At 32.6% G+C, this 72,089-nt stretch overlaps 1 protein-coding gene and 1 long non-coding RNA gene across 4 annotated transcripts; both read right to left on the reverse strand.

Moving 5' to 3' along the window:
* Positions 1 to 7,473: 7,473 nt before the first annotated feature.
* SLC35B3 (solute carrier family 35 member B3) lies at positions 7,474 to 52,286 on the reverse strand. Of its 3 annotated transcripts, none has more exons than XM_074271271.1 (10): positions 52,092 to 52,286; positions 40,176 to 40,457; positions 36,242 to 36,363; positions 33,170 to 33,324; positions 30,412 to 30,519; positions 27,850 to 27,947; positions 20,911 to 21,003; positions 20,370 to 20,481; positions 9,764 to 9,833; positions 7,474 to 8,496 (listed from the first exon to the last, which is right to left on the reverse strand). In XM_074271271.1, the coding sequence occupies exons 1-10, from the start codon at positions 52,254 to 52,256 to the stop codon at positions 8,346 to 8,348; spliced, it is 1,356 nt and encodes a 451-aa protein (XP_074127372.1). In that variant the 5' UTR covers positions 52,257 to 52,286; the 3' UTR covers positions 7,474 to 8,345. The 3 variants fall into 3 exon arrangements, with proteins under 3 accessions (XP_074127372.1, XP_074127385.1, XP_074127376.1); XM_074271284.1 differs by lacking the exon at positions 52,092 to 52,286 and adding an exon at positions 51,754 to 51,978; XM_074271275.1 differs by lacking the exon at positions 52,092 to 52,286 and adding an exon at positions 51,773 to 51,915.
* Positions 37,425 to 40,169, reverse strand: LOC141544768 (uncharacterized). The gene is made up of 2 exons (XR_012482796.1): positions 39,239 to 40,169; positions 37,425 to 39,180 (listed from the first exon to the last, which is right to left on the reverse strand). It is a non-coding gene; the product is annotated as an uncharacterized LOC141544768 (long non-coding RNA).
* Positions 52,287 to 72,089: the final 19,803 nt, after the last annotated feature.

A 72,089-nucleotide genomic window follows, 5' to 3' on the forward strand; every position in this document is an offset into this window, starting at 1 on the left:
GATAATCAAAAGTCTTTATTCTTGGTCTTTTGCAGTCTCCGTCAGGGCCTTAGATCTAGCAATCTCCACACCTCCTTCTTCTCTCTCCACTGCCAGGAGAATGCCTCAATTTCCTCCTCCTACTCCACCCACTCATGTCACTTCCCCTCCTTTGTCCACACCCACCAACCCAGCCAGCACAGAATAGTTGGGGAGGGTCATCCTTCAAACATGTTAATAGAGAATTGTCCAATTGGCAATTAGTCTCACGTGCTCCATTATCCAAGTGCATTTGCTCAGTTCTATCCCTTTATAGTTGATGTGGAACTGGAATTCAATAGAGATTAATCCTGGACTCCTAGTACTTAGTAGGTATTCAGTAAATATTTGTTGATTTCTTGACAGATTTTTCAATTCATTTAAATTGTTTTTAACAAAACAATTTAGAATCTTGAGAGCTAGAAGACAATTTAATTATTCTTCTTCAGTATGCAGATGAGGAAATCAAAAGTGAGAGGTTAAATGATTAGCCTGAAATAATTCAAGAGTTAGTTACCCAGCTATGATTTTTCTGATATCCAGCTTAGGGCTCTTTCCATGACACCATGCTAATGCTCATAATGGCTTGGTTTTGCAACAGAGAAAGTGCTAGAACTAAGAGGGACTGAAAAATGCTTCTTGAATTAGGCTGAATTTTAGTTCTAACAAGAAGAAAGCCAAGGAATCTGGAAAGCAGTGATAAAGGAGAGCATCCTGGGCCTGGAGGACAGCCAGAGAAAATGCCCAGAGCCAACAGAGTTTTATATTCACTGAGCTGTGGATTCCACTGTCACTGGATCAGTATGTGTAGCGGAATGCCATATGATCCTGCAGATGATAAAGAGTCACTGGAGTTTATTGAGTAGGGGGGTCTCTTGCTTGAGGAAAAATCACTTTGGCAGCTGAAACGAGACATTTGCAGCAGGCAGATGAGAAAGCTACTACAATAGTCCAAGTAAGAGGAGATGAAGACCAGTTTAGATTTGTGGCAGTATCAGAGAGAAGGGACAAAGACATGCAAAAGTGAAATAAATGAGTCTTGACAACAGAATGGATAAGGGACAAAGGAGGTGTGACAGATAGTAAAGATTCAAGGACTGAATATTGTGAACCTGGGGAAATGGTGGTATGCTTAAAAGTATTAGGTAAGTTTGTAAAGGTGCAGGAATGGAGATAATGGGTTCAGTTTGGGACATATTAAGTTTAAAATGTCTATTAGATATCAAATTCAAGATATCTGAAAAGCAATTAGCAATGTAATCCTGGAGGTCATCAGAAAGATTAGAATGGTTAAGTATATTTGAAAATAATCCAGAGAGAGATTATAATTAAATCCATGCGATCTGATGAGATCACCAAGTGTAGTACACAGGGAGAAGAGATGTCCCAAGATTGAGTCCTTTGGGATCCCTCCCCATAGGTAGACATGATCCAGGAGAAAATTCAATGGATACTAAGTGGCCAAATAAATAAGAGAACCAGTAGAAAATTGCTAAGGGCCACTGAAACAAGGATTTTTACAAGGTGTTAAGTCAGTGGAATTAATAAAGACAATGGTTATCTAGTTTAGCATGGTTCTTAATAGTTCTCTAGTTCAGTACATGTACTTAGTATTTAATATAGTTCCACAAGATTCACACCTATGATAATGGAGTATATAATAGCCAGCAAGGACTGGACATTCCTTTCCATGTTCAGTCAGGCTCCTGGTGGCTCTACTGGGGGACTGAGAGACATTCATTCACTTCATCTCACACCACCATGGCTGGTCTGTCCTTCATTTTCTCCACTGAAACCAAGCCCCCTTGGAAGGCCAAAAGAAAGCTATCTGAGCCTCAGGCGAAGGAGACAATAAGGACTTTTGGACTTTAACATCTGGCTGTTCTTGTGGTGATTACTCTGCTGAAAAGAAGGTTGCTCCAGAGACCTCCAGGAAGACCTAACAAAGAACACTACAGAAAATGGTGACCTGAAAACCTCGAGAAGACAGTAAAAAAGACAAAAGGATAACGATTTAATGTCACAGGATACAAAGAAGTCAAGAAGAATGAGGACTGGGAAGAAGTCATTAGAATTGGAGATTATTGGTAATTTTGGAGAAAAAAGTTTCCGTTGATTGAGGATGGAATCAAAAGACAAATCATAGAAAGGTAATTAGAAAATTAGAGGAGAGGGACTAGAGGACCTACTATAAATATTCTTGAGCCACTAATCAAAATGGGAAAAAAAAAAGATTTAGTACAATAGTTAACAGGGACTAGTAGATTAAATGAGGGTTTTTCAAGAATGGGAGAGACATGGGCATGTTTGCAGGTAGTAATAAGACAGATGGTAGTCATGGAGATAGAAGATAAATGATAAGAGTGAGGATGATAAAAGGTGCAATCTGCTGGAAGAAATGTAATAGAGCGGGATCATTTGTACAGGGCAGAGGACTGGCGTGTTATGGAATATTTACTATATTTATTCAATGCAAATAGATTAGGATATAAACAATGATATATGGTAATGTAATTTTATTTGGACATAATAATAGCTTAGTTTCATATATCTTTGTAACATTCTGTGAGCACCTAGTTGGATAGAGCATTGGACATAAAATCAAGACCACCTCAATTCAATAATTGTTTCACATGTATACTACTTTTGTGACTCTGAGTAATTCATAACCTCTGGTTGCCTCAGTGTCCTCATCTATATAAAATAGGAATAATAGCATCTCTCTCCCAGTTACTGTGAAGATAAAATAGGATATTTGTAAAGTACATTACAAATCTTAAAGCACTATATAAATGTTATTAATTATTATTAGGTGGATGATATTATTTATTAATGTCATTTGTATATGAGAAAACTAATCTCAAAGTGGTTAGATAACAGGGTCATAGAGTTAACAAATATGGGCAGGATACGAAACTATTCTTCCAGATACTAAGTCCGTCACAGTCCATTATCTTGTGTTCCAAAAAAAATTCCCCAGAATATTGTGTGTTAAGGTCTTATGTTAAGATGAAATCATCTATTCATCCCTCACATTGTGGTTGCCCTTGGGATAAAAAAGTAGGAGACCAAAGCTAAGAAAGATGCTCTTTAGATGATCATGAGTCTGTCGTTACTTAGCTTCAAATTGCTGAATTAATGGAAATAAACAATTCATAGAGTAAGGAATAATTTATGTTTTTGAGATTTGGTGATTGGTTATATAATTAACTATTAAATGTTACGCATTTTAGGCATAAACTCTTGGAAAACCCCTTACGTGTTAAGTTATACATTGCTCTGAAGTTTTCTAACCCCTTGTAATACAGAGCTCACTCCGAAGCAACAGGAGTTCACTGAAGTGAATATTTTTTCATAATGTCACTGCACCATAGCATAAAAAGTATTCTAACTACATGCCATGAAATTAAAACAACAGACCATGACTCACAGTGAATTATGGCTTTATCTTATATTTAAAAAGATTTTTTATAAGTAGCAGACATTTATAAAGAAAGTAATGAATACAAAATCTTTCAAATACTTATGATGATTAAAAAAAGTCTTTTTATTTATACCAACAGTATGTTGGGCACTAACAAATAAAAATAAAATATAGAGATTGGGAAATGTAGAATTCAGGTTTAAATGGATGATGGTCAGATGACAGACAAAATCATACAGATCAACTTAATTTTGGAAATCCTAATTGTCTATATTGTAGAGTTCCAAAGATATCATAGTGGCATTAGATTTGTGGAGAAAAATCTATCAGTTTTGAGTATTAAAAGGATTAGAGAATTTTTTGAAGATTTTTAAAAGAGTCCACATTATAATATTAAAGGGAGAGAAAAACAAACTTGATAATTTAAGATTTGTAAATTTAAATCCTAATCCAGCTGGGGACAATTTAAAGTGGGAGGTACCAAATACCAAAAAATTATCTGTTCAATCTTTGAAGAGAACATGGTACTGGTTACTAACCAGAATGGCTTCATAAAGATCAGAATCTATTATGCTAATCTGATTTGATTTGAAGTAAAAATGACAGACCTATTGAAGAGTATAGACAACATATAATCTATATTGAATCTGGGCAAATTTCATTAAGGATTAATATATATTTTAAATTAAATCATTTAGCATCAAAAATTTAGAACTAGATGGGATCTGAGGAGCAGGGTCCTCATTTTATAAATAAGGAAAATGTCCAGAAATTAAGTTCAAAATAAATTTGAGCTGTCTTCTAATTCTAAATTCAGTGTACTTGACACTAATCACAGTCAGGAAATATGTAAGAAAATAAAAGAGTGTTTTTGGTGGCTCTACATTAAAGTGCAGAGGCTAGATAGAAGGGATATTGGAGGTATTTTGGGAAGGGTAATCTCTGGCTGAATATCACTGACATTTTCATCATGCTCTGGATCACTGGAAAGGATGCCTATTTAAGCCATTCTAAGGGTACTAGCTTCCAAGGAAGAGGTAGGAAACATGGGAGATTGAGTCAAATTTTAAGTAATCTTGATAAATAGTATAATCTAATAAAAACAATTAGTTACTAAGTCCATGCAACATGTAAGGTACAACACTAGGTTCTGGATTTTAAAAACAATTGTTCCTTTCCCAAAGAGTTCATTCTCACATATAAATAAACAATGCAAAGTAATTCAAGGAAGGAGAAAGCATTAACAGATGAAGAGACTGAGGTAAGGCTTATGGAATTGAATTTTGAAAGGAGAGAAGGATTCTGAGCAAGAAAAGCTGAGTAGTGAATTGAGGGATCAATATAACGGCTGAAGAAGAAGCAGAGCAAAAATCTAATATAAGTAATGATACAACTCTATTTCTTTAAAAATATTCCATATTTTAAATTTTAACAATATTATAAGTTTGATTTCATAAGCTCTTTCTACATATGAAAACAAAAGGCAGAAAAATTTAACTTAGCAATTAGGCTTGGTTTTAAAAAAAATAATATTTTGACATAAGCAATTGAAATTTGACAACAGGTTATTGAAGATTTTGTGTGAACAACTTTTTTATTAGGTGCTTCCTTTCAGTTTTATTTATCTATCTTCTAAGGCAAGAAGGGTAGAATACATGATTTTTCAAGATTCATTTACAAAACAATATGAAAAATTTACAAATACATGTTAAAAGTCATCATGCTTCTTAATCTTAGATCAGTTTTGAAAGATTAGAATTGAACTTTTCAAACAAGTGACTAAGAAAAGGTAAAAATTTTCAAATACTAATGATCAGTTCTTCATTCATTAAGCTGCCATCACTAGAAATTTAATGACAACCATTGTAAAAACTGACAAGGTTAATAATCATATTTAATCTGCTGCTAAGGCCTGCTGATTTCACCTTTGTATGTCCCTCAAATATATCCCCTTTCCTCCTCCTGCCATCATATTGATGGAAGTCCTTATCACCTCAGGTTTAGATTACTGCAATAGCTTGCTGGTGGGTGGGTTTGTCTACCGTAAGTCTCTCTTGATCTATCCTCCATTCAGTTAACCAAAGTGACTTTCCAAAATCACAGATCCAACCAGGTCAATACTCCAGCTCTACATTAATAAACTATAATGGCTCTGCTACTTACAGGATCAAATACAGAATCCTCTGACATTCAAAGGTCTTCATGACTTTTATACCTTTCTAGTATATTTCTACCTTATAATATCTACATATTGTGATACTGGCTTGACTGTTCTCTGAACATGACATACCATCATGGCTCAAGGCAATTTCTCTGATTTCTCTCATGCCTAGAATGCTCTTCCCTTCTGATATCTATTTCCTGGTTTTCTCCAAGCCTCAAAACAACTCCTACCTTCCACAGAAAACCTTTTTTAATCCTTCTTAATTCTAGTGCTTTCCCTCTCAATTACTCCTTTATCCTGTATATAGTTTGTTTGCCACATATCTGTTTGCCTGTTGTCTCCTCCATGAGATTGTGAGCCCCTTTAGGGAAGGCCTGTCCTTTGTTCTTTTTTGTATCCCCACTGCTTGGCAGAGAACTTGGCACATGGAGAGCTATAACGTTCTGTTGTCTCCAGAAACTGCTGATCGCTCTCTGGGAGGAGATCTGCTGTGTCAACTCAAATCTCTTGGGCAGATTCTTCTTCCTGTAGAGAACCGTTGTCTCCAGACAGTTGCCATTAACTGTTATCCAGAGAAGTGACTTCCTGCAGAGAGCTGCATCAAGCCTGGTCTAAAGCAGAGACTCTCTATCTCTGGAGTGCTGCCCTCTTTATCCTCCCAGAGAATGGGCATGGGATAATGCAAGGGTTTCTGGGAAGAACCACTTCAACCAATGAACTTGCTCTTCCTAAGCACGCAAGCTCTTCCCCAGGAATTCACAAGTCAAACTCCCAGTAAAGGCCAGAACTAGAAAATTGTCAAGTACCGACTTAGCACTTAGTAAAAACCCAATATCTCATTATGTTATTAGCACTTAGTAAGAACCTAACAGAGAACAATCAATAAATTGATTATTGACTGACATCCATCCAAGAAGCGTGTGTGAAATTATCTGGTGGAACAGATACTGATTTGATTTGACCAATATTATTTGTATTGGGAAGTCAAATCTATATCGTTTCAAATAGGCTTTGCCATATATTAGACATTTGAAAAGCTGTTAATATAATTAAACGTAAATGACTAAAAAAAAAGTTGGATTATGTTGAATATAAGCAAATTGTAAGTGCTATATTTTTGGACTTATGTTTTAATGGATGAAGTCTTGGGCTTGGGGTTACGAACATTTTCTTGGGTTTCATTCTTGCCTATTCTGCTGAATCAGACAATTCCTTTATCTGCAATGTGTTTTAATTATCTCACTACAGTACTGTACTGTACTGAGGGAACCTGAGTTCACATCCCAAAATATCCTTGTATGTCCTTGAGCAATACACTAATTCCTGCTTATCCTTAATTCATTATCTGAAAAAGGAGGGAGTTAGACTAGATGATATTCCAGTTGTGGCTCTATGGTACTATGACCTTATCTACTAAGAAAGACTGATCTATTGGTGTAGACAGTTCCCTATGTCTTTTTGTAGATACTTTAATATTATAAAATATCAATGATTCCATCTACACATAATAATTCTTTATGATTTGGGGTGGCAAAACGTAAACTCTCCTTTTCCTTCAAGTCAATATTATCTGTTGGCCATCTTTCAGGGGATGAGACAATTCAAACATAGTGAGGGCTGGCACCAGACCCATAGCCTTAGCCCTTCCCCTTTGTGAGAATCTGATTGAGTTTGTACTACCCCCCTGGCATTACCTTCAAAAACTCAGTCATTCAAATGCTGTATTCCTATTTTAATGACATTTTAAAAATAACATTTTAGTGGCAGTTATTGGACCTAAAATAGCCTATAAATAGCCTATTTTTTTTCCTGCTATTTAAGAGCCTGTATACTATTTTTTGTACACATGAAAAACCAAACTTTCAACTACAACTGCACCATATCTTTTATTGTTTCAAAGCTGACTCATATTTTGTAAGAAAAATAAACTATCATTTTAAGACAAACTTTTTCTACCTTAGTTAAGTGAATAAGCCCTTCTGGGATAAATGAATTTTTCAGAATCATCCTAATGAGCAGAAACAATTCCTTTTATTGATATTCATTTAACTTTTGCATAAAGGTGACTCCTATAGATATCCCAGGAACATTTTAGAGTAATTAAAAGGCATGCTATCATTAGAAAATAGATTTTTAAATTGCAAATGAGAGAAAAATCCACCAATTTTTTGTTTCATTAAAAACAATCTAATTTTCATTTTCAACTTTAATACATAATTATATTAAGACATTACAAATTATTAAATATGTTTTTATTTAAAATAATCATTCTCCTAAGACTTTAAAGTACAAATTTGGTCATCAGTATCATAATAATAGAAAAAAATCAATTTTAATAATTCTAATCAAAAACCAAAACAATAAAGCAAGAAAATCTACAAATTCCATATTAATGACATTTTAGATATGACACAAATATGGCATCCAAATTGGTCTTGGTCTTGTAATGTCTCATTTCCAGTAGAAATTATCCAAAAGCTGCCAAGTACTTCGGTCCTTCATCTTGATATTTTATTTTTATAATGTGCTACACATTGGCTTTGTTGAATGTTTCAAAAGTAATACGAATTCAAGTGTTCTGAAAAGAAGGTTGATTTCATTTTTTTAAAAAGTTCATATTTATGCCACAATGCACAGCTTACCTCCTCTTCCTTTGGTTTTTATAAAGATCCCTTTGGAAAGTGAATTGATAATTGTTCACTCAAAAATAGTTCTATTTGAGACAGTATAAATTACTGCCTATACTGTTTGTGCCAACGTCCTTGTCTTTCTGTCTTCATTTTTTTTATTTAACAGACTATATAGTGATGGGAGCTTGATTTTGTCCATATTTTTGCTGTAAACATTTAGAAATATGCCAAGCACAACTAATAAACCAGACCAGACATATCTAAGAGGAAAAAAAAAAAAAGAGCAAGAATATCAATGTCACAATTCATGGCAAATGAAATTTGGCTATGCATATGTAATAACATTCAAAGATAGAAGTTTTCTATTATTATATTATTACACATTTATTATTATTATTATTAAACAATATTTACAGGGGAATGGAAAAAGTCCTGGATTCTAAGCTTATCAACTTTAGAAGCTTTGTGACTTTAGTTTCTTTTTATGTAAATTGAGAGATTGAGCTTGCACCAAAAGCACTGGAATTTACAAATACCACAAAGTTAAAGTGCTGTCAACTCAAGAAGTCCATTTTTTTTTTTTTATTTATAAAGCAAAGACAACAGAGATAGTGGATGAAAATTTGTATTTCAAAGTAAAATTGTAACTTTTTAATGTCTGGATTCATGTGCCTGGTTTGTCTAGCGCTTTAACTTCTTCTAGTATTCTAGTTCCTCTAGCTTTAGTTCTAAAACTTCATGATTAACCTGTTTGCCTTTTCATTGTAAAATGGTTCTAAGAAACCCAAAAAATTCATTTTAAGGCAATTGAAACATTTAAAATTCAGGTAAGTCTGATGTCTAGGAGTAGCAGATCTATGAGCATATTTGAGACAATGCTGATTACCAGTGGGCTCAAGTATCTCATTGATATATGTGTTTTCTACCACTGACCCAAGTTGCAGTGTTTGTACAAGACACACCCTGAGGCCAGCCTGGGATGAAATTATCTTCACTAGGTCTCAGACAACAGATTAAGAAAGATCAAAGCTGGTACTCTGCTGGGTTAGCCTCATAAAAATTCGGGATTGCTATCACACCATGATGAAAGATTAAAGAATATGATTAATGAAGGATGAGCATGTATTATATTATGACAGAAAACTAATACCAAATCAATATATTAGGCATATCTACATGATTTTCCTGTATTGGGAAGAAAAATTCTGAATTCTTGAGTTAAAAAAACAATCACTTATTACCAGAAATACACAGCATACAATACTAACATTCAGGATTCCAAGTTATGCTCACCACTTTCAAAATATTTTATTCATAGAAAAAAAGAGTATGATACAGAATATCTATAAATAAGAGGTTCAAGGAAAAGGCTTCATTATAAAATATTTTCTAAAATCATAAAATATTATTAAAATTAAGGCATATATAAAAGAAATAGAAAGTCAAAAGCTACAGTTAATGTTATTTAGGGGAAAATAAACATTATATTACATAGAAGCCAAGAAAACTAGAAGACAAAGTACTTACTGAAATGTGAATGGCTTAGCAAAGAATATAAAGGAAAGCACAATGGTCATTGCTTTTCTTCCAGTTGTTACTAGAGGAAAAAGAAAAGATCAGTTTAATATGCACTACTTTCTTGCTAATGACTCATAAGATTTTTACTTAAACTATTATACAAAAGAGAAAATATAATGAGGAATCTTATCAAGATATCAATTGAATGATAAAATAATATATCTTCTGTATTACCTATGAATTTTAGTGATTAAAATTAAGTGATTAAAAACATTTGAAAATATAATCTATTTAATTATACATATTATATTTGAATTATAATAAATGGATTATATTTGAATAGGCAGAAAAGAAATTATTATTGATGTGGGAGTTACCTCTGAGTCAGCAAACAATCGGAACAGGGATTCAGAACATAAGTATTAGTTAAAAAAAAAAAAAGAAAGAAAAATAGGGGAAAAATGTGATGTTAACACTGAAATAACTTAAATGACATCATAATTTCTTCCAGAACTTTAAATAATTAGTTGCAACAACAAATTTATTGTGGCAACAAAAGAAATGTGACAATAAAAAAAAAACAAAGGAAAAAAAAACATTGATGAGTTGAATATATTGTGGTCCATGATTATAATGAAATAAGAAAAATCCATTATGAAGAATTCAGAGAAACTTAGGAACCCTTTCATGCATGAACTGACATAGAAAGAGGTAGGCAAAACCAAGAAAACAATTTATGACTATAATAATGTAAAGGAAAACAATGAGAGATTTCCTCCTCCCAATATCTAGGTCAGTACACAAAGACAAATCTTGTCTCTGGTCTTCTTCCTCTTAGCAGATGTGAGGTGGTGAGGTCTACTTTGTAATGAAATTTATACAATCAGACATGGATAATGTGTTTGTTTTGCTTAACTTTACTTCTTTCTTAGAGTTGCATAACCAAAAAGGTAGAAGAAAGATTGGGAAATGACACTAAAAAAAATCAATAAAATAAAAAAAAAAAATTCTGCCTGTGAACATCTCTCTCTCACAGTTTAAATTGTCTTACTTATTGTTGAAGCAGCCAAGTTTCTGTGTGATCCTGACTTTTGGCTATATCATTTCTGAGATTTTTTTCCTTTTGGGGTTCCTTTCAAGAGGTGATCTGGATATTCCTTCTATTTTTATTTGCATGCCTGCCATATCCATTGAACATGGATTTTTTAATTCATGATTTATTGAAATACAGAGTTTGGGTTATTTAAAAAGTATGTTTTTCAGTGAGTTTAATGACTTTTCAATGAATTTTCTCTCTGAGCTGTCACTTGCTTTTGATATCACATAATTTACATCTTTAAAACTTTTTGACTTTGTTATATTACTGTTGTCACATGGAATTATTGATTGTTCTTTGTTCTATTATAATTTTCAGTTATTCCATTTCTGGGGTATAGTTTACCACTTTTTTTTTTAAACATCCTCCCTTTTTTAATTCTTTCCTCCAAAGATTTAAAGATTTTATTTCATTTTTAAAATTTTATATCTGTTCCCCCCTCCCCATTACTCATATAACTATTGTGGAAAAAATCCCTTTCTTTTAAACCTTTGAATTTGTAGTTGTTATGAAGTTACTAGTTCCTTTTTGGGGAACTAAAATTTTGAAAAACTATACATATATCACATATAAGCATATATCTCTAGCTCTATATCTATTTATCTAAATATGTTTTAATTTTGGTTGCACTTACCTTTACTTACTCATTTTTTCTTTCCTATTTTTGGGACTGAGCATTGTACTCTCCCCACCTTTGTCTCTCACTGTCCTTTTCAGAGGGCTATTATGCTTTAATTATTCTCACTCTGGGTTTTTGCCTTAACATGACCTTCTGCATCACACTCCACCAACTTGATGTTTGAAGTTTAAAGCATTGGGGGCAGCTAGGTGGCGCAGTGGATAGAGCACCAGCCTTGAATTCAGGAGGACTTGAGTTCAAATCTGGTCTCAGACACTTAACATTTCCTAGCTGTGTGATCCTGGGCAAGTCACTTAACCCCAGCCTCAGGGGGAAAATATATATATATATATATATATATATATATATATATATATATATATATATATATATATATATGTGTGTGTGTGTGTGTGTGTGTCTGTGTGTATGTATGTATATATATATATATGTATATATGTATGTGTGTGTATATATATATATATATATATATATATATATATATCATTAACTTCACAAGAACCTCTTTACAGAACTTTGAGGTTGGGAGCCTGGGGATCCCAGTTTGAGCACACTGTTAGTCTCAGCCTGCTGCTCTTTCTTGGGGTTTTCTGACTAGCCTGGTGGTTAGTTCCCAGAGGAGCCCACAACTCTTGTTGCCTCTGAACACAGAACTTTGCAGAATATATGTGTTTCATCCCTACTCATGTTCAAGCTGGTTTTACTGGAGAGACTGTTTTTCTTACTGCAGTGGGCTTCTGGCTGATTTTTTGTGTAGTTCTAAGATTAGAGAAGTCACTGTAGTTTCTCATTGGATTTTTTGATCATTACTTGGTGTATGATGAATCTGGAATTTAGCTGTAGTAGGTATGTGGGGATTGGGCAGTTTACCTCCTATTCAGATAGACATTTTATCAGGAAATCTAGAAATCAAATTTGGAAGTAAGAAGGAAAGGACTCACATATACAAAAAATACCTATAGCAGTTCTTTTCATAGAGCAAATTATTGAAACATGAGGTAGTATCCATCATTTTAGGAATGGCTGAACAAGTAGACTAATTAATGAAATACTATTGTAGTATGAGAGATAATGAAGGGCATGGATTCAGAAAAACCTGGAAAGAACTCTATGAACTAAAGATGATTTTAATTATATTAATTACATCGAATGTCCATTGATAGGTTGAACATATTGTAACCCATGAATGTAATAAGAAACACGCAAAGTAAAATGAGCAGAACCAGGAAAACAATTTATATAATAATTAAAATATTATAAAAACAAATTATTTTTTACTTGGGAACTCTGAGGACTCATACTATCTACTTTCATGATAGTCTTGAGTACAGAATAAAGCATTTTTTGGGAGGAGGGTGACTGATGTGGAAATTTGTTTCAGATATACATATGAGGTTTTGTCCTTGAGTCTCTTCTTTCTTCACTCAACACTCTCTCCCTTGGTAATTTCATTCCTAAGAACATAGATTTAGAAGTGGCCGATAGAAAGATCCTCAGCCAATCCACTTCCCACCCAATCCCAGGAAACTGAGGTCCCAAGATATTTGAATTCTGCAAGGTCACATAGGGAGTAAATAGCAGAGCAGAAATTTCAACCCAGGATCCTGGACTTCAAATCCAGTGTTCTTTTCATTGAACCACAATACTTCACTAAGCTTTAATTAATAATACCTTTATGCCAATAACCTAAAAAATCCAAGGTTAGCTTTGATTTTTCTTCCCAATAGCCAAATCCATACTGACATTTCTAAATGCCTATTCTCCAGCATTTATGGAGAACGTTTAGATGTTTTCTGTGTGTTTTTGTTCATGTTGAGTTTGTCTATTTGTCAAAAATGTCACACTTTTTTTCTAAAATTTCCAAAGTAGGTAATGATATTTTCTACTTTGCCCACATAGTACTTGCTTGAACTTTTAAAATATATTTATAATCAATTACTAGCCATTAAGTTCACCTGGCATATGCAACAGAGATTTGGTTTGATTGTTAGTCTTTAGGCATCATGAAGTCAGAGATTCCGTGATTTCTAAACTTTGTTATTTTTTAAAAGTTTGCTGAATAAAATGACAAGTCAGTCATTTCCCTATATTTAATAATATAGGCAAATACATGCTCAATAGTTTTAAAAGCAAATAAAACATTTTCTATGAATTTTAAATAAAGTGACAAACTATTTAACTATAGACATTTCTCAGCAACATTTTCTATCTTAAAATTTTCATGATGATAATTCCATATAAAAATTTCTAATTGCAGAACATTCCTTGCTTATTCATGGTATGCACTAAATAATTACTTATTTTAAGGTTAAGTAATGTTTTGCAACATTGTCTGACTTTATGTATATTAGAAAAAAGATTTTTTCCATTATATGGAAAAAGGAAAATAAAAAAAGCAGTTTTAATTAGAAAATTGAGTTTACAGATGAATAATTTAAAAACACTTAAATTACTTCAGTTTTTAATTAGTATTATTTCTATTTCATGAAATCAGTTATTAATTAAAATATTTATAACTATTTCCTAAGTTAAATGCCTTTTGTTCTGTTTTCCAATTAAGTTTGATAAGTTCTCATTTTCCTAATAGAAATACAATTTCCATTAAATATTTTCACCAGTCCCCACAGTTAATAGGAGAATAAAAGAAAATGCAAGAAACAAGGGAATATTGTTTCAGAGCACAGTAAATAAACATCTTTTAATTTCTGTATTTTTAAAGGATTGATTTAAAATTCAAGCTCAGGGAGAGGAAAATCTAGGGAAAGTTTCATACAAAAGCAAACCTTAAAATTTTCACACATGAAATATGTTATATTTTTAAGCTTGATTAAATATTACTTATTGAACTGAAATGAAATTATACAAATAAATAAAGACTTTTTTCTTTTTATTATTGTAGTTTTTTGTTGAGTTTGAATGTATATGCATATATATGTAGAAATAGATATTTTTCAAATACACATATTTACTTTATTTTCTATATTTCTCCTGTGTATATATACACAGAAACAACTACACACACACACACACACACACACACACACACACACACACACACACCCCAAATATATATATATATATATATACATATATATATATATATATATGTATATATATATATAGTATATATGGCACATATGCACACATATGAATCTTTCATTGCTGCTGCAAATGTGAATATGGATAAGGAAAGTATATTAGTAGTTTCATAAAAATTCAGATTCACAATTGCTAAGCTTATTAGAAAGAAAGAAATAATAAAATATTCAGAGGTCTATGATCTCATCTAAGTGGATGTTTCTTTTAGACATATATGTTGCAATTCATCCATGCCTGCCCAGCCTGTACAACTCTTAACCATATCATTCCTCAAATTTTTTGCTGAAGGTCCATCCAACATGCTAGCTATGGCCTTTGGATTTTCTTGACATTATGAAGAGCAAGGGAGCTATAGAATATACCCTGTTCAGCTAATTTTTTATTTAATGACATCCTTTATTCTAGTTCTCCATAATTCCTTGTTTATAGTGACTCTTTTCATGTACATAATTGCATTTTTCTATTGCATTTTGCATAAGCCTTAATTTGAATTCATCAGTGACTATAGAGATTACACTGAATTCAATGAAGTACAGTCATATATTATTAGAAGAATGCTGATATTTAAAAAAGGGAACTTTTATTCAGAATAAAATTTTTAATCTCCCAAAGGAAATCCAGCTTACACCTCCTTATATTTAATGCAGAGTCAGATTTATAAAATATATCATACACTAAATACGCACATATGTATATAATACTGGAGGACTGTATTTTTCCATTTCACTGAATATCAGAAAAAAGAACAGGCATTTTTAAACTACTATTTGGTTCTTCTGATGCAGATAGATATCACTGAGAAAGCTTTTCAATGTTCTAGGCTTTGATGCAATCTTCATATTATCATCAATAAACTGGAAGATCTGGAAGACATTACTATGTGTAGGAATCCTTTTCAATTTGGACTTTGCATTGTACCTTCCTCAAGAAAGTGCCTAATAGCTTTGGCAAGCATAGATTTCCCTGTTTTATATCATTCTTGATATTAATGATCACAAAATCTATGAACAAGATTTGCATTTTTTAGGAAATCTTATATGATTTTGACATATGCGTATGACCTTGTAGAAGGAAAGCCTTTAAGGTGACTATTTGTTCTACTCAATTACACACTCCTTGCAATCCACACTTTTTTGTAGTCAACAAATAACAGATCTTTTATTCTATTCTTTTTTCAGTCAACTTTGCCATGAAAAAGAATGGTTTATGGAACATCATTCAAGAAAGTTTGTTTCTATTTATCTCATTAAATATATATGTAGAGATTTTATATTTATCCTTTTTATCAACTTCATATATAAACAAGATGATGAATATGGCTCAGTAGTTACTGATGTTTTCTTTGTTGGAAAGGTGGTATCCATGGTTTGTACGTTTTTTATTTGATCAAGTCAAGGCATTTACAATCACTTACCAAATAAATAATATGTGCTAGACATTGTACTTAGGGCTGGTACCTTACTCTCTTTTAGATACTTTGATAATTAATTCCTTAAAACTCTCAAAAATGTTTCAACCACAGGTAGACCTCTTTTCATATTGAATTAATTCTAGCAGTTCTTCCCACTTATGTTTTTTCCCCCGTGTGATGTGGTATAGTTGAAAAAATGCTAATCTGGAATTAGAAAGCCTGCATTCCAAACCTACTTACTAATTAGTGACATCTAGTATTTATTGATACCTGATATTTACTATCTGTGTGATCTTAGATAATAAGTAATTTTACCTTTCTGGTCCTCAATTTCCCCATCAATAAAATTGAAGACCTCTAGCATCCCTGCTAGCTCAGAGCTAGGATGCTATTATTTACATTTTCTCTAAATGCATATCACTGATTAACTGATGTGAGACTATGATGTCAATAGTACAAATAAGGTACATTGCTCTTGATGGGGAAAATATTTTATTTGCAGATCTTTTCCATCTTTTGTTTGTTATCTTCCTTCCACTTTCATTCTTAAATATGCTCAGAATGATTTTGTTTAGTTGGGTCTCTAACCCAGGCTTTCTTTAAAATCCTTTTTTCCCTCTTCATTGTTTCTTGCCATTCTATAAGATGATGCAACCCATAACCTTTAACCAGACTCTCTATGATTTTGTAAATGGGTATATATTTTATACCAGTGTTGTATTCAGGTGTCATAGTCAAGATTGATTATTGATTATAATTATTGATATACTGATTATATGATTATTGATTAAACAAATCTTTAGGTTATTTTGGTCTTATTGTTATGGCAATTGTTATATGCTAAACTTCGCAAAGGCATTATTATATCTTTTCCGCCATCCATTTTCCAGTTTTTCACATCAGGAATTTGTTTCAATAGGTCAAGCTGAAATTGTTTTACTCTCAGGTTGAATTCTAAGATAAGCTAAGAATTCTTAGACATGGTGATGAGAAGGCAGCATATTCCCAGGCATAAGTGAATCAGCACACAGGCATCTAAAAAAGGGATGGAGTGTCACAGGTAAAATAGTTTCGCTGGGCCTAAGAGTTTATCAAAGGGCAAAATACATAAGAAGGTGGGTAAAGCACAGCCAGACTGTGAAGAACTTTAAATGACAAAGAAAACAATTATATAACAATTGCCATAACAAGAAACCATTGGAATATATTTTTCAATGTAAGAACTCTATCATTCAGGCTCAATCATATGATTTTCTCTGAGTGATCTTTGTATCTTGTACTTTTAGAAGGAGGGAATCTATGAAGCATTTGCTGAAGCATCAGGGGTAGCTGTTAATCTCTCACATAGAAATGTCAACTTTTTTATGTTTGCCATGTGTTCTATTTATTTCTGTATTAGTAAATATAACCAGTGCAGTGAGTTCATTTAGAGTCAATTAGTTCTAGCCTCTCACATTCCCTCAGATATTTACTAGCTGTAAAAGCAAAGGCTTTTCAAGCCTTCCAAATCTTTTGTAAAATAAAGCAGTGAACTTCATGATCTTGAATATCCCCTCCATCTCTAACAATGATCCTATCAAGAAGTGGAATTGGTTTTAGGAAGAAGGGCCATCTCTTCTTCAGATATAGAAGGAGGAATGGGAGATGAACTCAAGGGGCTATGAAATGAAAAAAAAAAAGAAAGGGCAGTTTCATAGAGAATACCTTTTCTCAGCAAAGTATGAGTTAAAGTCCTCAATAGAGAGGGTTGGGGATGAGGTAGGGTGGAAGGCTTGATGAGAGAACAGATTTGGAACAACCATTCTAGGAAACAGGATAGAGAAATCAGTTTGGAAGGTAAAAAGTCTGACCTTGTTGTCATAATGAGGTATCAAACTCAGGTCAGAAAACATGTATTAAGTCAAGAGGACTCAATCAAGACAGCTGAATAACTTTCTCCAGTACAGCAGGATGTGAGAAGGAGTAGAGGAAGCAGAGAGAAGGAGTGATATAGGGACAGAATAGTACAAAGCGATAAATACATTTTATTTTTTTTTTTTACTTCAAGGAACTTAAATCTAATGTGTTTAGTGGGAGTGAAACACTTAGCAGAGTGTCTGGCATATAGCAGGCAATTAATGAATATTTATTTATTGATTACAGGGACAACAGTTAGTGACTAAATACTAAAGAATGTAAAATAGGATAATTCATAAATTTTGCAATAGCTATATTTTTAAGGGTGATGAGACAGTCCTTTCTATGGGAGTTACACAAATAAGAGTTTTCAATTTTTATCTATTTTTCAAATAATTGATAAAGTTTGTTATAAAGGTAGGATATCAGGAATTGCTTGGTGGAAGGAAAAAAGACTGTACAAAATTTAAGGAGAGATTATGCAATTCCCATGAACTCAATTATCATTAGCGAGGAGATGATTCTCAGATTGATTTTTGTACCCTTAACCTCTCTTCTGACCTTTGGTTTTGCCATTTTCAACTACCTATTGAACATCAATCAACCAACCAACCAATAAATATTTATTAAGTTCCTAGTATGTGGCAAGCACTATGCTAAATTCTGGGGATATGACATAGTCCCTGCCTTCAAAGAGGATATAATCTAATAACAAATATATACAAAGCTATACACAAGGTAAATGGGACATAATTAAGGAAGGCACAAAAATTAAGATGGGTTGGGAGAGTTTTCCTATAGAATATAGGATTTTATTTGGGGACTTAAAGGAGCCAGGACATCTCAAATATCTCACCCTCTACCAAACTTATTTATTATTGTTGAAGGCACCTCTTCCTTCTAGTTACACAGACCTGAAACCTTTATGTTCTTGATTTCTCATTCTCACTCCCCACATCCAATTTGTTGCCAAATCCTGCCATTTCTATTTTGATAATATCTCTTGTATAAAACTTTTTCTTTCCTCTGACACTGTGACCACTCTGGTATATTGCAATTGCTTGCTGATTGGTTTCCCTTGTCTAAAGTTTCTTTCCTTTCCAGTCTTTTATCCATGTAGCTTCTAAACAATCTTCTTAAAGTACAAGTCTGATTATATCATCCTTCAAAATGATATAGTTGAGTGCCTCCCTATTACCTTTAGGATCAAATACACAATCTTCTGCTTGATTTCTAAAGATGTTTACAACTTGGTTTCTTCTGATCTTTCTAATCATCTTATCCTTATTCTTCTACCCATAATCTATGATCTAGTGACAATGGCCTGCTTGTTCCTTGCACCTAGACATTCCATCTTCTGACTCTATACATTTTTACTGATTATTCCCTTCTCCCCATGTCTAGAATATTATCCCTTTTCTTACTTTCCTCTTGAGTTTTCTGGCTTTCTTAATGTCTCAGCTTCTGGAAGAAGCCTTTCCTTGTTCTCTTCAATGTAAGTGCTTTCTTCCTGAGATTTTCTCCAATTTGCATATATTTCACACATACTTGCTATATATATGTTCTTTGCATGTTGTCTCCCCCATTAGAATGGTAATATCCTTGAGATCAAAAAAATTTCCCCCTTTATTTGTATCTCTAAGGCTTAGCACAGTAGTATAAAGTAAGTGCTACATAAGTGACAATTTGGCTGAGTGAATGTGCTATTGCACAGTAAATGCTTGTTGATTTGATCTGCCTTTACTTGATTTTTGAAGGTAAAAGTATGACAATATGAGAGAGAAGAAAATTTTTACTGGCTTGCAAAAATTCAATGATTCTGAATTAATTTGATGCTAGAAAAGAGATTGATTGGTTTGAAAATATTATCTGGTTATCTTTAAATCCTAAAATGTTAAAATATGTAAATGAAAATAACTGAGCATATTCACATGAAAGACATAAACAAACACATACATATACACATATGTACACACATCCATATATGGAGGTAGGGATTAGTATAATCTCTGTCTGGTGATACAGATGAACAATATTCTACAGATTACAGTTATAGGGAATTATCTATGGTACTAAGAGGTTAAATATCATGTCTAGGTTCATAAAGCTAATATGCGTGAGACAGACAAATTGAATTCAAATTTTCTAGACTCAATAGTTGGTCCTTTCTCCATTATGCTATATTACCTCTCATTGTCCATGTAAGATGACATTTTTGTATTACCATTTTGCTTTATTTTTTTATGATAAAATTTTAGAAATATAGGAATTATGTAAAAAGCAAACAATTTCTTTTAGAAAGCTGAATCAATAACATATACTAATCATTCAAGAAAAAAAGGCTAATGGAATTAGTTATTTCTATTTGCTACTAAAAAGTGGATATTCCTGCTTTTAAAAAATAACATTTAGAAAAGTATTAAGATGCTTATATTAAAAAAAAGACAACACCAAGAATATAAGTTACTCATACCTGTTACAGCAAGAAGAGCACCGAAAATTTTAATCAAAGCCAGAACAAAGGAGATTCCAAAATACCCAGTAAGGGAGAAAAGGAATGCATAACCATACGTCTGTATTGGATGCTGCAACAACAAAAAACCTGTTAGGAAAATGCAAAACAAACCCTGAGGTATTACAAGATGAAATAAAATACAGATTTTAATCAACTGCTGGAGCAATAATAAGCTGTTCAACAATGCATTCAAGCAAAGATCCTTATTTAATTTTGATTAAAGAATGGAAAATTATAATGAAATTAAAAATCTACAACTTTGGCATAGTAATTTAAAAAAAAATTAATTTGCTAGGTTGTAGCAAGAACAAAACACATTAAAATATAAATCACACAGTCTAAATTTCTAATGTCCTAACACAGGTCATAATAAGGTTAAATTAAAGAAATTTCCAAATTACATTAGTAACTGTCTCTTCCAATAAGGGGAGCTTTAAAAGTACATAGAAAACTATTTAGTGGCAGATGTTTGTTTAAAAAGTGATTAACTGACATTTACCTTTGAACAAAATGCTACTGCAGGGCTTAATCCAGTAGTGCATGTCAGTCCCAATAAAATGTACACAAAACCTATTGAATAGGAATACAAAACCTGGAATGGATGAAATAAAGTGGTTAAAAAAAAAAAAAAAGATTATCTAGTTCTAAGAACAATCAAACCAAAGATAGGAAATTAAGGCCTCTCAATATGTAGCTCGATTAATTTATTCAATTAAGTCTACAGCACAAAACATTTTGAAGCAAACATCAATGTAACTGTGTAAACTAACATACTAAAAATGATGGTTGACAGTAACTATTAAAACCTTACAGACTAAATTAAAATAAACAAAACCCTGCAGTACATATTAACTTATATGCATTTATTACTAATATCTATTGGTAGTTGTTGCATTAGAAGATGACATTTTGGAACAGGACACCAAGACTGAAAGGAAAAAATACATAGATCTTTCTAAAACTACTTTAAACTGACATACACTTATAATAAAAACAAAATAGCAAAGCACTGCATGGAAGACTTAATATTAAATTTAATCTATCCCTCAACCAACCTATGGAACGCAAGGTTTACCTGCCTAACAATCTCAGTTCTTAGGGTATTGAGTTGCTACTTAGCCACGTCCTCTTAGCCAAGAATACCTTATTTGAAGTGAGGATGGTGATCTAGAATTTATTCTGACTACACTTTTAAAAAGGAATCTCTTGATTGGCCTAGCAGTGGTATATAATTATACCACAAACACCAATAAAGCACATATATATCATTTAGAAGCATTTTTTCTCAATTCCAAAATAATATTTATTGGCACCAGTTCTCCTATGTTTTTGTTTCTACTTTTCTTTGTACTGCCCTGTATATCCTCACAACAAAGTCACAAACACACAAAAATTTAGACATAGAAAGGAACCTGGGGTTAGAGTAGTGCAAATCCCATATCACAGATGATGAGGCACAAGTTAAGAGAAGCTAAGCAGTTTACAAGGCCACAACCTAATTATTAAGATCTCCCTACTCCCAGCTACATGTTACTTTCATTCTGTCATATTGTTTGGAATCACTATTTTGCCACAGGATAATTTTAAGTCATATGTAGTCAAGATTTGGTAACATAAGCAGCATAGATTAGAATGGTTCAGTATTCATAGTTCTCAGTGATTCAGTAGGCTCCTACTGTACACAAAGTGTTATGCTAGCCATCTACCAAAATATTGGTCTTGTCCAACAAAATGCTTACTGACTGCTTTTTCTGTCTCCCTTGCTGGATCATTACCCATGCTAAATCCATTAAAAGTCGGGGTTTCCCAAGGCTCTTTCCTGGGCCTTCTTCTCTTGCTTCTGTATACTGTTCTCATGGCCATCTTATTAGTTCCCATTGCTTCAATTATCATTTCTACCAAGATGACTCTCAGATTTATTTGTCTAGTCCTAACTTTTTCGCCAACTTCTAGTGTTACATCTTGGATCTGGATAACTATCTAGGTCTGGAGTCAGGAAGGCAAATTCAAATCTGGCATTAGATACTCATTAACTATGTGACCTTAAGCATATCAGTTAATTTCTGTTTGCTTCAGTTTTCTCACCTAGAAAATGGGAATAACAGTACCTCTTAAAGTTGTTTTAAAAGTCAAGTGAGATAATGATTATAAAGTGCTTAGCACAAAGCAACTACTATGTATTAGCTATTATTAGAATTATTATCTCCCAGTCACCCAAGCTTACAATAATTAGATCTTCAATTTGTTATTCTTTCATCATTTTCTGTCCACCCCCAATGTGCAATTAGTGGGTTTTTTTTTTTTTGTTTGTTTGTTTTTTGTTTTTTGCTTTTGCCTTTTTTTATCCCTAGTGCTAAGAACAATGCCTGACACATGGTAGATACTTAGTTGACTGATTGACTTATCATTTTTATGTTAATTCTCAAAATGAATCAACACATTATATGAGCTGGTTAAAAAGTTGTAATTGTCACTTCCAAATAAATTTATTTCCATTCTGTAAACACTTTGGAGGTTACTAGGGGCTGCTCCATATTGTATTTAACTAATTTATAATGACTTCAAAACTACCCAAAGAATTCCAATTAGTACTGGGAGCTGCTCCATATTGTACTTAACTAATTTATGATGCCTTCAAAATTTACCCAAAAATCTCATTTAGTGTATTTATTCTCTGACTTACATTAATGAATTTAGTCATTATTTTGCTTTCTGACCAATATAAATTAAAGCTCCTGCTGAACTCAACATTTACTTAAAATCATTTCATTTTCTATTCTTGGGCTTCTGAAAGTTTTCTTAATTATATTTTTTCTCAATTATTAGTTGCATGCTCAATTCTGTGGCAATTTGTACTTTATTCTCTTTTTGGTTCTGGAATATGTTAAGAAGATAGCAAATCCTTTTTTTCTTGGTATTTCTCTACAGGTACTTAGAGAATATGGAGATTTTAAAAGCTGGTGACTGTTCACTAGAAAACTATGGAGAGCTTCTGGGCTTTGTTCAGCTTCTGAAATCCCATATTGCTCATTATGATTAAGCACTTAATTTTACAAGCTCTGATTATTTTCTAAAGTAATTTCTAATGAGGTTAATCACCCATTTCAGTTCAGTAGTAAGAAAAAGCTACTAACTCTGATTAGGTAAAGTTTTAATGACCAAGTATCTGTTGCCATTTGTATACAATTTTTTATTAAAATAAGAATCCATTATGATTTTCTATTTTGCATAGAAATAGGCCAATGCTATGGCTAGTGCCTTGAGACAATACTTATCGTAATAACTTTTATTTTTGCATTCAGTGACTTTCTGCTACTATTCTTTGGAACACTGCTCTGAAAAAAAAATCTTTTCTACTACGTGTTTTTGGCCTTGTTCACATTGATAAAGGTTATTTGAATTTTTTCTTTTCATTATTATTTTGATCTTTTGTATATAAAATAAGGATCATAACATTTAAAGAATCTGAATACCTTCAAATGAAAGTCATAAATCAGTTTTTAACAGAATTTAATATAGTTTTAAGTAAAAACAGAGGACTTTTCAAGAAAAAGAATGTTTGCAAGTAAAATTCCCAAAATTAGACTTATGAATGCTTTGAGTTTCATGTTGAAGTTCGAGACAAAATATGCTCTTTAGAAGCACTCATGTGAAGCCCAGTTTGCCTCTTACACTCCAAGTCACATGCTACCAAATAGTGCCAGAGGAAGTCACAACTGAATCAAATGAATCCACTAACTATATATGAAAGCCCTCAACAGGGCTCTCACTGCTGCAGAGAAATCTTTTGCTTTGACCCTGATTTCCTCTTTCTATTCTGCTGCTTTCCAAATCTTTTCTTCTATCCTCTTGACATTTCCCACATTACATTTCTCTCCCACCCTCTCAACTGAAGACATCTTCTTCACATTTTACTGCAAAAACAGAGGCCATTCTCTATGTGAGCTTATTCTTTGTTTCACCAGCTCTTGATATCATCCCTCATTCTTTCATCTTTTAGTATCGGTCAAAGAGATGGTCTTTCTTCTCTCCAAACCTAATTTCTCCTTGATCTTGTCCCATGCTATTTCTTTTGGTAGACTACCCTTCAATTATCTTCCCTTTCTCTCTAATCTTTAATCACTAATCAATAGATTAGTTCATTTCTTACTATTTACAAAAACATCCAGGTCTCCCTGTCCTTAACAAAACCATCTTTTAACCACACTCTCCTCAAATTATTATCCTCTATCTCTCTCCCTTTCTTAACTAGGTAGCCACAAAACAAAACAAAACAAAACAAAAAAAAAAAAACTTGTTTCTACTTCTTTCATTCCTCACTTCTCAAGTCCTTGGGATTTGGCTTCAGACTTCCTCACTCAACTGAAACTCATCTTTCCTATGTTACCAAAGATCTTAGTTGACAAATCCAATAAAATTTTTTCAATCCCCAGTATCTGATAAAATTGAACATACTCTCACATGAGAGATTATCTCCTCTTTGGTTTTTCATGACAATGTTTTTCCTGGTTCTCTTACCTGTCTCAGTCTCTTTTGCAGTACCATCATTTATGTCACACTGAATTGTGGGTATGGCTCTCAGGTTCTGTTCTGGGTCTTCTTCTTGGTCTTCTAACTTTCCTCTTGTGGTGTCCTCATTTTGTCCAATAGGTTCAGACCTATGTATCACACCCCAGTCCCACACTGCCAACTGCCAATTACCTATTGAGTATGGATATCCTACAGGTATTTTAAACTATGTCCAAAAGGGAATTCCTTATTTTTGTCGACCTTTCCAATTTCCAATACATATACACCCATGACTATTGAGTCATTCTTCACTCCTCATTCTTCTTCTCCTCCAAACAATAAGGTAGCTGCCAAATCTTTTTAACATATCTTGAATTTGCCCAACTTTTTTTTTTTTTTCTTATATAGCCACTTGCCTACAGTGTCTGGCCAGAGTAGTTATTATTTTAATACCAGTTATCAGTATTATCATCAACATGATGACTACTACCACTACCACCACCACCTTCTTCTTGCCTGGACTATTGCAATAGCCTTCTAATTAGTCTCTCTGTCTCACTTCTTCCCTTTCTAATCCATCTTTCACACAGCTATAAAAGTGATATTCCAAGGTACATACTTGATCTGTGTTCAATAAGCTCCAGTAGTAACTTATTGCTTTTAGCACCAAATATAAACCCTTTGGCATCTAAAACCCTTTATAACTTCATTTGAAACTACTTTTCTAGTCATTTTATAAATCCCCCTCTTTCACGTACTTTTGGGCACAGAAAGTCTTGGCCTTTTTACCGTTCTTCAGATATGACTTCCCATCTTTTTTATCTTCATACTTTGGCAAAGGCCAGAATGCTCCACAACTGGAATGCATTCACTCTTCACCTCTGTCTTTTAAAAAACTCTAATTTGCTTGAAAGTACAGTTCCACTGTCACATCCTAATCCTAGAAGTTATTGCTTTTTTTCAGAAATTTCTCTTGGTTGAGTTAGTAACTGTTCATTTTTTGTTTTTGTGTCTTGTACAGCACCTAGCTCATTATATATACTTGATAAACTGATTATTCATTCCACTTTCATAATTGTGAAAAATTATCACATAATATCATATAATTGTGTGTCCCCCCCACCCCAATTTATATTTTGGCTAACTGTTTGCAGTAGTAAATTGGTGTCATTGTCATTGAAATTTTCAGTTATTCATTAATTTTGATACAGATTTAATTTGGAGAAATAAAAGAATATTATTTCTCTTTGAGCCACTTCATAAGAATAATGGGTATGCATACATACATATAAATGATTATATGCTTCAAGATCTTTAAAAATCCTATCTAAATATAGAATCCTTTCAGATAAAACTTGCATTTCTAGATACTGCTAGAGCTATTAATGTTAATAATGTAGAATTTTCTAGTCATGACTAATTCCTATAAATTTTTAATTTCTAAAATTTCTTTGGGAGATCATAGATTATAGAACTAGAAGAAACCTTAGACTTTCCATAAATAAGATTTGAACATAAGTACTCTGATTCCAATACCACCCCCTCACCCTCACCTCGCAGTAAAATCAAATTGCTTCTTAGACTAATTATAGCGAAATACTTGAGCAAAATACAATCACATATTACCAACAATATCATTATACTTATTGATTCATATTTGCATGATACCATACAGATAAGATTCAGTTCTTAGATGAGATTTCATCCAATTGCCTAGTTTCTGAGCCTAAATATGTTTACAATGGAAAGATCTGGATCACTTAAATTGGGCACAACTTCTAACTATATGTTCATAATGACTCACTTATACTAGACTTAATATTTAAACATGTGTGTGTTTATATATATAATTACAAACATTTGCTTCTTCCTACCCTTCCTACACTCCCAAATGTGTATTCTTCTTTAATCACTTTCCAATTTAAAATGGTCAAGTGGTAGTTTAGGGGTAAATTTATGTTCAAGGGTAAAAAGTTACACATTATATACATTAAAATTTTCCCCTTCCATATATAAATATTTAAAATTTCTAAATGTAGCAGCTTTATAAGACAGATGTTAGTAAGGTCTCCTCCAAGATTTTTAAAGAGAGTAAAGATGAGTGAGATTCTCTACAACTTTATAAATTGGAATCCTAATACTGTAAGAGGTGACCATGTGTAATTCAAGGAATGGATGGGATCTCTTCCTATTGGTAAATGCCTCAGACCCTGATCCTTGGATTTCTACTAAATACTAGGGAATAACTGCAATATTACTGTGTAATCTTAAAAGCCAAAGCATTCCTCCAAAATGTTTTTACTTTAGGGACAGTATACATAACTCATAACTATTTTGTGAGCTTGTGAGACTACAAAATTATCTTCTAAAATTTCCAACAATGAAAGAAAAATGATAAGAGTTCAAAGTCATATGCAAATATATATACAGCATCTTAATGGTGGAGCCACAAAATAGAACTCAAGTGTCTGGAGATCTAGTCTAGTGATCTATTCACAAAAAATACTGCCTTTGACTTACATGATGATGTAAGCACATATATCAAGTTTCTTTTTCAAGCTATAAAAAAAAATGAAAAAAAAATGCTATGTTTTAGAAGAAAAATTGTAATTATAAATCCAAACATTATTTCAAAGAGAAACATCTAACTATTTTAAGAGTTTATCTTACTTTAAGACAATGTAATAAGTCCACTTCCAATAAAACATATTAGGCAGGGATAGAATATTTACACTGCATTTTTTTTCCTTCATAAAAGTACTTAGAAGTTCCTTTAAAATGGCTAGTTTCCTAATGGATATAAAATGAGCTGATCTACCAAAAACAAAATTCACCAACAACTTTTCATAAAACTACATAAAACAAGATACATTTATATTTGAATTTTTAAATTTGAAAATAAAACAAGTGTGCTTGAGTTCATATTTACCATTTCTGAATTGGAAGCATTATGCATCTTCATAGCTTTTTCCTGTACATTTCCTATAACAGCATCTGCACAGAGGGCTAGGGAGATAAGGACCACACCTTCCAGAAAGTAAAAGATAAACAAACAAAAACAAACAAACAAACAAAAAAGTATCTTTATTTAAACATAGGAAACACAATAAAGTATTCAGGTTTTAAAACTTGTCTTTAAACTTGAATTCTCATATAAAGAAAATACAGTCTTGCCATGTCATGTCCATTTACGTTTCATATCAAATTTCCTTTAAATCTAGTTTAAGAGACACACACAAAAAAAGACTGATCTCTTTATTAAAAAACATATCTTGTATTAGATCTAAAATCGTATCTTTTGGCTTCAATAATGATGACATTCCATAGTATTTATAACAAAAAATATTCAAGCAATAAAATTTTTCTTATCTGTCTGGCTTCCTAAAGTGACAACATTCATTTAGAAGCTTTACATTTTCCTATCAAAAAAATAAGCAGTGAAACATAGTGGATAGGTGCACTGTCCTTGAACCAGCAAGATAGTAAGGAGTCTAACCTGCGAGTCATACGTGGCTAGGTGATCCTCATCACTAAACTTCTCAGTGCAGTCCAGGAAAATATCTAAAACTTCCTAACTTGGGGTCTGTGAATAACACATATATAAGTGATTACAATAGAAAAGGATATATTGCACCATGGATTAAGAGAGTGATTTAAGGGAAAAAAAGAATTGAGATTCAAGGGCAAAATAATCATTACTAACTAGGAGATAGGGTAAGGCTTCATACAGAGTATGGCAAAACGATGTATAGTATTTCAATGGGGAAAGAAAGAGGTTTATTTTATATATAAGATACAACAGTAGCAAAGGTATAAGAGCAGTTAATAAGCCAGGTAGAAGTAGAGGGGAAACCATATTATAGGGATTTGAATACAAGGCTAAGGAATTTCAACTTTATTCAGTAGGTAACAGAAACTATCTAGATTTTTTGAAAGAAATGACCAGAAATCTTATTGCTGTAAGAGTTAATTCCACTTCTAAGCACAGTAATGTAAAGCATACATGTGCATGGGGCTCTTGGTATTATACATCATTGGCTGTTCAGTGTCTACACAGTATGATTCTAAATGGACAATATATTCATTCATGTAATCCATTTTTATTGCCAAGGCAAGTAAGCAATCTAGTAAACAGTCAGCCAAGAGCTTTTTTGAATCTTGATTAAAAAAAGATAATGAAATTGGTTGAAATAATTAGCAGTAATCTAAACAGCATTTTTTTTATTGGTTATCTCATTAAAGTTTATGCCTATATATTGTTATTCCTTTGAAGTTCAATTTTACTTATTTTAAGATTGTGGATCATGATATTTAAATGTGACTGGACTATTATTTCTTTTCCTCTTAGGATTCCATGGGCAAACTTGTCTGGGAACTCCTATTTCTGCTAGGTGTATCTTTTTTGAGCCAATGTGGGGGTACTTAAAGAAAAAAATATTTCCTACATTCTTATCAGTAAAGGTGTAACATTCAATACTTTAAAGGTAACAAAATATAATAAATGTACAAATTAATCCAAAGTAACATTTTAATTCTTTTATAACATTCTTAAACTGTGAATGAGATTTTGGATGTTACCACATTTTAGAATATCTATTTCCAAATATATAACAGTATTTATCCTAGTTACTTTTAAGAAATTATAAACATAATTTACAGAATTCTACATAAAATGATAAGAGAAAAATTGTTCATTAATAATAATTCTAAATATATTTGAGTCTTGTCATCATTGTGAGACAGCCAAGATTTTTCATTCTATTTAATTTTATAGCACATATCCATCTTAAGAGAATCAGTAAAACAGAGTCGTTCTTGACAATGTGAATATTAAAATTTTTTTTTTATTAAATCAAGATAGTTCAAAGGTGTTTTTGTTGCCAATTACCCATATATATGTGTGTGTGTGTGTATATATGCGCATATGTATATGTGTGTGTAAACATATATATATGTATGCATGCACATATGTATATATACACAAGCATACAATTTAAAAATAATTGATTATGTAAACAATTATGAGATTATCATCAAAAATTAGAAAAGCATCATGTTGTAGTGCATTTTTTGTTGGAAGAGGCTTCAGGATGACCTGTTTGAATCTTAGTAGCTGAGTGAGCATGATTAAGTCACTTAATTTCCCTGAAATTCAGCTTTCTCTTCCTTACAATGGAGAGGTTAATGTATACCCTTAGTACATATCTTGTAGATTTCTTTTTTCAGATTAAATGAGATAATGTACATAACAGAAATTGCAAATTTTAGAGATCTATAAGAATGTCAATTACTATGACTATGGAGCAAAACTATGGTTCACATGATAACCTTATTTCTTATGACCTTAATTCTTCAATAGAGCATATGACAAGTTATAGCAGAATCACTTTAATTATTACTTTGGATTTATACCAGATCATCATCCATATTTCTTACAAGTTTTAAGCAAACATGAAAATGATTACAAAATCCAAGAGAACAAAGAGTTTACCTGTCAAGTTGAAATTTGGTGCAACTGTGCTGTCAGCTAGAGTAAACCATATCAGCCCAAGACTCATACACACTGCAGCAGACACATCTGCAATATTATAACGCTTTCCTATATAAAACAATTCATAAATATCAGATATTCCCATTTTATACATATATATTTAATATAGTTTTATGCTTTAAATTTAATAAGGTCTTCTCCATAAATCCTTACATATATTATCATGGCTCTTCAAGGCTATGTCCATGGAATATGAGATCTGCCAGGCCTTTACCAAGCAGGCCAAGCAATGGTAGCCATGTCTCCCCATCAAGTGCCAACCTAAGTCATAGATATTTATCAACTGAGGATTAGCTACTATTTGATGAATTGCACTGGATATAACAACTTAGAAATTTGTTTATGAGGACTTTGAGAAGTTGGAATGGAATAACAAGTCCATGAAGTATTGCACTGAATAAAGTAGAGCAGCTAACCATTTTTTCAAACATATAATCAGAAAGTTAGACTTGTAGTTTGAATTCAGCCACAAGGTGTGTGATCTTGGGAGGCCATAACTTTTCCATTAAGAGGGAGTTTAACACAACTTTAAGCATTTAATAAATGCGATAGATAAATTGATGTGAGGTTTCAACTCTATCATTCACATACACATTAACACATAAGGGACTCTGGAAACTGAGGTATAAATATATCTTCAAATATTTTCCAGTAGGTTAACACTAAAAATAAAGCTCTAAATAGCATAGGATGGATTTCCCTGTTTATTACTATACTTAAAGCAATGAACTCATTCAAAGGTTTAATGGTTTTGGCTTGTAACTACTAGATGACCATTGAAGTTCTCTTCTAGCTTTGAATTTCTGTGATTCTGTGTTGAGAATAAGTAAAACAAAGTTATTTTTCTCAAATTTGCAATCTAGCTGCTGGAAGAAGAGAATTTCCAATGAACTTAATTGGGAGAGAGAGGGGCACTTAACTAGCAAGGGCACTGATTTTTGAACTCAGAAGAAAACTTCACAAACATATGTATGTTTATATGGTTCTTCCAGCTAATCAGTTGTAGAGATTAGTGGAGTGATGATTCAGGCAGTGTGGCTAATAAAATATTCAAGTCCCATAAAGTCACTAAACTTCCAGTTATATGATGTATTTTAATAACATATTTTTAAAAATATTACTCAAAGATCACTGTTTTAATATTTACATGCTAACACTGAAGTTTAGGGAAAATAAATTTATGAGTTTGTTCACTGACAAAACATCAAGTATTAGTGATTTTATCTCATTTAATCAACCAACAAACATTGATTAACCATAACTTGCTTATAAAAGCACTGTGGTAGATACTAGGAAGGTAGAAAATTTAGGTTAAATTTAATTCCTAAATTCAAGAAGGTAACTCTCTAACGAGGGTTAAGACACGGTGGATAACTATTATATTCAGCATTTTAAGAAAAGTTCATTAGAGAGCTGCAAAGCAAACACACACACACACACACACACACACACACACACACACACACACATATATATATGGTCAGAAGATCATTACCACTTAGAAGGATGAGAAAAGGCTGTTTTATCATGACCATAGTGTCAAATTCTTTATTATTTATGTCTCAGCATTTGGGGGTAAGTCACAAGGAAATGTGGGCATTATCTACATTTTCACTCATAAAAATTATTTTTCCAGAAGTGAAAGTTATTTGTAAAAAGGAAACCTTTATAAAAATCTTACTTAATATGTAATTATGTTAAGATAGATTATTCTTAGGATTTTTATCTGAAACAAAGAGTGCCTTAAATTTCTTTTTGCTAGTATTTTCTTTTAAAACTCTTATTTCCATGTACAGTTCTATAGAGACCAGAATGAGTCAGAAAATAAGCTTAAGGAAAAAAACAGCTGTGTTTGAGTTAATTCTTTACTTAAGTGTGCAACTTGTCTCTTTCCAGCATTTAGAAAGAGGCACCAATGAGAGTGGATTGGTGGGGAGCATCAGACAAATAAGGTTTTATATAGTCACTTCATTGTTTTGCTTGTAGTGTGGTGAATTCCAAAAGGAAACAGAAATATATTTTGTACTTTCATATACTTCTCCACTTGATTAGGACAGATAAAACGCTTTTGGTTACATCTATTTTCCTTTAACTGAAAGAGTAGAGGGCTCTCCTAGTGTCTCTTCTATTTAATATAAATTTTAAACAATATAAGTAAATATAATATTGTATTTATATAAATTATACACAATGTAGGAATAAAAGTGAATAATTGAAGAAAATGAAAGGAATTCTAAATTTCAATTCTGAACTATTCTCATTTGTTTGGTGATTGGCTTTCCTCATCAAAGCCTGTTTTATACATAATCAAGAAAAAACTAAAATCTGGGGATTAAAGATGAATACAAATTATCTCAAGTAATTTAATAAAAAACACAACACTTAAGAGAGTTTTATAAATTTAGGGAAAATGGAAAAAATACTGATACTGAACTGCATGTATCCAGGTTAAATACTTCAAAAGACATGTCAAACACTTCAGGAATAAAATACATAATTGTATTTTGTTTTGAAAATTATGCTTTTTTTGTAATATACCACTCATACTTTAAAAATTAGAAATGAACATTTTCCACTTTTTAATGGAAACTAAATGTTTTTTTTTTTTTTTCTAATGTCAGATGCTATTAAAAAAAAAAAAAAACTTTAATGGGCAATCTTTAATTAGCGCTAAGGAATATTAAAAATCAATCATTACCTTGAATAAAAACTCCTCCTAGCATAACTGGAATCAATTTGCAGCACTTGAAGATGACTTGGGTGGGGTAATTCAGGTAGCCTAGGGAAGTGTTTGACAAACCCATAGTACCCACGGTTAGAAAAGCTATTATCATATAGGTTTTTCCTGGTATCCTGTGAAATACAATTAATATTAAAATGAAGATTGGGGACCAAATTAATAATGAGAAAACTCAAGATGTGTTCACAAAAGGGAAATCATTTAGTAAATAATTTTTGAATTTTTGCTTAGCAATGCTAAAAAAAAAAATCTTTTTTTTAAAGTTTAAAATTGTGACCCTAATATCTTTGAATCATTTTATGGAAGTATGTTGGAAAAATAATAATTCTGACTTTTAAAATGATGAAACATTTGTGAAAAATTTACATTTTCACCAATATACTTAAAATTTTATTTACTATTTTTTCAGATACATAAATCATAGAAGAAGACACAGAAAAAAAATTACCTTACTAAAGTCACTAAAATTTATTTTGCTGTGGAGTGGTTTATTAACTACTTTAATATTTTACTTTTAAATTTCAATTAAGATTATTGTAGATATAATCTATATATATCTACTTAAGTGTGCAACTTGTCTCTTTAATTAATAAATGTAGAATTAGAACATCTTTGATTTACACATTTTTAATTTGCTTTATCTTTGGCAAACAACCCCTAGAAAACAAAAGTATTTTCCAATCAAAATTATTTATTGACTTAATTTACTTTCATAAATTCCTAATTCTTGGGAAGATAATGTTTTATTGAAACTTTTAAAATGTCTATATTGATTTTTAAAATGTTCTTTATTAAAGAATACATGATCTTATGTTGTATAATAATTACAGGCTGAAAATATAAAATACAAACTGCTCTCAATTATACAGGTCAAAACAAGCTTAGCTAGGAGAATGAATAAATTAAATACTTAGTTATCAAATCTATTTTACAATTTCTTAAACTTCTTCTTCATTAAATATTAAACTATTAAAAAAAAATAGAGTGCTCTGATTTCCTCTCTTCCTTGCTTCTAATTTCAGCCTTTGGTCGAAATGCTGAAAAATAAAATAGTTCAAAAAGGGGATAAAAAGAAAGTTAAAAGAAAGCAAAAGGATGTAACATTCATAAGTAACACAGAATAGCATCAGATTTAATAAAAAATGAAGAAATAAATAACTAAAATTGTACACATTTTTAGTTTAAAAATACCCAAAGAGATGTTATAATTTAGGAGCTATCTGTGTTTTAATCATAAGTCCACTTTTAAAGGATTTTATATTTTAGTCATAAACTATACCTTGAATAGATATTTAATGAAAATTTTTAGTTCAGTATTACATTTATCTACTTTATAAATTAGTTTATTTAGTTTACAAATTCTTCTCTTTAACAAAGTACCATATTTACTTGTACTTGAATTATGAAACCAAATACTCTTATTTTAAAATATTAAAAATATGTAATAAACAATATTAAATACTTAATACATAATTGTATAATGTATAATTTTAATATAACATATTTAAAATATGTAATCTGTGGGTAATGTATTTACTTAAAGTTTATGGAAGTTAAGTCTTGAAGTTCTTTAAATGCCATTTATAAGGCTAAAATTATTTACAGTAGTTCTTTTGGCAACTTGTGTTAAAATTTGAGTTAATACAACTTTCATCTTCTACATAGCATGTTTCACTTAATGAAATTGTATCAGCTACCTTCTCATGAGAAACCAGGAAGCCAGTGTTTTGTAAATATCTTCAAAATATTTCTAATAGCATCTCTATTTAATTCTCTGTGAGAATTTTGTCTTATCCTTTAGCAACAAAATAAATAAAGTAACACCTTGGGGTTCTAAAAAATCGGCAATAGAATTCAAAAGAGATGAAATTTTTGCAACTATCATAGCAATGCATCTGTAAGATGTTTCTACTTTACCAACTTCCAATCAAACCAAACAATATATTAGAACTTGAGAATTTTAGATATGGAACCAACAATAGACACTAGTAGCCTGAAGAATTTTGATAATCATTGCTATAATTCATCTCCTACCTTGATAATTAAACAAAGCAGAATATTGGAAGAAAAAAAATTAATGAAAAAAGCTACTCTCCTAGATAATAAGTACTGTGATGCTGGCAGTTATATTAGCAACAAAGTTCTGTTTTTATTTTAAAATTAGACATTTTTATCAATTTAGTAGCCAGAATTTATGTATTATCATCAAATAACAATAATGATTTTTATATAGATGAATTATAGCCTTTTCAATCTACAAATATGCACAAGATATATGAAAATATATAAAGATATATGACAGAAAACATGTATTTCCAAAATTTCACAAACTTGAGACTCCTAGAAATCATATATCTTATGAACTATTTACAAATATTACTTAACAGAATTTTATGAATTTTTTTTTCAATCCAGATGCCTTTGTTAAAAACAAGATGCAGAAAAAAATAATCTTACTAAAGTCACTAAAATTTCTTTCGTTGTGGGGTGTGAATATGAAAAAAGTTGAGTCAAATACATTTTAATTAACACTGTGAAAAGTTAGGGTGATATTCCATGTCATCATTTTATTATTATACTATACACTTCAGTCTGTGACTCAGCACTTTACTGAAACTTTTATTCACAAATAAAATTTCATTTAAATAGATAATGTCTATTTAAGATAAAAACCTTTCTTTGTTATTTTGTTTTAAGAAAGCAAGACAATCAGGAGTACAATCTGTATTTTTATATTCATTATAAGTATGCAACTACAAAAATTTTTCCCAGATAATTTCTGTGAACATTACTTGAAGAATAAATATTTTTAGAAGTAAGATGATAGAACTGAAACGGAGTGTAATGAGTGATGAAAAGTAGGGAGTTAAAAGTCCAACTATTAGAATTTAGGAAGCTGATAATTGTTTTGAAAATTCTGTCTTATGTTCTTGGTATCAAATATAATCTTTATGTGTAAAATGTTTAGAAGACTAATTGAACCAAATTCAAATCTTATCCATAATTGAATTATGAAAAAAGAAATCATACCTTCTTCTTTTGTCCTGAATAAGTTGAAGTTCTATTAGTCCAAATATGGAATAAAACCCAAATTGAACTAAAGTAAGGTACCAGCCAAAGGGCTTAAAACCTTCCACTGAGAATATCAATTCCTGTCAAAAAATTTATGAAATTATTTAAGATAAAATATTATTACTTACAAATAATTAAACACTATCAACTCAAGACACAACATTTAAAAGGCATAGTCAAAGAAAGTGAATAACAACATCAAATAAATGAGAATATAATCAGATACAGGTAAGTTAGAATGAGCCTAATTAAACACAAAACCTGAAAGCTATTCTACAGAAGACAGCAGTAATATTGTAAGAAGCTACTCTCCATAAAACCGATATTAAATGATATATAGGTAAATCCTCAGTAAAACAGAAGAATGGGGTTTGTAAAGAAAAACTATCAGGTGTTTCATTTTTCCCTCTAAAATTTAATATTATATAATTATTGCAATTGAAAGAATTGCCAAAATGACAATCAAAGGCTAGTTTATTCCAACATTCCCAAGACACTGACTGAATAGGTAGCATGGTTTATTAGAATGTAAGTGTGAGCTCAAAGTTATGTATATATTATGCTTCTCTATAAAAGCACTCGGTTGAATTAAATGATTGTTAAGATGTATCTTAATGATCATGAATTCTATAAAATCTAATTGATCTGAATCCCAATAACTTAGAACTGGAATATTTTAGATATGGAACAAGATTTAGTTGGCATTTACAAATATTAGCATACTAATCAACTTAACAGCATAAATAATTCCCTTTGGAATGGGAATGCTTAACCAGCCTAAGGAAGCTATTTTAAAGCACTTTTGAAGCACATAATATATACACAATAAATTTACTGATTAGTCATGTCTCCTCGTCATCTAGACAGTTACCATAACAAAATTAAAAAGAATTTTCTTCAAAACAATCCTATAATTCAAATGTCTTAAATCAGACTGACCTTATCATAATTTGTCTGAATTGAGAGATCTGTATGCTCATGACTCACTCTATAAGAATGGGATTTTGTAGTTGAAAATAAGCTTAGCAAATGTGAATCTTCATAGTTATAAATGTACTTAACAAATAAATAACTATGCTTGAAATAGAAAAACAAATCAAATAAAGGTACTGAGAATTTTTTTGCTTAAAAATAAAAAATAAAGCAACAATATATTGAATTAGACATTCACTGATTATCATGAAAAAGATTTCAAAGTGTCTTTTGGCATTATATCAAAAAGGAACTATTAATTCCTTTGTATACATCAATCTGTAAACTGCCTTACTTTCTTTTAGATAAAAGAAAATAAAATGAAATCACAGGTTTCAAAAGTATGGTTTGGCATTTAACATAAAATATGACTAGTATGATGTGTAACTAATCTATCTGATTTTTCATTGCCAGAGGTCTAGACTTTTACTTTAAATGAAGTCTAATACCATATTTTTATGTTCAACTATTTTCATAGGAATATGGATTTTAAAAATAAATATGGCAAAAATGGGTCAAATTATGATAATGACCTTTTGAAATAACTTTTGTTGTTTTCTGTACATGATACTTTAAAGGAATAAAAGGAAGATAACTACTTTTTATTTCTATTTGTTACTTAAACAAATGTTTCCTCAAGAAAATTATTCAAATCACCAATTCCTGTTCTTCTGAAATAATGATGGCACAACTCATTATGTAAAAATATTGCAGATGAATTTAACAAGCATCCACAAAAAACAAGCTATTCATATAACTTTTCACATATATAAATATATATATGATTATAGCAGTCTTTTACATTTCAATTTTAATCAAAACCATAATTGATAAATTTCCCATATTGGCAAATTTTAATAATTACACGTAAGAAATGCTTTAAAAACAGATTCTGAAGCACGTAAATGAACTTTTCAAAGAGGATTATTTTAATTATATTCATTATGCTTCTTTAGACATTTCAATATGGTAAAATTACTATATGTAAATATTAAAAATTTTAAGGATTTGATAAACTTTTGTGACTGACATGACACTCACCCTGTCTTTGTGCCACTTCATGGACTTGTTGGCCAATTTCCTTTGGCTATCACCTATGAATCATCTTTTGTGTTTCAAAACTATTCAATGTTCTACAAGAATCCTTTCCTGACCACTCCCACTTACCCCATCTGTTAATATCTCCTCTCATTTATTTTGTATTTATTTTGGATATGCTTATTTGTAAACAGGTTGTCTTCCCTAATAGGGTAGAGACCATTTTTCTGTTGTTTGTGTATCTCCAATGATGAGCACAGTGATTGTAAAAGCTGGCCCTTTTGCTTAGGACTCTCCTCTGCTGGATAAATATGCAGGTCATAACTTACTACACTGTCCTGAGCCCTCTTCCCTTCTCCTGCTATAAGATTTCACTTGGTGATCTCATCACTTCCTATGGAATTATCATTATTCTGCTAATGATTCTCAAATGCATTTATCCAGCCCCTAACCTCGCCTGATCTTTACTCTTCCATCTCCAACTATTAGACATCTTAACTGGATATCCTATAGACATCTTAAACTGAAAATGTCAAAAGCTGAACTCATTATCATTCCCCTCAAACCCTCTTCATTTCACTTTCCAAACTTCTCTAGTATTACGTATACAAGGTTCACAAAACTAGGTGTCATTTTTTTTTATTCTGTCATATCTCCAGATATATGTTGCCAAGACCTATTGATTTTAAAGATTTCTCAAATATTCATTCCTCTGTCTTTCCTCTGACACTGTCACCATCATCATCTCACACCTGGATCATTTTATAGTCTGGTTGACTGATAAGTTTGTCACAGTCCATCCTCCACTTAGCTGCCAAAGTGATATTCCAAAAGTGCAGGCCCTATCATGTCATTCTACTCAATAAACTTCAATGGCTCCCTATCACCTCTAGAATCAAATGAACATGTCATTCTACTCAATAAACTTCAATGGCTCCCTATCACCTCTAGAATCAAATAAAAAAGTCTGTTTGGTTTTCAAGATTTATAAGAACTAGTAGCCACCCTCTCCATTCCCCATCTTTCCATTCTTCTTATACCTAACACCCCCAGTATTCTTCAACACAAAGACATTGACATCCTTCTTGTTCCTTTAAAAGATTAGTCTTTTGGAACCAGACATTTTCAATGGCTGTCTGTCATGCCTGAAATATTCTCCTTCTTCATCTGCCGTCTGGTTTCCCTTGTTTCAGCTAAAATCCCCCTTATACAGGTAGTTTTTCAAAATCCTCTTAATTCCAGTGTCTTCCTTCTGTTGATTTATTTCATATTAATTCTGTATATACTTTGTTTGAATGTGCTTTCCCATTAGATCATGAGCTCTTTGTAGGATAGAGTCTGTCTTTTGCCTTTCCTTTTATCCCTCTGGTTTAGCACAGCATAGTGCCAGGCATTATTAAGTAGGCTCTTAATAAATATTTATTCATTGAATGGCTTGTTAGTTGATAATATTAATCTTGAGATTATTCAGGGCACAAATAATGATCTCCTTAGTTACATTTACTTTAAACTTTTTTCCACACCTCCAAAGAACATTTTAAATTTGTAATTCAAATAATTTATTAGAATCTAATTTTATAACTTTTTCTATCACTAATAAGAATATTTAAATTACTGCCCAGATTTTTGTGAATATCATAATGTTCCTTTACTTGAGTTGCAGAATTAACTTTATCTTTGTAGAGATAGCAGGAAAATTGATGTAAAAAGTGAATTTTATAAAACTTTTACCTACTTAAAATTTAGGATTTACTAAGTCAGCCAAATAGTGTATACACACATAAACATGCATGTATACATGTATATGTAAGTACTATTGCATAAGAACAAATAGCATTAATAAAAAAGGAAATAAATGAAAATGGGATTATTTTTTCTTTACCTGCAAATATCCATAGATAAGGTAAAATACAAATACTCCTGTAACACATATGAAAAACTGAGTGGGTTTGTTAAATTTGCTGAGATTTATGCCAAGTACTACAATATCATCTATTGACTTGATGTGGGGTGACATAGTTTGGGGTTTGGAAGAGACACTGATGGAAATATATTTCCTGGAGTTGTTGAATTTCAGATCCATTGTTCTTAGTTCGATGCATTCAGTGCTTATGAAGCTACCTTCCTTATTTTTGATCTCTTTCTTAGAATGCTGACCAAAGTCCTAGAGAAAGAGACAAAAAAAAGAAGTGTGAAATTCAAATTTATTTTATCTTACATTAAACACTGCATTTTTAAATTATACAAACTGGTCTCACTTATTCTCAATATAAAAGTATTTATTTACCTTATATAACCATCAAAATATGTGTGCCTCCGATCATAATTCATCTTCTCCTATTTAAGATGATGGTAAAGTCACAATATAAACAGCCTGTTTCATACTCATTTTCACAGCGACAAACTAATAATTAATACTAAATTACTATCTTAATTCTAGGATTATACATTTTAGAGAGTTTATAATATACATAAGTATAAAACTCATATTTTCAGCATTATGTCAAAATAGTATTCATGTTATAAACTACATTGTTTCCTATGTTAGTTTATTTCAAAATAATGGATTAAAATCATATTTTCATTTTGAGGCAACCCTTTTAAAAAAAAGTAAAAAAAATAAAAATAGTCTTTACATGTAAAGTTTCAAAGACTGTACAAAGAATATGGAATATAACTTCTGCAGTTATATATTCATATAATTATTTCTAAACAAACATTTTTTAAAATGGCACAATAATCCAACTCATTAACTATTTCCATGAACGATTCTTTGTCAGCACCCTCAATAATTAGCACCAGAGAGAATCCTAGAAAACCTACTTTTGATAACTATTACCTGTGTGACGCTGGACAAGTCACTTACTCTCAAAGATCCTCAGTTTCCTTACTTGTAAAATGGGGATAATAATGCCTATAGTACTATCTCATAGGGCTGTTGTGAGGTTCAAATCAGACAAGGTATTTAAATGTCAGAAGTTATTATTTTTATTACTGATTTTTTTAATTGCTTAAAAAGACCATTGGATTGTGGTACTGTGTTCAGCAAATTATTATTTGATAATAATAATTACATTAAAATTTAAGGGAAATGGAAAAAATGCACATGCTGATTAAAATTTTTAGTCATGTCTATCAATGGAACTGACAAAAAAGCCAACCCATCCCCAATTGTTCTTACTTTCGTAAGAGTATTAGAGGACTAGCTGAGCAGGACAGAATCTGTTTACAGTCAAATACTTTTTTAAAAGAATCTTTTCATGAATTAATTTAACCTGATATGCTAAGAGTGCTTTCTTTATTTAATGTTCAACAAGCAGCTATGCCTCTGGAGAAACTTTCATTCATACTAAGACAGAAATCTTAAGACAGAAGAAGGTAAATATAGCTAAATGGAAGAATGGCTTATAAGTTGGTCTCTGAAAGTAATTGGCAAAGAAGGCAATAAGAAACATTATTTAATAGTCTATTTTGTTACCTAGGCTTGAGGGACTCATGGTGAATGTATATAAAAGGTTGCTGAAGTTTATGTAGCAAATTGTATTGTACTGAATAACTTAGGTAAAACTTTATTTAAAATATGTGGAAAATTCTCTTAAAAATCAATCTATAAGCAATAATTAGTAACATTATATAAAAGCAGATGAAAATAAGTATGATTAAAAATTAAAGAAGCATCATGCCCGTATATTAAAACATTATCATTATTAGTTTTACCAAGGAAAGCTGAAAGGCTTAAGACATAGCAATTACCAAATACTAACATTAAAAAAAAATGAATCTGACTTTATTTTAAATGGGACATGTCTGGTTACCAATATGGTAGTAATTTTGGAATTATCTTTGCATAGTTAAATCATCAGCTAATTAGGGCAAATATCAAAATTAAGAACACATTAAAAGAACAATAAAGATGAAAAGGCAGTGTTAAAGTGAAATAGCTTCCAGTCAATCTCAAATGAGGCATTAACTTTGAAAAATGGAAAAAATATAAAAATAATGATAATAACTGTGGTTATAAACTATTTCACAGAGATTTTTAATAAACATAAAAGAATCATAATGTGAAGGTCAAAAGAGCTCTAAGAGTTAAAAAGTGCTAAAATGACAAGTGCTAAAATAATATCATAAAACATGACATGATTATTTTTTTAGGTAGGAAATGAGTAGTTACTGATGTAAGAATCATTTCCAAATCAGATGTCTATGAACAGACCCTAAATATTTTAATCATTTAACCTATTCTGATTTCATTTTATATACAATAATAATGAAATGTTTTCGACTGGTCAATCCATAAACATGAATAAAGTGACTATTATGTGCAAAAGCACTTTGCTCAGTCCTAGGTATATGAACCAAAGATAGTTCCTACTCTTAAGACATTCCTAGTTTAGTAGGGAAGACAATATTCAAACAACTATGTGCAAATAAGCAAAAAAAAAACAAAAACAAAAAAAACAAAACCTAAACCCCATGGTTAACTTTGAGACAATAGAGAGAAGATACTAGAATTAAGAGGGATTGGCAAAGACTTGCTGTGGAGGTATTATTTTATCTGGGATTTAAATGAAGCCTGGATGCAGAGATGAAGACAGCCAGTGAAGATGCCTGGAGTCAGGAGAATAGTATAAGAAACTAGAAGGGGAAGAGTGTCATTGTATCAAATATTAAATGAGGATAAAAAGGATTAAGGTATAAAAAGATAGACAAGGTAAGGAGGGTGGGAAGCAGATTATGAAGGGCTTTGAATTCTACACAGAGGATTATATTTGATTCTGGAGGCAACAGGGAGACATGGAGTTTTTACTGAATAGAGTGATGACATGGTCAGCCCTTAGCCTTAAGAAGATAACTGTGGAAGCTAAGTGAAGGGAGAACTTCAATGAGAAGAGGCTTATAGTAGGAAAACCAGAAGTCTATTGAAATAGGTGTAAAGTAATAAGGGCCTGAGCCAGAGTGTAGCAGTGCCAGAAAAGAGAAGGAATATATGAGAGATGTCACAAAGATAAAATCAAAAGTTAACTGACACTGATTGAAAATTGTGGAGGCAGAGGGGAAAAGACTAAGACAACACTTATTTTGTAAACCTGGGTGATTTGGAGTACAGTGGTACTAGTAATAGAGAAGTTTGGAAGATGCTAAGGTTTGGATTGGTGATGGGGAGGTAACAAGTTCAGTTTTGAACATGTTGAGTTGAAGATACCCACGGTCCAAGCCAGTTCAATATTTTCAATAGCAGTTAAAGATAATTAAACTGGTAGTCAGCAGAGAGGTTAGGGATGGCTAAATGGATGAAAGAATCAATACTGAGAAAAATGAAACCATAGGAGTTGATGACATTACCAACTAAAATAATATACAGGGAAAGAGAAAAGGACCTAGACACAGCCCTATGCATCAACCCAGAGTAAACAGATATGTCTTGGAAAAAGATCCAGCAAGGAAAGAGAGAAACAGACAGAAGTTGTGGGTTGTAATTGACAGGAGGGTATAACTGATAACAATGATAAAGAAGTTTGAGTGAGGGTCTTTTTAAGGAACAAAATTATTTTTTGAACATGCTGAGTATGAGATGCCTATGAGACATCCAGTATTATAAATCTGAGATAATACATAAATATATAGAATGGACTGCCATACTAGGAGCCACAAAAAAAGGCAAAGAACCCAAAGAAGGCTTCCAAGACTTTAAAGAGAGACCACACAGAATGAGGAAGAAAGACATGAACAGATTATAATCTCTGTTGATAGAAGTAACATATCCATGAAATTATTGATTCACCTAAGTTTTAATAAAGGACTTAAAGTTATACAATACAGGAGAATTTAAACAATATAAAAATAAAAGATCACTTATATTTATTTTAAAAATATAAAAAGCTGTATTCAGTAGGGACTTCCAAATAATATTAACAGCAATAGCTTCTACAGATATAAAAATAATTTTGTTCTTTTTGTATAAATTCATTTTATATTGAGAATTCACTTATGAATTGAAAATACAGGAAATCTCATTTTTTTTTTAGCTTGTAAATAAGAATGAAGTCAAAGTCAGTTATTTTACTCAGTTTTTTAATGTTCAGCATGTTGACTTGGTTAAAATTAAATCACAGAACCTCCTTTAAATTATCCTCAGAGATGATCTTATATGACCTGTCACCAGATATTAAGTAAGATAAAAAATATAAAGATATAAAATAAAATTTTAGCAATGAAGAGAAGACATATTAGACAACAGTTAACAGGGATGAAAGAATCAAGTGAAGAATCACTGAAACTGCTTTCTCCAAAGTTTGTAATGTCCTTTTATTTGCCATTTCACTTATGACCTCATCAGTTCCCCATGAGATCAATTACCAAATGTCATCTGCATTTTTATGCACTTAACAACTAGGTAAGTGTAAGCTCTGTGAGGACAGAGATTGATTTTTAAAAACTTTTCTGTGTATTCCCAATGGGTGGTGTCTGGTGGCACCTGGCAAGCACTTAAAAAATGCTTGCTCAATGATGAAATATCACTGGCCAACCCTGTCTACTTTCAATCCAAGATACATAATTCTGTCATATTAATTTTCTAAAAGGTAATATGTATCATGTCATTATCTATGAAATGACAGTGATTTTACTGTTTACTGTCTCTATTTATCCATGCTTATCTGTTTACTGCTATTTATCCATGCTGAGGTTAACAGCAGATATGACTTTCAAATACAAGACCCAAGAGAAACATCAAAGGTAAGTAGGAAAGAGCAAAAGTTATACAATGAGTTTAAATTAGTTACATCCCTACATGGGAAAATGATACTTGTAACTCCTAATAATTTTCTCAACTTCTAGGGTTTTCAGAAGTCAAAGTTATCAGTATTCATATGAAAAAATGCTCTAAATCTCTACTGACTAAAACAACTTTGAAGTACCAATAGGGGTGACCCTATCAGCTTGACTAATATAACAGAAAAGGAAAATGACAAATGTTAGCGGGGACAGGAAAATTGAGACATTAATGTACTTTTGGTGAAGTGGGTGAACTGTATTCAACCATTGTGGAGAGCAATTTGGATCTATGTCTACAAGGTTATAAAATGACATATACTCTTTGATCCTGCAATACCACTTATCCCCAAAGGTCTGTATTCCCAAAAAAGTAAAAAAAGAAAAAAGAAAAAGGACCAATATATTAAAAAAATATATTTATAGAAGCTTTTTGTGTGGTGGCATAGAACTGGAAATTGAGGGGATGCTTATCAATTGGGAAATGGCTGAACAAGTGGAGGTATGTGATTATGATGGAATACTATTGTATTATTATATAAGAATACTATATAATAAATGAAATGGATGCGCTCAGAGAAAATCTACAGACACATGAATAGATGCAAAATGATATGAGCAGAACCAGGAAAATATTAAACATAGTAATAGCAATATATCATGATGAACAACTATGAATGACTTAGCTATTCTCAGAAATCTAATGAACCAAGACAATTCTGAGAATTTGTGATGAAATGTTACCCATTTCCAGAGAAATGATGAAAACTGAATGCAGATCAAATCGTTTCTTTATTTTTTCTTGTCCTCCCTCCAAAGTGTCTGTTTTCTTAATTTTTTTGCATGATTATATAAGTATAATCTATATCAAATGGGTTGCCCTTCTTAATAAAACATTGGGGGAGGAAGGAAGAGAGCAAATTTAGAACTCAAAATTTTAAAGCACTACTTATAGTAGGGAAAAAATAAAACATTAAGGTGGGGGGGAGAAATACCCAAGAAAAATGTTAATATACGCCAGAATCTTGAATGTATGTATGATGTGTGTGTGTGTGTGTGTGTGTGTGTGTGTGTATAAAACTACATCTATTTCTATATATCTCTATATTAGATATATATATATATATATATATATATATATAGATATAGATATAGATATATAGATATAGATATCTTCAGTTTCCTCATCTGTAAACTGGAAAAATATCTTTAATATTTACAAGATTGCTGTGAGAATTAAAGATGTATAAAGCATTTTGCAAACTATAAAGAACTATATAAAAAGTCAATTATTTTATTTTTATTCTCCTGGAATAATCTTGAGTATTCAGTAGGATTGTTGATAAACTATATTTTTAGTTGTGTAGAAGGAAACTTAACTAGTTGAAGGCAAAAGAAAGTCCAAAAGAAATGGAAAATCAACCAAATGACTGGAAAAATGAAGGTGAATTAAAAAAATAAAAAATAAGAATAAAGAGTATTTGGCCAGAAGAGAAAAACAAAAGTTGCTTTAATTAATGTTTTTAAATACCATGTCAGAGACTAAGAAAATGAAAAATAACTGGCTGCTATGTTTCCAATTAAGATTTGCTGAAAGATGAGGTTAAATTAGGTAACTCAATTCTTCAAATTTAACACTGGGATGGCTTTCTGAAGGCTACACATTAGAATCTTTTTTTTTTTTCCCCTAGAGGGGTTTAAAATAGAAATAGTTATCTCTTTATATAAAAATGGGGAAGATCCTTCAGCCAGCTATTAACTTTTAAACTTATTAAATTTCATGTTTTATTCTCCTCTTGGCATTTAAAAAGTTATTTCCTACTCTGTTTAGTCTCTTATCTGAATAAACTTTTGAAAAGCATGTCAATTTTAATAGCTTTGTAATTATTGTGCTTACAACAAAATTTTTTAACTGTTATTTACTTTTGAAATGTCTAAAATAAAATCTGATTGGATTCTGGAAAGGAAGTAGTCTTGATGATACTTATTTTCAAATAATATATTATAAAGTATAAGTATGCTATCTAAAGTTCTAAACTTTAATTTTTTTTTTTACAATTTAACATTAAGCATATAAGAAGTAATAATAAAATGTCCAACATAATCAACATTGATTAGTGTTATTTTTCAAATGGCCTAATGGGCTTTAGACTAGTTTTCTTGATTCAGTGACTAGAAAAAAGTTTCCAGGCGGTCAAAATAAACAAAAACCATTGAAAAAAAAAAAAAAAAAAAGTGTTACCTTACAGATTCAACTAATGTATAAGGAATCTATCAAGCTTAAAAGTGTATTGTTCTTTGTATCTTTCAGTAGTATGTTTTTCCCCTCACAAAAGTCATTACTTTCTCTCCCTTTTAACTTTCTCTTAACATTCAATTAAATTAACAATGTCAAATGTAAATCTACTAATATAGATAATATAGTAAAAACAAAAAAGAATTGTCATAGGCCTCTTATAGCATGATTATTTGCATTTGAGAGGCAGAATATCTAGTTAGGGGAATGAGTGGGATCTTTGAGACAACATCCCTCTTATAGGCACAGGGTAAGGACATATAAACTAGAACTCAGTCTCTTTACTATATGAGCATATGCAACAAATATTTATTAGATACCAAGGCATTGTTAATTTTATGTCTTTAGTCGGCGTTATTTGACCGATTTGTGGATTTCTCTCCACATCCTCATCTATTCCCTCTCTCCACATTTATTGCCAAGTGTTCCAATCCCATATACCTATGTTGCACACATGAAGCTATGTCCCTCTGGAAATTGATGAAAACTCTGTGCCCAAAACTAAGCACTCCGATAGATTAGGCTAAGAAAGAATGTAATGGATATGAAACGGAAAAATTCATGTATTTACCTTGGGCAACAGCTTCATTAATTTCTAGGCAATACTTTGAAATCTACCATTTAAAAGCCACAATAACTTGTTTCTACTTAAAAGTGTAATCAGAGCTATTTTTTCCATTCTCAGATACCTGAGGTCCACCATAATCTGATGCCTAAAAAATGCTTGTCTTTCTTACCCCATCCAATACTAATTTGCATTAGATACTACTAGTCCTGCTATAATTCAAGAAGTCCCTCTCTATCCCATCTCATCTCCCCCTTTCTCAAGCAAACTGGAAAAATTCTTCTACATTTGTTAACTCCATTTCCTCTCATCTCTTCTAAATGTTCTGCAATTTGGTATCATATTTTATTATTCAACTGAAAATTCTATGCTGAGTTATTTTCTCAATCATCCTCCTCCACCTTGTTATGGCACATGGTACTATTGCTCACTTTTTCTTCCTATATATTCACTGAGCTTTCTGGGCCTTATTATCTCGGTTCTCCTACTTGTCTGTTTCTTCTCAATTTCCTTTGCTTATCATCCATATCATCATGCCTATCAACACTGGATTGTACCAAGGCTCTATTATGGTTCCTCTTTTCTTTCTGACATCTTGTTTTGCACACATTCCTCTTTGGCCCACCCAAATTGTCCAGGTTGCTATTCCCCACCATGCTTCAATCTTTCATCTCTTTCTGTACTGACTGTTCCATGTCTGTAACATACTTCCTCTTCATCTCCACCTCTTGGAATGTCTATTTCTTCGAGTCAACTCAAGAGTCATTTACTGAAGGATTGTTGTATATTGTTACTGAAGGAGGTCATTCCTTGTCTCCCAAGCCCCTAATAATTTTTTCTTCAAGGTTATCTTGTATTTTACTTGTATGCATCTTTTATACACAAACACACACACACACACACACACACACACGCACGCACGCGCGCGCGCGCACGCACACACTGGATGTTTATTAGCTGTGTGATGCTAGGTAACTCAATTAACCTGTCTGTCTCAGTTGCTTTTGTAAAATGGGGATAATAATAGCATCTATCTCTCTTCTATGTTGCCAGAATAAAATGTCTAAAAAGCACTTCACAAACCTACAGGGGTATATAAATGCTATTATTTTCCTTTCAATCCTAAGTGCTTATCATAGTATCTGACACATTAGGGATTTAATAAATGTTAGTTGATAGATTCTCAAATTGGCTGAGTCTCCCATATATTAAATCAAATACCTTAATCATATTCTTAAATTATATAACTAGGTAAGCATCCTTCAGTTCTGTGCTGCTGGGGGGAGAAGAGATCATGTGGTAGTACATCTTCCTGCTTTGTTAAAGTGAGCAAAATCCTCAGATCATCTAGAACCCATCTTCTTAAACTGTAGTTTAAGATCTTATAACTGAATGTTAAAGGTGGGGGTTAAATACATAAAAGTATTATGATATTTAGTAAATGTTTGATTTGCATATCAGTTTTGCATATCTATATTCCCAGGATCATGTAAAAATTTGTTGGCCAAAAAGAGGTGGTAAATGAAAAAAGTTTAGAATATTTGTGAAGTGATGTTGCTGTTGTGGTGCTGCTTATAACTGTCAATTCTTTTCTACTTCACATTCATCATGTACTATTTTTTTTTCTTCTATGTACAACTATGTAGATCTTTTTATTTAGTAAAAACTCTGAAAATATTATTTAATTAAAGTTGTCTCTTTTTCCCAACAGAATCTTTTGAGTAGTTAACAATACAATACCAGATTCATTTTGTTTAATGTAATGTAAGCAGAAAGGGAAAAGAAGTCAAAGAAGCCAGATTTCAAAAACTATGCTTCTGTGATTCCCAAATCAGGCAACAAGATAAATTAGAAACAAGTGAGTCAGGGTACAAGAGGAATTTAAAGGGAATTCAGGCAGCTGGCAGGAGTCTAATGTATGTATGAGACAAAGTTTTTGATGATTTGGTTTTTTTTGGTCTGGACTTCCAGAATTAAAGGTTAGAGTCTCTTCTTGGCTAGCAGTGATAGAAAACTTTGTTCAATAAACCACTCACTAAATGTAAATAAAATTTAATAACATATTGACTCTAATCACAAACTTAAAGGACATCTGAGCTTAGAAGTATCTTGACATTACATGCATGAAATCACAGAACAATTTAAATGAAAAGTTTGTTTATATTTAAAGTAGCCTCAATCAAAATGCATAAATTTAACAAAAATGTTTTTAAAAGTTCAAAAATATACATTTTTAGATAAAAAATTCGTGAATATAAATTTGGTTAATTTAAGAAGACTCTCAATATAGTTTTTATTCAATAACATAAATTATTCAATGTCATATTCTATAATGAATATTAAACCAAAGAATTATGTCCACCAATATTTATTGGTATGACTAATGTTTAATTAATCCAACTGAAGTTCTAAGGCTTCACTTTGAGGAAATTGTGAAATCCCATTTGTTTCATTTCATAACTTCATAACTACTAATTGACATATACTCATTTGAAAAATTAATTTTGTTTTTATAATTTCACAATGCTTACAACTGGTAATTCTTATAACCACTCAATGTTGTAATCATAGGGGAGCTCCCACACCCAGGAAAACACAGATTCTTGATGTAGTGCTATAAGATGTAAAACCAAAACTGGGAATTCACTGCCCTAAGGATTACTATTAAAGTCAACTAAGAAATTTAGAAACTTCAGTTTCCCAAGGGAAGAGTACGGGTCCAATATTTCTTTTGTCGAAAGGTTCCTAGCACACAAGGTTCATAGGATTTAGAAATGGAAAAGACCTTAGGGAACAGTAGATAGCAGACATTTACTAAATGATTTCTGAACTGAATTGAAAGGGAAGCTCAAAATCAGGGACTCTCAAACTACGGCCCAGGCCCTGCTGAGGACCTTTATGTGGCCCACTGGGTTATGGCAAATGGGCTAAGGGACGGAGACAGTGTGAGCTTTTGTTTTTAATGCAGTCTGGCCCTCCACAGTCTGAGGGACAGTGAACTGGCCTCCTATTTAAAAAGTTTGAGGACCATTGCTCAAAATCATATGGGGGGTAAAAATATTAGAAGTGATATCTAAACTTGGGTCCTCTGTCTTTAAATCACAAATATCATGTCTACTGTATCACATTGCACTTTCTGATGAAAGTAATATCTACAATGAAAATCAACCTTCTGAAAGTCCACAATTTTTATTATTAATCTGGCCCGGTTTTTTCTTATTAGTTTTCAACAAGACCCCTCTCAATGAAGTAGTAGTTTGTCACAAATATTCCAAACCCAACGATCATGACATTCCAGACAAGCTTGGCTCTAGTCATGATACAATACAGATGCGAGTACCGGGATGGGGAAAGAAGAGGCAGGTGGTAGAAATGGAATCATTACAATCACTGCTCACAGTTATACTACATCCAAAGCTAATATGACCAATATTGCCGACTGTTTCAGAATTCAGTTAAGATTTGACATGAACCTTAGTTTTAAAAGACTTTTTTTTCCTAGTATAGACTTGTGATTTCAGGCTATATGGAATTCTTGGAAAATCAAACAAAAACAACTCTTTTGTTACTAAAGCAGAGAACTACCTCTGAAAAAAATATCTACTTTAGGGCAGAAAATATCAGTTATCTAAATTTTTAAATTAAAACCAAAGAACGACAGTGCGACCATGGCGAACCCAGCCGGTATATAAGAGCAAGGGGCTGAGCTACAGAGCAAAGTGTGGAATGGGTTAAGGGGAAGAGAGGTGTACGGATGGGAGGGGGATAGAGGTGGGCAAGGGACGTCTCCTCGGAGCAGGGACAGAACGCAGAGGCCACGCCCACCTAAGGCCGAAGCGGTCACCTGGGAAGGCGGCTGGAGCCCAGGAGGATCACTCGCAAGCCTCCCCAATTCCGTCGCCATCACCTCCTACCACCGCCGCCACCTCAGCCGCGGTCCGCATCCCGGCGCTCGCATTCCGTTTCCGCGTACGTGTAAGTGTACGTGCGTACGTACGTGTATAGTACGTGCGTGTCTATAAGCGCGCGAGCGCGATCCAGTCAGCAAAATCGAAAGCGAGAACAGCGCCAGCCCCGCCCATTGCCATCCCTACAGTTGGGGTGTCTCCGTTCGGTCGCCCTTCCCCCTCCTTCGGGCCCAGGGAGCGATCGGGGTTCGTTACCTCGGAGCCGACGCGCCCTGCGGTTGCTCCCTCTCCCTGCTCGGGTGAGGGACGAGGCGCGGCGCAGGCGGCCGCCGACGTAGCGGTAACTAGCCGGCCTCCGCTTTTTGCTGCGGAAAATGGCGTGGGAGGATGGCGAGCGCCGAGCGGCTCGAGCGCGCTCATCCTCCTACTCGGCGCTCTCCTCCCTAACCCCACTTGATGGTAACTGGGGAGGGGAAATTGTGGCCCCGTGCGCCAGTATTCGGTCCCGCCTTCGCCGCGCTGGGGCCCGGCCTGGTCCCTCCGGGTTAGCTGCCCCAGCTGGTCCGATACGGAAATGGGAGTACCTGAGTTTACCTCACAGAGTGAGATAAGGAAGATTACCCATGGATATTCTTGTGTTTAACGAAAGGTTTCCTAAGCATCTTACAAGCCCTAAGATCATGGAGCTGGAGACTAATAATAATTATAATTGCTAATATTGACGTAGCCCTACTGTGTGCCTTGCACAATTTACACTTTATTATCTTTTTTTTTTTTTTTCCTTTTTTTGATTCTCACCGAAATCTTCGGAGATGGGTACTATTTTCTCCATGATAAGTGACCGGCCCAGGGTTACACAACAGTAAATAATATAGGACTGGAATGGACCTCAAATCCTCCTGACCCAGGGTCAGCTCTATCGCACCAAAACTCCCAACTGCCTCCTTTTTACAGAAGAGAAAACTGAGGTCCCAAGTGCTCAAATTCCTATTTTCTCTGAAGTTCAGAGGAACTTCAGCTTAGCTTTGGGTTTAAAGAACAAGCTGCTAGCTGACTCCTGTTTCTGCTCCTTTGATTAGAAAAATGATTCACTGTGTTTTTTCCTTAGATTTCCCAATCAGCTTGGTCAGGTGTTCTTAAATTTATATTGGAATCATTATGGGGGTGAGTTTGGTTATACTACTCCTTACTAAACAGTCTTAGCCATTCTTCTTACAAGGTGTATTTGAAAGATCCTTACATAGAAATGCATCAGGGATTTGTTTTAGTTTTTTTTTTTTAATTAATTTTATAATTATACATTTTTTTACAGTACATATGCATAGGTAATTATTTTACATTATCCCTTGTACTCCCTTCTGTTCCGAATTTTTCCCCTCCTTCCCTCCACCCCCTCCCCTAGATAGCAGGCATTCCCATACATATTAAATGTCTTATAGTATATACTTGGTACAATATATATGTGCAGAACCGAATTTTGTTGTTGTTGCAAAGGAAGATTTGGATTCGGAAGGTAAAAATAATCTGGGAAGAAAAAAACAAACAAACAAAAAAAATGCTAACAGTTCACACTCATTTCCCAGTGTTACTTTTCTGGGTGTAGCTAATTCTGTCCATCATTGATCAATTGGAATTGGATTAGCTCTCATAGGGATTTCTGTTGGCAATAAATCCCTCAGACTGTGGGAGGGCCGAACTATGGTAAAAACAAAACCTCCCACTCTGTCTCCGCCCCTCAGCCCATTTGCCATAACCCACTGGGCTGCATAAACGTCCTCAGCAGGCTGTATGTGGCCGGTGGGCCGCAGTTTGAGAACCCCTCCTCTGAACATGTGGGAAGGCTTCTCTAACTTTATGCATCTTGTATTTCTTCTGAGCTAATACAAATCTGCTTTGCTCATAGAGCACAGCTCCTTCTCTGATGAAGGCATGCCTTGCTGGGCAGAAATGTGCCGGGGTCTCTCCCCACTTTGTATTGCTTTTTTCTGACCAACTTGTGAGTGCTTGCTCTATGTGAGTTCTCTAGAAAATAATCCTTGTAGCAATAGTTTATTTGGAATTCAAACAATATATTCCATCAGCCAGCACCACATCACGGTGAAGTTTTTTAATGCTGTGGATAAATTTCCTTCCCTTGGCAATATACTTTACAGGGATGTCCACATTGATAATGATAGTGACACATGCATTGCTAGAGCTATTTCACTATTTGGGAGGCTCAGAAAGAAAGTGTAGGAGGAGAGAGGCATTAGACTGATTGCCAAACTGAAGGTCTACGGAGCCATTGGGCTCACCTCATTATTGTGTACCTATGGATTATAAAATCATTCAAATGAATAGTTACACATACAGAGATAAGAAAAGGAGGATTGCACATGAAAATAGGAATCATTACATTTAGATTCTTTTTTTTTTTTTACAGGTATATTAAATACAATGCAATTTATTTTCCTATTTGGGTCTATTCTGAACTTTCTAATGCTCTCTTCTGTGTAATTTTCTTTGCTGGCATCACCATTGTTGTTACTCATTTCTACTGACCTTGTCCTTGTTTTCCATGATCTAAGCTCTATTTTTTAACAAGTAACTAAAGTAAAACAAAACATTTTTATATTGTTTTGGATATCTTATTCTGTACCTACAGTCTGTTACCTTTACACTAAGAGGGAAATATTCTGGGACCAGTTTATACAGGCTTCAGAACCAATTATTAAATTTTCAGTTTGGACAATTACTCTTACAAAATTGGCAAATGATACAAATTATGGGTTGTTTTGTTGTTTTGTTTCTTGCCTAGCATTAAAAAGTGTTGGAAAAAATGTTAATACTGCTAATTAAATTTAAAAATACGTTGTGTTTTTTGGAGGAGTTGGTTGTTAAATATTTTCCAGCAAATCTCTGGAAATATTTTTCATCATCAGTCTTAAAGGAGTCATGTCAGGAATACATGACATTGATTACTGTTATCTTTCAAAGTTTTCTTTTAAAATAAAGTGGTCAACCAACATGGTAGAGAAAAACCAGGAAGTTGCCTGAGCTCTCCCCATTTTTCCTTGAGAACAATTCAGACTTCAGAAATAATTCTGTAGTAACAGAATCCACAAAAAAGACAGTGAAAAAAATTTTCAGCCCAAGATAATTGGGAAGAATTTCAGTAATGGTGTGTCTCATTGGGTAAGAGGAGAGTAGAAGCCAGCAGATATGCTTTCTGGACAAGCCAGTGGGAGACTTAGCTGCAGCACAGATCAATACCCCAGGCCGTTAGGTCCCGGCTCAGTAGGCTAGTAGCACAGAATGCCAGCTGTGAAGCCTCTAGACCCAGTACAGCAGGCAAATTGTAAGCCCTGAAATCCCAGCCTAACAGATGTGACTAGGCTGGACCACCGCACCAGAGTGGGCATAGAAGTCAGGGATCACACTTCTGCTTTCTAGCAAAAATAAAAGCTCGGTACGTGTCTCTCATGCCTCAGGAATAGAACTCAAGTCACAAAATAGGCTAAAATATGAGCAAATAACAAAAAAGAGGGCTGACCATATGTGGAGTATGAAGTAATTCCTTAGAGGGCCTCAGGGTCAGTTAGAGTCGGGATAAATTAAAGTCATTGGTTTTTAGGGGGAAAAGTGAAGGAGACAGACAAACTGCCACAAGGCTTGCCAATGATGTATCCTGGATTCTTGATCCCAAAGTCACCAACTTCTCTCCTCTTCCTCCTGCTGCAAGGTGACCCTAGCCTTTCTCACCCCACCCTCTAATCCTTGCCTATAATTATCTTAACACCAAACATTCAGCCAGCATCAACTGTGAGAAGAGCCATTTATCCAAACGTATCCTAATAGAATCATTGTCTCATATCAAATAGGTAATTAACCTTAAGTGCTCAGTTGTCTGATTCAAGTACACCTATTCAGAGTTTCATCCCTCTACAACCATAGAAAGATACTACAGAGGAGGGAAGATCCAAATACAAACTCACAAGAGGATAATAAAGTAAAGGTGACTGCGCAAAACCTTAAAAGGGAATATGGATTAGTCTTAAGCAAAAAAAGCCTTCTTGGGAAAAGTTAAGATAGATTTAATTAATAAAACAAGAGAGGTTAAAAAAAATTGGGAAAACATGAAAGGTATACAAGAAAAAGACAACAGCTTTGAAGGAAGGATAATAATTGACTGTGGAAAACAATTCTTTAAAAAATACATTTGGCCAAATGGAAAAGGAGGTACAAAAGCTAACAGAAAAAAATAAGTTCTTAAAAATTTTAATTGAGCCAGTGAAATCTAATGACTCCTCAAGAGAGACATCAGGAATCACTTGAACAAACCAAAAGAATGAAAAAAATATAAGAAAATGTAATTTCACTCATTGAAAAAACAACTGATTTGAAAAATAAATTTTATATCTAAATGCTTACATGAATAAAATAGAGAAAGAACTGATCAATGAATTGAATATTCAACTAAAACTAGAAAAGGAACAAATTTTGAATTCCTATTTAAATATCAAACTAGAAAGTCTGAAAATCAAAGAGATTAATAAAATTGAAAATAAGAAAACTATTGAATGAATAAATAAAAGAAAAGTTGGTTTTATGAAAAATAAAACTCAATAAAATGTATAAAACTTTGGTTAATTTGATTTAAAAAAAAAAAACTAACTTACCAATATCAAAAATGAAATGAGTTGTCTAGTCATATTAAATTTTTCTCTAAATTAATATTGGTCAGAGAAAAGCAGATTAAGACAACACTAAGCTATCACTATACATCTCTTAGATTGGCCAAGATGACAGAAATAGATGATGAATGTTGGAGGGTATGTGGGAAAACTGGGACACTGATTTGCTTTTGGTGAACTTATGAACTGATCCAACCATTCTGGAGAGCAATATGGAACTATGCCCAAAGGGCTGTCAAACCCTGCATACTTTGATCCAGCAGTGTCTCTATTGGGCCTGTGTTATAAAGAGATCATAAAAAAGGGAAAAGGATCCACATGTGTATTTGTAGCATATTTGTAGCAGCCCTTTTTATATTGGGGAAGAATTGAAAATGAGCGAGTGGATGCCCATCAGTTGGAGAATGGCCGAATAAGTCATGGTATATGAATGTTATGGAATATTATTGTTCTATAAGAAACAATCATCAGGATGATTTCAGAAAGGCCTGGAGAGACATCAACTGTTGCTAAGTGAAGTGAGTAGAACCAAGAGAACATTATATACAGTAATAAGATTATACAATGATCAATTCTGATGGACACAATTCCTTCAACAGTGAAGTGATTAAGGCCAGTTTCAATGGCTTTGTGATGGAAAGAGCCATCTATATCCAGAGAGAGAACTGTGGGGAACTATATGTGGATCACAACGTGATATTTTCACTTTTTTGTTGTGGTTTGCTTGAATTTTTTTTTTTCTGATCTGATTTTTCTTGTGCAGCATGATAATTGTAGAAAATATATAGAAGAATCTCACATGTTCAACATGTATTGTATTGCCATCTAGAGGAGGGGATGAGGAGAAGAGGAACAAAACAGTTTGGAATGTAAGGTTTTGCAAGGGTGAGTGTTGAAAACTATGCTTATGTTATGAAAATAAAAAGCTTTAAAAATAAAATAAAAAATGAAATGGGTGAATTTGCCAATTAAGAGGAAATTATTTTGGAGCTATATATGCCCATAAATGTGACAATCTAAGTGAAATGGATGAATGTTGACAAAAATGTGAATTATTCAAATTGACAGAACAGAAAATAAAACACTTGAATAGCTCCATTTTTTGATTTTTAAAAAATATGTACTGGCTTTGGCAGATAGGTTTTATAACCCACCAGAAGGGCAGTGTCCAGTGCAAGCAGCTCCACTATTTTTAGATAGTCGCCAGGTGATGTGGAGAGATCCAGAAAGTGGTGAATGGAAGGGACCAGGTAGGTTAATTGCTTGGGGGAGAGGGTTTGCTTGTATCTCTACAGATGGAGAAGGAATTAGATGGGTGCCAATGAGCTATATTTGCCTTGTCCATTGGAGAGAGATGGAGAAGAGCTAAGAAATATCTGATGGTTTCATCTCTAACTATATGTGCCACTGAAAAAGCATGACTGTTAACCCTATGAATATGGCAATTGATTCATGAACATCAAAAATTGTTGATAAGACTGTTGCAGGACTTGGAAACCTGCAGGAATCACTGGATTCCCTGACACATGAAGTAGTGGATAATAGATGGTTTTGGACTATCTCTTGGCTGCTGAAGGAGGTGTATGTATGATTGTTATTTATATACTTTCCTTCTAGAACTTATGGATATGCATAATTCCTCATGTTGATTCATATTGTTTGTTACATCATTACTTACTATGTGCTTATGTAATATCTCACATGCTGATGGATTTATGTATACCTGTTTCAGTCCAGAGGAAACCTGCTAACAATATTTGGTTTGGTGTTCTCACTTTCCTGACAAGTCAATGTCCTTATCCTTAATCTTTTTTTTTTTTTTTTTTTTAGCATATTCCAGACTCATTAATGAATTAGTCAATGAGCATGGCTAGACATTAAGAGTAGCTATCTTTCCTTAGCTATACCACCATGGATGACCTTTGCTCTTAGCTTCTCACCAATTCTTCTCAACACTGTCCCAGAACTCACCCAGTATGGTTGAGCATAAAAAAAAAAAATGACACCATTAGGGTTTTATTATTCCCCATCACTTTCCCCTTTGATGGCCAATCTCTTTCAGCAATTTGCTTTGGTGAATCCTTTGAAAAATTAATAGTATAAAGAGCTAAATTTAAAAATTTTCTGGGGTTACTTGTGGCTCTCCTTTTATTTTTGGAGGAGTATCTTGATATCTCTGTTTCTCCTCTCTACTATTGCCTGTCCTTGAGGATTAAAAGGTATGCAGTGGTGTGTAAAATCTGATACTTTGCACAAAAGTATGCAAAATGTTTAGAAGATTCAAATGAAGAAGCTTTGATACCAGCAGAAGCAATTTGCTCATATGCTGCTACAGGGTAATTAATCTGTAGTAAAGTGTCTGCATAAAGACCTAAACCTACTAGTTGATCAAAGATGACTGGTATATTAACTCCAGGTTGCCTATTTCATTGGGCTTGTATTCTACAGAGTTCACTGTACTCAGAAAGTCACAACAAGTTTTACATTATATTCATTACATGTATTAATTTGTATTGATCAATAGTGATGTAGAACATTTTGTAATTTGACTACAGAAGATTTTAATTTCTTCATCTAAAAATTCTGTTAATATTCCTTGACCATTTATCAATTGTGGAATGATTTGTATTGACTCAGTTCTTTGTATATTTTAGAAATGAAGCCTTTATCAGAAACCTGAGTGCAAAGATTGTTTCTCAGCCTTTTGCTTTCCTTCTAATCTGGGTTACATTGGTTTTCTCTGTTCAAAACCTTTTTAATTTAATGTACTCAAAATTATCCATTTAGAAGTTCATAATGTGTTCTTTCTCTTGTTTGGTCACAAATTCTACCCTTCTCTATAGATCTGAAAGGTAAACTACTCCTTGCTCTCCTAATCCGTTTATATTATCACACTTTGTGTCTAAACTATGTACCCATTTTGAACTTATCTTATTAAGTGATCAAATCCTTTGAAAGTTTCCTTCTTCATCATCCTTTTAATCCTACTATTTACTTGAAAGTGATGAAGCACAATTGTAAAAGCTTAGGTAAGATTATTAAAAAATTCCTTAAGTTCAACATAGGTAAATGCAGACTCAAGAAAAACTTCAACAAATTGTGTTTTGAAAATAACTTGTACAAACTTGGGATCCTTCAGGCTGAAATTTGAGATGGAACTAGAGGAGGCAAGAACTGAGCTTTCCCAAATCCCATCCAAACAGCATTTATTTTATTTTTTATTTCTTTCTAGGCAATAATGCTAATTTTTTTTCTTTTTAAAGCTTTTATTTTTAAAATATATTCACGGATAATTTGATAACATTGACCCTTGCATAGCCTTGTGTTTCAGATTTTCTCTTCCTTCCCCCTACCCTTCTCCTAGATGGCAGGCAATCCAATATATGTTAAAGATGTTAAAATATATGTTAAATCTAATATGTATAAACATATTTATACAATTCTTTTGCTGCACAGGAAAAATCAGGTCAAAGTAAATGAGTAAGAAAACAAGATGCAAGTGAACAACAAAAAGAGTGAGAATGTTATGTTGTGAACTCACACTCAGTTCCCACAGTCCTCTCTCTGGGTGTAGATGTCTCTCTTCATCACAAGATCATTGGAAGTGATCTGTATCATCTCACTGTTGAAGAGAGCCATGTCCATCAGAGTTGCTCATCCTATGATCTTGTTGCCATGTATAATGATCTCCTGGTTCTGTTCATTTCACTTAGCCTCAGTTCATGTGAGTCTCCTCAGGCCTTTCTGAAATCATGCTGCTGATTATTTTTTATAAAACAATAATATTCTATAACATTCATATACCATAATGTATTCCGCCATTCTCCACCTTATGGGCATCCATTCAGTTTCCAGTTTCCTGCCACTACAAAAATGGCTGTCACCAACAATTTTGCACATGTGGGCCCCTTTCCCCCCTTTAAGATCTCTTTGAGATATAGACCCAATAGAAACATTGCTGAATGGAAGAGTATGCATAGTTTGATAACTTTTTGAATATACTTCCAAATTGCTCTCCAGAATGGCTGTATCTGTTCACAATTCCACTAACAATGTATCAGTGTCCCAGTTTTCCCATATCCCCTCCAACATTCATCATTATATTTTCCTGTCATTTTAGCCAATCTGAGAGGTGTGTACCAAACAACACTTAAAAGTGCCTCAAACTAAGTTCTGCAGTGGTACAAACCACATCAAAGATAGGGCAAATAATTTTCCCACCCAAGACAATTAAGAAGGATTTCAGGAAAGGTCTTTCTTACTTGGGTAAAAGGGGAGTACAGTCTAGCACAGGTCATGTCTGGACAAGCCAATGAGAGGTGCCATAATCTAGCATGGATCAACAGCTGAGGCTCTAGCTCTGGCACAGCAGGACAGTAAAGATGTCTAGTCCCTGGTACAGTTGGTATGAGCAGGCCTGGAGGCCCTGGCATAGTTAGCAGATGATCTGCTAGCTCCAGAAACCTCAGAATAATAGAGCACAATAGTATCAAAACTCCTAAATACCAGGTCACAAAGAGAAATATGTATTGGTCTCGGGCCCCAATAGAATTTCTGGAAGAGCTCAAAAAGCTTAAAAAAAAAAAAAAAAAAGTTTTAGGGAGCAGCTAGTTGGTGCAGTAGTTAGAGCACCAGCCCTGAAATCAGTAGAACCGGAGTTCAAATCTGGCATCAGACACTTAACACTTCTTAACTATGTAACCCTGGGCAAGTCACTTAACCCCAATTGCCTCAGCAAAAAAAAAAAAAAAAAAAAAAAAGCTTTAAAATCAAATAAGAAGAAAAATTAGGAAAAGAAATGAGAATTATGCAAAAGAGTAACAACAACAATTAAAAAAAAAACTTGGAAAAGGTAGCAAGCACAAAAATGGAAAAAGGAAACAACTCCTTAAAAAGTAGAATTGTTGGGGTAGTTAAGTTGAGCAGTGGATAGTGTACCAGCCCTGAAGTTAGGAGGACCTGAGTTCAAATTTGGCCTCAGACACTTAACACTTCCTAACTGTGTTACCCTGAGCAAGTCACTTAACACCAATTGCCTCAGGGGGAAACAAAAATTATTGGACTACCATAATTTTTTTAAAAGAGCCCTGATAAACTACAACCAGAGAGTAAAATAGTAATTGAAAGAATCCATCTATTACTTCCTGAAAAAGATACCAAAACGGAAACTTCCAGGAATATTATAGCCAATTTCTAGAACTCTCAAGTCAAGGAAAAAATATTGCAAGCAGCCAGAAAACAAACAAATAAATAAAAAGCAATTCACATATCAAAGAGCCACAAAAATCGTTACACAGATCTAGCAACTACTACATTAAAGGATAGGAGGGCTTAGAAGACTATATTCTAGAAGGAAAAAAAGGATATATACATATATACATATATATATATATATATGTGTGTGTGTGTGTGTGTGTGTGTGTGTGTGTGTGTGTGTGTATGTATATATATATACATATACATATATATGTATATATCCATATATAAATATATGTATGTATACATATATATACATATATAAATGTATATATATGTATGTATATTTTTAACTGGGTGTTGGGATTGGGTAGATATTCAGTGAAATGGAGGAATTTTGAACATTCCTGATGCTAAGGCCAATACTCAACAGAAAATTCAGTTTTCAAATAAAAGATTTGAGAAGGATAAAAAGGTAAACAGGAAAGAGAAAATAAAAGTTATTCAATTGTCTATATCTCTATATGGGAAAATGATACTTTGATGTGATAATTAAAATTAAGGGATGAGAAGATTGCACTGGGAGAAGAGGGAAGGGAAAGGTAGAATGGGTTAAATTATATCACATGAAGAGATGGAACTAGGAAAAAAGAATCCATTTTCTCCTGATAAATCATGGAATGCATTTTCTGGCTTTATAATAGAGTTATATTTAAAAATCTAAAAAACTACTTCATATACTAACATATAAAATCTTTATTTCTATGTGACAATTAATTTATATTTTAAAATTAATATGTTTGAGATAGCCTTATCACATAGATGAAAACATTTAATTTATTGAGCTAGACTTCTGAATCATTTTGGGAGCAAAAAAATCCTAGAAAATGACCATAGGATTTCAATGTAACCCTGAAATATACTGAATGGAATAGAATATGTCAACTACATATTGAGCCCTATTCAAGGGACTCATTTCCTGAAGTATCAAAAAGATATATCTCTGAAGGAGTCTCACCTATAACACATACAGTGATACTTGAATATCTTAACTTAAGGCATTTTTTTAATCCTCATTGCAAAAAACCCTATCATTTGACTAAATAAACTATATTGGATTTTTATTTTTCTTTAAAATAATATGCTGGATTTTAATTTTTCCTTTATTTGTTGCTATATTAAACAAAATGATTCTATATAACCATTGATTTTCTAAGAAACATATTAATTCATAGGAAGCAGGTTGATTACAATGGTAATCAAAGATATTAGGTTGCTTACAACTAAAGTGAATACAAATATCCAGTGCATCACACAAAATGTATTCTGAAAATTTACACATTGTTTGTACAAATGTCTTGCTTATATAACAATTTAAAGCATATTGCTCTCACATTATGTGTTCTCTCTGCTTACAAGCTAGATTTCAAAGAAGTAGAGGGTTTGGGGACATGATACTTTAACCTGTCTGCTAGGAATGGGCTTAATATATACCATTAAAATTGATTACAGTATTCTTAAAATTCTTCCAATATAAAAACTTCAGGCACTTTTTGGACATATGTTTCACATATATATATATATACATATATAAATAGTGTTTCTTTTATTGAAACAGTTTAAATACATAGACATGACAATTATATATAGAGAGGAAACTATGGATTATAGTTTCTAGATTGTTATCTATTATTGGGTATTTATCAATGATGAGGATAATCATCAAAAGGTTACTACAATGAGAGATCAATAGGATATAAACTATTAGGTACACTTTCATTATTAATGGCTGAGAACCCTATGTTTTTTTCAGGAAGTCTATTTATGTTCACTTACTTGTTTAAAATATCCTAAGGCATTCTTACTATCATTGTTTGAGGGAAAGGGGAAAATGAAAGATGCAAAACAGTTTTGCTGTTTTTTTTCCCCCAACAATAAACTTAGAAGACTGTTAAAAGCATACCAAAAGGGGGAATTTTCTTTTGTAAGAAGAATTTTGTTACTCAGCTATTTTAACATGAATTATTTCTTTTTGGAAAACATGCCTGTTATATCTTTGGTAGCCAACCTGATTATCTTATATCATAAAAATTTAGTACCTTTCTACTGCAGTAGTTACTGGGTTAGTGTTCATTTTGAAGGTATAATCAAGTCCATAAATTGCTAAGTCTACTGTTAAATTTAAGGCAACAATAAGAAATCTGTTTCCTTATGTGCCCCTCCTTTTTAACCATTTCCCCCATAAGTAATTTGGACCATTAGTCACCACAAATAAACAAACTAAAAAAAAGATATAAGGATAATCAAGTTATGTCTATTTACTCTGATTTTACAATAGTGATTTTCTTCTCTTTTCAACTATAGAAGTATTCTTTTTGGCTACTTTATACATCTTTATTAAAACTGTTAAGTATATGATTATTATGAGGTGAACATATCAAAACCATATTCACATAAGTTTTGAACTATTAGAATTTTGGTTAATTTGACCATTTGGCCTGGCTATGGGATTAAGGCAAAAGGCAAATATTACTTGAGTTGCTACAGATGATGTGTTCTTGCAGCATGAACTGGATGAATTTATTACAGAGAGAAAAAGGACCCATTGGAACAATATTTGCTTAGAGAAAAACTGGAAGCACTTCAGTTTTGTCAACATTGGCATGTCATCATGGAGAAGAAGCCATTTCTCTTTGGTTTACTATTTTTAATTTTAGATTCTGTGATCAGAAAAATATAAATGAAAATCCAACCAGCCTGTTTTGCTGGCATACAAAATAGCAATCCTTGTAATTCTGACCACCCCTGTAGCAGCATGGATGGCTGAGTAACTGGGGGCACAGCTGGCACCATTATATGCTTGAACATTAGACACAAGCTGTACTTCCAACAGTATTCTACTTAGCATAAGCACTATGAAGAACACCTGGTTCTATGGAGAAACTTGGTTCATGGTAGGCTTCACTGTAACAGATAATGTTCAAAGTATCTTAAAGGCTATTAGTGATGAGAGCACTGAGAGTACCAAGAGCTATGCACATGGCGGCACTTCCCCATTAAGGATTCTTTGGATGACAGTCTACACAGATCATTAACCAGCATCACTGCTGTTGGCTGGTAGACCTGGGTACATTGTCATTATTCTATCAAACTCAATAGATAACCAAGATAGTTTCAGTTTGGAACAGTGCTCTACTGCATAGCCAAATCTGGAATCTCTCTATCTATTGGGACTTGATGCTTGTTGTGTTGGAATACTTCAAGTCTTGCCTATCAAACATAAAACCAATGATGCTTATTGCCACATTCACTATTAGTAAAGATACTAGATTTACTTAGGCAAGTTGAACAGCCAAATCACAGCCTTTAAATGGAATTGGCCATATTAAGGCAGGTGGTCCCTCTGAGACACAATCTGTTAAATAAGACCGAAAGCTATGATGAAAAGATTCATCCTTGGTTCAAGCCTGTTCTTTAGGGATACTTGTTTTGCAAATAATAGAGGCCTCAACAGCTGGTTTGTTAATAAACTCTCTGGAACAAAGTAACCACTAGTAAATAGTTGATGTGTCCTTCTAATTTTGAATTAATACATGTGGCCATTTGGAATAGCCTTGGAAATTATTGATTTCCAAGTGAAAATGAACAAAAATAAATGCTTGAAGGTAATAGTTTAATCACCTTTTAATTCTATAATGTAGTTAATAAGTATTAGGCCTGTTTCTAAAAAAATTGAGTATCTTAGTGCCTTGTCCTCTTGGCTACTGGTACCAATTTCTCTTACATAGTTGGTGCTGAAACATTGTTCTTGCCCGTGTTTAAATTGTGATCTTAGGTGTCACTAATCTCTTTTGTTGGCCTCATTGTCTTTATTAGTAGAGTAAAGGATTTTATAAACTCATGGATTTTGTGGTAAATAATGAAGGTGATTTAGTATAATTCTTTCATTTTTACAGATGAAGAACTGAATTCAAATGATTTGCCTAAGGTCACCCAGGGAGTAAATGACAGATCTGGGATTTGAACCTAGGTACTTTGCTTCCAAAGTCTTCACCAGTTCCACTTAACAACACATAAATTATTTCTAAGTTCCCTTCCAGTTCTATGATTCTGATTTAACATTTAGCAGGCACATTTAGCTTTTGCAATTTGTATCCCTTCAATTCTAATCATTGCATTACAAATGCTATATAAGTAGGTTTACTACTGGACATTTGTGACAGGTGCTGTGCTAATGTCTGTAAATTTCCATCTGTCAGTGATACAGTAAGTGATTAGATGACTTTATTGTTATCCAATGATATATTGGCATTCATTATTGGCAGAGGACAAAAATTGGCTGTATTTTCTATGGATAATTTATGTTCATCAGACTAGCAATAAGATTTGTCTGTAGAAAAATGGTTCTGGTCTTTAACTTCATCATTTTATTGAAAATGTTACTGGTTTTGCAAGAATTGGTAATGAACTCAAAATATTTAATTATTCCAAAATTTTCAAATGAGATTATATCTCTAAATGTATGGACCAATTCCATAGAATTAACTTGGAACCATACATAAAAGCACACCTAAGATAAAAGGCTGATTAAGATGCTTCTGTGCATGAGGCTATCTCAGCAATCACTGTGTCTTCCTATTTCAACATTCCCAAGACTCATTCTTAAAGTTAGGGGCCAGGCGAAAAAAGTAGAATGAAAAGGATGGTTTGAATCTCTAGGGTGAAAACAGATACTGGGTTTGCATGACTGTCTAGTATGGATTTCTCAGCCTGCACATCAAATTTCAAAATAGGCAAAAATGCTCTATTTTGAGTTTACTTCTACATCTTTGGAATTTTAAGAGGAGGGGATATTTTATTAATTTTACAATGAAAAATTAATCAGAATCAGCCAAGTTAGCATCTTTTGACTTTTTTTTTTTTTAGTTTAGACCATATTTATAGTTAGCAGGGATGTTGGTGATTGGAAACTTCACATAAAAGATTTTGATCTTAGTTCAAAACTGCATGGTTGATGGTGAAACTGTGTTAAGTCATAAAAAGAAAAATAAGAAAGATTAAGGGAGTGTACAGAACTGGATGCTTTCCTCTTCTATTCCATGGCTTAAATAGTTTTTTTTTTAAATGTCTGTTACTTTGCTTTCCTTGACTAGCAACACTAAATTGGTTAAGGCTAATGCCCATGTATATCTTTGTATCATACACACTTGGACCTTGTGGTTTCTCAATAAATCTCTTTTGAATGAATGGTCAGCATAGTCATTGTCAATTTCCTTAGTGTTTCAGGAATACACCATGTTCATTCCTCACAGAACCTTTGATTTTGATGAAATATCCATTCTTATTTTAAAAATTCAAATTCTGCTCATTTTTTTTTACAAAGAAAGCATGCTCAATTATTTTCTTCACATTCTTTTAGACACACAAGTAGTAACCATTTGTCCCAGCTTCACATGACAGACTCTATTCTCCATGAATAAGTGATAGATAGGTCTGAGGTATGGAGTGGTTGGATTTCTTGCTAGAGTGTGTTGTTCCAGTCTTGGTGCCCCCCCAGAGCGAGAGGATGAAAAACAGCTGCAGATCACTATCTCTGATGAAATCTCTTTGACCCAGCCCAATGGGCAGAATACTGAGTGATAGATGTAAGGTAGGGCCAGGATGTGTTAGACTGATTAGGGCAGGTAAAAAAAAATAAAGACTTGGAATAGAGCTAAGAGATTTGCTGATTTTTCAAGTTTAAGTTTAAATTGCTCTTTTTTTCATAAATCCTTCACTATCTGTTCTAATTCTAATTAATTTCCCTTTAAATTCCTATAGCACTTGTCATCTGAACCACAAAATATAACACTAAATTATATAGTTATGAACTTGGGCACGTAAAATTTAATGTAGTCATAATGCATATTGTGTGAGGTCATAAGCTGTCTGAAAGATTAAGAGAAAGATGTATGTTTTAGAGGGAATAGAAATTAATGTTAATATGGTTGATATATTCCAGAAACTGAAGTGTAGAAAATGTCTCATGATAAAACGTTTTTAAAAGAAAGTTTGTCTTGTGATTTTTATGCAGTTTGTGAGATAGAAGGAAATAGGCTGAGTAATGGGAAGAAGTACAGCTCAGCACCCCTATCAAGCCTCCCCAAAGATCTAGAAAGATCTAGAAAATATACCAAACTGAATTCTGATCAGAAAAAGTCATAGTCATTTTTTCTTTCAGAGCACAGATAGAGAGGTCTATGACACTAGGTTCAGGATCTGACCAGAAACAGAATACACATGGAGTATTCTATTTCCTAAGGACAGAAAGAAGACTGAAACTGGGTACTGAGATAGGAAGAGATCCCCAGGGATCACTGAATTAGCACAGGGTATGGGAGTAGATATCATTTGACAGCTCTATTATGTAGAGCTATTCCAATTCTAGATTAAAGATCCTGGGAAGACTGAGGAGGAGTACTGCACTTAGAGCTAGCAGAGAGTAGTGATCAGAGAGTAGTAGCTAGAAGGGAGTTCAGAAACAAACAGTAACTATGTGATTCTGATCCTAAGAGCAGAGCAAGGACTCAATTCCATCTTCAAGTATATTAATTAGGGTAGAAATCCCACATCAAAGGGAAACCTATGGTTTAGTCAATATGAAATTGTAGAGTTTCTAGGTGGGCTAATAATTCCTGAATCCATCAACAGTGACCTGAAACTTCCAACCAAGAACAAGCTGAAAGGCCCAAATAGGAATCAAAAGTTACAGAGTTCAAACCAGGTGGGCAGTGAATATACTTCGCTCTTGATTACATTGACTTGCTTGAAAACTTGAAGGTTTCCTGACTGAGCCATGGAAGCAGCAACAAGTTGCAAGAATAAAAACTAATTCAGATATCCTCCCCTACCCAGAACTACACAGAGCCCATCTCTTATATAAAGTCCATAGACTAGATAGGCTAGAATAGGCTAGAGATATAGAAGCATTAGACATAAAAAAGATTAAAATAAAATTAAAAGGTCTGAAAAATGGAAGAAAAGGAGATATTTCATAGGAAAAAAAACAATTGATCTACAAAGCAAACTGAGGAAAGATCATTTAAAAATCACTGGCTTATGAGAAAGCCATGGCCAAAAAAGAGTATAGTGATCATATTTCAAGAAATGATAAAAGAAAACTTGCCCAATCTCTTATAACTAGAAGGATAAAGTAAGAAACTGAAAGAATTAACCATTTACCTTCTGAAAGAAATTGTTCGCAGAAAAATTATAATCAAATTCCAGAACCACCAAGTCAAAATGTGTGTGTGTGTGTGTGTGTGTGTGTGTGTGTGTGTGTGTGTGTATTTGTGTGTAGTTTGGGGAGAATGCTGCAAGCACTCATAAAGAAAGAATTCAAGTTTTTGAGGAATCACAGTATCACAAAAGAATTAGCAGCCCCTACTACAAAAGAGTAGAGAAAGAAAATTTGACATACAAACTAAGAAGTCAAGAGAAACATACAATACAAAGGTAAATATGTAAAGAACCATAAGGAACTAAAGAACTTAAACTTTACATGGGGAAAGTATACCTACAACCATCTATTATCCTCAGGAATCATAGAAGATATCTAAGTAGATAAGGCCTGAGAGTGGAAGAGAAACACATTGTGGGGAATATGAAAAGAAGAGAAAGACTGGGGACCATTTCTGACATAAAATAGATGTACAAGCAGAAGTCTATATATTAAAGAGGATGGAGTGGTAAGATCAGGCAACATATGAATTCTTTTTCTTATCTGAACTGGTCAAAGAAGGAAGAATTCATATATGCACAATTTAATACAGAAATACATTTGACAAAGAAATACGAGGGAAAATTATTAAAAGAGGAATTAGTGAGAATCCAAGTAAACAAAGAGGGGATGGGGAACAACAACAAAAAGGTATAAGAAAATTGGATTGAGAGAAATATATATTTAATAATCTTAATAATGTGAATTGGATAAATTTACCTATAAAATCCAATAATATACTTTATAAGAAACATATTTGAAAGAGGACACACAGAAATAAAATAAGGTACTATAGCAGAAGCTTCTGATTCTGCTGAAGGAAAAAAAGCAGAGAGAATAATCATTATTTCATAGAAAACAAAATTTAAAAATAGATCTAAGTGAGAAATAAGCAGAGAAACTTTATTTGTGGAAAAGTAGTAGCATGGATAATGAATTAATATAAATATTATATATAAATATATATGTATCCTTATGTTCACATACATACATATTAACATAGAAACTATGGCAATGTATCACAAAGATAATATACTATGGATAAACTGGATTTTTGCCAGAAATGCATTTCAATGTCATAATTGGTTCAGGTCATTATCAAAACAAAAAAAATGATTATAATAAGATTATAATCATAATGAAGAAAAAGCATTTGATAAGATACACTATCAATTGAACTTAAAAATACTAGAAAACATAGAAATAAACCATGTCTAAGATAAATAGTATCTATCAAAAACCAAGAGCCAGCATTATCAGCTAGAGGCCTTTCCAAAAACAAAATCAGAATAAAACAAGGTACCCATTCTCACCATTATTATTAAATAAAGTGCTGGTAAATGCTGGTAGTAACAATTAGATGATGATAATAAGACAAGAAAAAGAAATTGAAGAAATGAGTAAATTCACAAAGGAAACATATCTATCACTCTCTATAGATCATATTACAGTTTAGTCATAGAACCCTAGAAAGTAAACTAAAAAACTAATTGAAATAGTTAACAGTTTCATCAGAGTTAAAGAATATAAAATATATTGACACAGACCAGAATTTTGTATACTACCAGCAAAATCCATTTGGAAGAGAGATAAGTAAATTCCATTTAAAATATAACCATGAAAATACAAAATACTTGGAAGTCTACCTGCTAAAATACTCATATACATACTGTATGAACACAATTACAAAATATTCCTTCCACAAATAAAAATTGATCTAAATGATTGAAGAAATATTAATTCTTCATGAGTAAGCTGAGATTTACTTTTCAGTGCTGAACCAATCAAACCACCAAACGTTTATTTTATAGAGCTAGAAAAAATAAGAAATTTATCTGAAGGAACAAAAGGTAATTAATATTAAGAGAATTAACCAAAAAATGGGGAGAAAGGGGTCAGTATCAGCATCTTACATGTTGAAAAGCTGTAGTTATCAAAATAATTTGTTATTGGATAAGAAGTAGAGAGGTTAACCAGTGGACCAAATTAGGTCTATAATGTATGGAATCAAAGGAATAGCCTAGCTTTTGATAAACTCTAAGATCCCAGATAATTTTTTCTCATAAATTTTCTCATAATTTAAAATAATAGCTTTTTTATTTTCAAAATATATGCAAAGATAGTTTTCAAAATTCACTCTTGCAAAACTTTGTGTTCCAAAATTTTCACCCTCCCTTTCCTCATCCTCTCCCTTTAGCAAGTAATCCAATATATGTTAAACATGTACAATTCTTTTACACATGTTTTTACATTTATCATGCTGCACAAGAAAAATCAGATCAAAAAAGGGAAAAAAGATGAGATAGAAAACAAAAAGCAAATAAACATCAAAAAAAAGTAGATGAAAGAGCTCATATATATTTTGTACATATTTAATTTTTTCCTATTCCTTTGATCTCTTTTGGACTTGGGCACATATAAATATAATTGGGCCAAAGGGCATGCATAATTAGTAACTTTTTGTGTATAATTCCAAATTGTTTTTCATAATGGTTATACTTATTCTGGTACACCAGAATTTTGCAATCCACTTTCAGTTCCTTAAGTATTCTCCAGATGCATATGGCTCTCTCCATCACATTTATGTTCTAAAAAATGATGAAGGATTTAATTTTAGAGAATCCTAGGAAAACTTGAATGAACTTATAAAAAACATATTGAGTAGGAATAAGAGGAAAATTTATATATAATGACAATAAATATAAATAAAATAAATATAAACAACTTTGGAAAACTTATAAACTCATACTAATATTATTAATACCTTGACCAACTACATTTCCATACTATTCATTGGTGAAGCATATTACAGAGAGCTGATGGAGTTGTTACAGACGATGACATTTTTTTTTTTGAGAGGGAGAAGATATGGTTTATGTATAAATTGGTTTTACTCACTATTCATGTTTGTAATATATTTTTTTTGCTTTCTCAGTAAAAGAAGGAGTGAGAGAGATTTTGTAGTTGAATGTAAAACAAAATTGAATTTAAAAAGTAAATATTAAGAAAAAAAGTATTCAGTCTATATCTCTTAGTACACTGAGAAGTTAAGTTACTTGTTCTTGCATATACAGTAAATGTTAGTCAGGACTTGAACCCACATCTTTCTGATGCTAGGGAATGTCT

The sequence above is a fragment of the Sminthopsis crassicaudata genome, chromosome 1, assembly GCF_048593235.1.
Source record: "Sminthopsis crassicaudata isolate SCR6 chromosome 1, ASM4859323v1, whole genome shotgun sequence".
NCBI lineage: Eukaryota > Metazoa > Chordata > Mammalia > Dasyuromorphia > Dasyuridae > Sminthopsis > Sminthopsis crassicaudata.

Coding starts and splice junctions, on each gene's coding strand:
- SLC35B3 (XM_074271271.1), bottom strand. CDS start 52,256: ATGAGCGCGCTCGAGCCGCTCGGCGCTCGCCATCCTCCCACGCCATTT. Junction 20,482..20,910: donor CAGTAGCATTTTGTTCAAAG/GTAAATGTCAGT, acceptor TTGTTGTTGCAG/CATCCAATACAGACGTATGG. Junction 8,497..9,763: donor GCTAAGCCATTCACATTTCA/GTAAGTACTTTG, acceptor TTTTCCTCTTAG/ATATGTCTGGTCTGGTTTAT.